A 72089-nucleotide genomic window follows, 5' to 3' on the forward strand; every position below is an offset into this window, starting at 1 on the left:
TTTACTCAAATAGTATTTTACTGGGTGACTTTCACTTTTACTTGAGTCATTTTCTATTAAGGGATCTTGACTGTTACTTTTTAAACTTTTTTTTCCACCATTGGTAGATATTGCTATGCAGTTCCTCCCACTAAGGTCTATGGGCCCGGGGCTGGGTTTCTACTAAGCTAACATATGGAATTGTTTTAAGATGGTCATACCAAGGATCATTTAGCTATTTTATTTAGAATTTTAGGACCCCTGTAGGTATATAAAAAGTCTCTGATATTTATTATAATCCAAGGGGYAGGCAAGGCAAGAGGCAGGCAAGAGATCATAAACAAGGTCAGAGTCCAGGAGGTACAGAGTGGCAGGCAGGCTCCAAGTCAGGCAGGCGGGTTCAGAGTCAAGGCAGGCAAGGTGCAAAACAACCAGGAGGACTAGCAAAAGAGAGATACAAAAAAGCAGTAGCACGGAAAAACACAGTGGTTGACTTGACAAGACAAACTGGCAACAGACAAACAGGGAACACCGGAATAAATACCCAGGGACTAATGGGGAAAACGGGTGACACCTGGAGGTGGGTGGAGACGATCACAAAGACAGGTGAAACAGATCAGGGCGTGACAGTGGGAGGCCCCAGTGCCCAACTGAGCAAGAGGACAAGTACATTTGAGTGTCTAGTTTGAGAAACAGACGCCTCACAAGTCCTCAACTGGCAACTTCATTAAATAGTACCATCAAAACACCAGTGTCAATGTCAACATTGAAGAGGCGACTCCGGGATGCTGGCCTTCTAGGCAGTTGCAAAGAAAAAAACATATCTCAGACTGGCCAATAAAAAATAAAATATTAAGATGGGCAAAAGAACACAGACACTGGACAGAGGAAGATTGGAAAAAAGTGTTATGGACAGACGAATCTAAGTTTGAGGTGTTCGGATCACAAAGAAGAACATTTGTGAGACGCAGAAAAAATGAAAAGATGTTGGCGGAGTGCTTGACGCCATCTGTCAAGCATGGTGAAGGCAATGTAATGGTCTGGGGGTGCTTTGGTGATGGTAAAGTTGGAGATTTGTACAGAGTAAAAGGGATCTTGAAGAAGGAAGGCTATCACTCCATTTTGCAACACCATGCCATATCCTCCTTCAACAAGACAATGACCCTAAGCACAGCTCCAAACTATGCAATAACTATTTAGGGAAGAAGCAGTCAGCTGGTATTCTGTCTATAATGGAGTGGCCAGCACTGTCACCGGATCTCAACTCTATTGAGCTGTTATAGGAGCAGCTTGACCGTATGGTACATAAGAAGTACCCATCAAGCCAATCCAACTTGTGGGAGGTGCTTCAGGAAGCATGGGGTGAAATCTCTTCAGATTACCTCAACAAATTGACAACTAGAATGTCAAAGGTCTGCAAGGCTGTAAGGACACAATTATTATTTAAATTAAAAATCATTACTTATAACCTTGTCAACTTCTTGACTATATGTCCTATTCATTTTGCAACTAATTTCATGTATGTTTTCATGGAAAACAAAGACATTTCTAAGTGACCTCAAACTTTTCAATGGTAGTGTATACAGTACCAGTCAAAACATTKTACTATTTTCTACAGTGTAGAATAAGGCTGAAAACATCAAAACTATGAAATAACACATATGCAATCATATAGCAATCAAAACAGTGTTTAACAAATCACAATATATTTTATATTTGAGATTCTTCGAAGTAGCCACCCTTTGCCTTGATGACAGCTTTACACACACTTGGCATTCTCTCAACCAGCTTCTTCATGAGGTAGTCACCAGGAATGCATTTAAATGAACAGGTGTGTCTTGTTAAAAGTTCATTTGAAGAATTTCTTTCCTTCTTAATGCATTTGAGCCAATCAGTTGTGTTGTGACAAGGTAGGGGTGGTATTCAGAAGATAGCCCTATTTGGTAAAAGACCAAGTCCATATAATTGCAAGAATAGCTCAAATAAGCAAAGAGAAAAGACAGTCCATCATTACTTTAAGACAGGAAGGTCAGTCAATGCAGAACATTTCAAGAACTTTGAACGTTTCTTCAAGTGCAGTCGCAAAAACCATCAAGCGCTATGATGAAACTGTCAATCATGAGGACCGCCACAGGAAATGAAGACCCAGAGTTGCCTCTGCTGCAGAGGATAAGTTAATTAGAGGTACCAGCCTCAGATTGGAGCCCAAGTAAATGCTTCACAGAGTTCAARTAACAGACATATCTTAACATCAACTGTTCAGAGGAGACTGCGTGAATCAGGCCTTCATGGTCGAATTACTACAATGAAACCACTACTGAAAGACACCAATAAGAAGAAGAGACTTGCTTGGGCAAAGAAACATGAGCAATGGACATAGAACTGGTGGAAATCAGTCCTTTGGTCTGATGAGTCCAAATTTGAGATTTTTGGTTCTAAACGAGATGCAGAGCTGGTGAACGGATGATCTCCGCATGTGTATTTCCCACCATGAAGCATGGAGGAGGGGATATGATGGTGTGGGGGTGCTTTTCTGGTAAAACTGTCTGTGATTTATTTAGAATTCAAGGCACACTTAACCAGCATGGCTACCACAGCATTCTGCAGCAATACGCCATCCCATCCGGTTTGTGCTCAGTGGGACTATCATTTGTTTTTCAACAGGACAATGACCCAACACATCTCCAGGATGTGTAAGGGCTATTTGACCAAGAAGGAGAGTGATGGAGTGCTTCATCAGATGACCTGGCCTCCACAATCACCTGACCTCAACCCAATTGAGATGGTTTGGGATGAGTTGGACCGCAGAGTGAAGGAAAAGCAGCCAACAAGTGCTCAACATATGAGAACTCCTTGAAGACTGTTGGAAAAGCATTCCAGGTGAAGCTGGTTGAGAGAATGCAAAGAGTGTGCAAAGCTGTTGAATGAGTAGGTGTATCCAAACTTTTGACTGGTACTGTATATACAGTTGAAGTCGGAAGTTTACATACACCTTAGCCAAATACATTTAAACTCAGTTTTTCACAATTCCTGACATTTAATCCTAGTAAAGATTCCCTGTCTTACGTCAGTTAGGATCACCACTTTATTTTAAGAATGTTAAATGTTAGCATAATAGTAGAGAGAATTATTTATTTCAGCTTTTATTTATTTCATCACATTCCCAGTGGGTCAGAAGTTTACATACACTCAATTAGTATTGTAGCATTGCCTTTAATTGTTTAACTTGGGTCAAATGTTTTTGGGTAGCCTTCGCAAGCTTCCCACAATAAGTTGGGTGAATTTTGGCCATTCACACCTGACAGAGCTGGTGTAACTGAGTCAGGTTTTTTAGGCCTCCTTGCTGCACACGCTTTTTGAGTTCTGCCCACAGATTTTCTCTGGGATTGAGGTCAGGCATTGTGATGGCCACTCCAATACCTTGACTTTGTTGTCCAAAGCCATTTTGTCACAACTTTGGAAGTATGCTTGGGGTCATTGTCCATTTGGAAGACCCATTTGCGACCAAGCTTAAACTTCCTGACTGATGTATGAGATGTTGCTTCAATATATCCACATCATTTTCCCGCCTCATGATGCTAATCTATTTTGTGAAGTGCACCAGTCCCTCCTGCAGCAAAGCACCCCACAACATGATGCTGCCACCCCGTGCTTCACTGTTGGGATGGTGTTCTTCAGCTTGGAAGCCTTCCCCTTTTTCCTCCAAACATAATGATGGTCATTATGGCCAAACAGTTCTATTTTTGTTTCATCAGACCAGAGGACATTTCTCCAAAGTACGATCTTGTCCCATGTGCAGTTTGCAAACCATAGTCTGGCTTTTTTATGGCGTGTTTGGAGCATTGGCTTCTTCCTTGCTGAGCGCCTTTCAGGTTATGACGATATAGGACTCGTTTTACTGTGGATATAGATACTTTTGTACCTGTTTCCTCCAGCATCTTCACCAAGGTCCTTTGCTGTTGTTCTGGGATTGTTGCACTTTTCGCACCAAAGTACGTTCATCTCTAGGAGACAGAACGCGTCTTCCTGAGCAGTATGACGGCTGCGTGGTCCCATGGTGTTTATACTGTGTACTTGTGTACTATTGTTTGTACAGATGAATGTGGTACCTTCAGGCGTTTGAATTGAAATTTTGATTTTCCCATGATGTCAAGCAAAGAGCACTGAGTTTGAAGGTAGGCTTGAAATACATCCACAGGTACACCTCCAATTGACTGCCATGACATAATTTTCTGGAATTCTCCAAGCTGTTTAAAGGCACAGTCAACTTAGTGTATGTAACCTCTGACCCACTGAATTGTGATACAGTGAATTATGAGTGAAAATCATCTGTATGTTACAATTGTTGAAAAATAGTTTGTTAATAAGAAAGTGTGTGTGTGTGTGTGTGTGTGTGTGTGTGTGTGTGTGTGTGTGTGTGTGTGTGTGTGTGTGTGTGTGTGTGTGTGTGTGTGTGTGTGTGTGTGTGTGTGTGTGTGTGTGTGTGTGTGGTGTGTGTGTGTGTGTGTGTGCGTGATGGGCTGTATAGACAATACGGATAGTATATGTGTTATGGGGTGTATAGGCAATACGGATAGTATATGTGTGATGGGCTGTATAGACAATACGGATAGTATATGGCTAGAAATATGTAGTATATCTGAAGAATACTATCTGTACAGCAATACTTAAATAGGTTGGGCCTTGACTAGAATATAGTGAATACATATGAAGTGGGTAAAACAGTATGTAAACATGATTTAAAGTGGCAGTGTTCCTTTATTAAAGTGACTAGTGCTCCATGACGATGTACATAGGGCAGCAGCCTCTAAGGTGCAGGGTAGAGTACCGGGTGGTAGCCGACTTGTAACAGTGACTAAAGTTGAGGGCAGGGTACTGTGTGGAGGCTGGCTCGTGGTGACTATTTAATTAACAGTCTGATGGCCTTGAGGGAGAAGCTACTTTTCAGTCTCTCAGTCCCAGCTTTGATGCACCTGTACTGACCTCGCCTTCTGGATGGTAGCGCGGTGAACAGGGTCTTATGGACCAAGCCGAATTTCTTCAGGATCAAATTCTTCACAATACTGTCTGTGTGGCTGGATTATTTCAGAAGGTCAGCCCATGTAAAGAAAGGGATATCTCTACCTTAAATAGACGGATTTTGATGGTTATTCTTTATTATTATGCTAATTCGATTCCCGTGTGGGTGCGGACATCGACACTAATTAAGGGTTGTTTGTCTCCTAAATGTGCTTTTGTTTTTGTTTGGTGCAAAAAGATTTGAGTTTGGCTCCTGGTTCTGTTTGGTGTTGCAATGCTCTTTGAAAAGTGCTCTTCTTAGATACTTCCTGCGAAATATATATTTTTCCATCACACATTTTCTGTGACTCCTCCTTTGGTGACATTATAGTATATTATTTAAGAAGCCATCACATGGCAGATTTACAGGAAGGAAAATTCCACACATTACTACCCATATGTAATGCCTGTAAATGTGATTGTGACTGTGTCTCTAATTCATTTTTTTTGTCCGCTCTGTGTTTCCGTAGGAATGACAGCGGCTGCCTCCCTTGTGTCTTTGGCCTGGGCCCTGGCATCCTATCAGAAAGCGCTGCGCGACTCCCGGGACGACAAGAAGCCAATCAGCTACCTGGCTGTCATCATCCAGTTCTGCTGGCATTTCTTCACCATCGCTGCCCGGGTCATCACCTTCGCCCTGTTCGCCTCCGTGTTCCAGCTCTACTTCGGCATCTTCATCGTCCTGCATTGGTGCTTCATGACCTTCTGGATAGTCCACTGCGAGACCGAGTTTTGCATCACCAAGTGGGAGGAGATTGTCTTCGACATGGTAGTGGGCATCATCTACATCTTCAGTTGGTTTAATGTGAAGGAGGGTCATACTCGGTGTAGGCTTTTCATCTACTACTTTGTGATCCTGCTGGAGAACACTGCTCTGAGTGCCCTGTGGTACCTGTACCGCGTCCCTCAGAGCACCGACGCCTTCGCCGTCCCCGCCCTCTGTGTCATCTTCAGCAGCTTCCTCACCGGCATCGTCTTCATGCTCATGTACTACGCCTTCTTTCACCCCAACGGGCCCCGCTTCGGACACTCACCCAGCCTCGTGCTGGACGACCCCACCGCTGCTTTCATGCTGCCCACCGAGGGGGCCACCAACTCGCTGAGGTCCAATCGGGGTGTGCCCCTCATCTCGGGGGATGGCACCATTGGCAGAGACGCCAAATACACAGAGAGGGACGGCTGTATGCCCGTGTTTCAGGTGAGACCCACCGCCCCCTCCACGCCGTCCTCCCGTGCCCCACGCATCGAGGAGACAGTCATCAAAATAGACCTGTGTCGGAATCGCTATCCGGCCTGGGAGAGGCACGTACTGGACAGGAGTATACGCAAGGCCATCCTGGCCATCGACTGTTCCCCCACGCCACCCAGACTCCAGTACAAAGATGACACTACTGTTCAGGAGCGTCTAGAGTACGAGACCACGTTGTAGCCCTGCACCGCTGCCTGGATGCCTGGATGAAGGATCCATGGAAATGCTCAACTGTAATAAAGGATGACCATCAACTTAGATTTACAGCAGGACTGTGGCAATAATACCTTATGAGCTCTCTCTATATACATACTAGCATTGAACCATGATGTTGGTTGTCATGGTTACAACTTCAGAATAAAGAATGTCGCACACTCCATGTATAATCTCCCAGCAATTCAATGGATATTTACCAATGTTTCGGCATCACTGTGATTTCCTCAGAGGAAGGCACACTTCCTCACCCTGAGGAAGGCACAGTGATGCCGAAACGTTGGTAAATACCCATTAAATTGCTGGAAGATTATACATGGAGTGTGCGACTTTCTTTATTTTAATAGTTTATAGTTTATTTGCCGTTAGTCAGCACCTCCACACAAACTATTATTCTGGGTGTGCGCCAGCTGTTTTTTTTTTTACAACTTCAGAATAGGCACAACTTACTAGTTGATGTGACAGAGGGATATATTCATGTTTTCTAAACAGTTTTGTTTTTGGTTGATGTTGTCGTTATTGTTCTTGTAGTTTTTACTTACGTCTGTCAGGGAATCTCTTATTTTTAAAAAGGCCATTGCACACACAAATACAAATGTATCCCCATAGTCTATCATAATAACAGCAGCATTCCAATGAATGACATCATGCCCCTTCATAATAGGTGGGTTATGAAGGTTCATAATAGGTCGTTATGAAGGTTGTCTGAGCTCTGCCAACCAGGTGGAACCAAGCAGAGGACCATACACATCCTCATATGACAAAAGTACCAAAGTACTCAATGTAGGGTCATTGCTGGTTCCTGTTTACCTACGGCATCTCAAATATCTAGTCATCTCTACTACCACCATCTTAGATCTGCAAAGATATACTGTACATTTACAGATACTAGTAATATCCCCTGATATACATAGAATGGACGTGTTATAAATAAAAAAGGTAATCAAATGGTCCTGATACATATTAGGATGGTTCTAGTTATTTCTGTGATGTAATTAACAACATGACTAGAGAGTTGTCTGTCATACTGTACACGTGTACTGGTCCCAAGTTCTGATGTCATCAGCCATGTTGTGCTAGTGCCAAAAGGTCTGAAACTACTGGATTGTGTGAACTGAGTCTGCGGGTCGGTGGCTGTGACTGCCAGTAACTGGACAGTACTAGATTGAGGCTGGGCAGAACTACTATTTACTTGAATACAATGTGAAGAAAGAGTACTGTACCTGGGTATCATGCTGTTTATATGCTACATAAAACCGAAATGTTCATGTACTGTGGAGAGACTGAAGGACAAACCTCATCTTTGTTCTCGCCTGGATAAAAGGCAGCAGGCCAAATACCTTCCTGGCAGCTCCCATTTACAGTCCAGTCTCGTGCAGCTCTGGTCTGGGCTGCCGTGCGTCCATCCGGCTGATAAGGATCAGTCTACTAGCTGGGCCACACAGACCTGTTCTGTATGGGGAGGAGGAGAGGAGAGGAAGAGACGAGGACACAGACGAGCAGCCACTTCAGCCAAACTACTCTCATAACTGAAGCACCTGCAGGATGTACTGTCAGATTCAAGATGCAACATTCTTTTTAACGTTGTACGTAACTGATGTGAAAATGTATTGGCCATCGTGGTGTTGGGGGGGGGGGGGGGTTCTGTGTGTGTGTGCATGCGTGCGTCTGTCCGTGAGTGTGTGTACGTGCGCGGTGTGTGTGTGTGTGTGTGTGTGTGTGTGTGTGTGTGTGTGTGTGTGTGTGTGTGTGTGTGTGTGTGTGTGTGTGTGTGTGTGTGTGTGTGTGTGTGTGTGTGTGTGTGTGTGTGTGTGTGTGTGTGGTGGGTGTGTGTGGTTGTGTGTGTGTGTGTGTGTGTGTGTGTGTGTGTGTGTGTGTGTGTGTGTGTGTGTGTGTGTGTGTGTGTGTAGCACACGCGTGTGCTTGTAAGAGAGACAAAGCATGGCACAGGAGGGCATGTGTAGATGCTACAATCAGTGGTCAGTTTGTCTGCAGCTATATATTGTAGTGCAATGAACTAGAGACATGCACTTCAGCACTATGGTGTGAAAGGCTGCTGTAGCCTATACTCAACACAAGATCAGTACCACACAGAGGAATTCTAGGGCGTATACCACTGATATCATTGTAACTGTCAACACCCAACATGAATGGTGTCAAGATGGTGTTTTGAGCAGGTAAAAAAAAAGTGTTTCACCTTTGTGCTCTGACTTAAGCCCCAGGCACTATGACTGTGGATGTGATATCTAAAAAAGAACATTGTATCTTTAAATCTTGAAAAGGCGTCTGCACAAAAATGAAAGTTTGTTCCTTCTTTTTCAGTTCTAGGTCACAAGTGCTTATTTTTTACGTCTTGTTCATTTGAAGTATGGAGCGAAGAGGGTGACAAAGAGGAGAGAAAAAACAAGCTGAAAACTTGTCAGTGGAATTAAACAGAGCACATTGACAGAAGGAAATCGTGGCATTCAATGTGACAATTTGAGGGAAAAAGCTCCTGATTAGTCCAGTAAGACGTGTCGGTTGTGTTCGACTAGAGCTAGATTTTTTATCTCTTCTGATGGTATAGATATATTTTAGGTCAACTGTTTTTGTTGAAATGTCTTATTATTTGTAGTATTCATATACGTTAGTAGGTGGGTAATTCTTCATTTGAACATGGTTTACTTTGTTTTCACATAATTTGCCTTGTTGCCGCGCCATCACACAAATTGTCTTAGTTACAGTGTCTGTTCCATTGTGTTCTGTGGTATGTTTTAATCAACTCCATTAAATGTTCAGAAGTGAATTCTGCTACAAGTTCAAGGGACTCTCTAAAAAGTTTTTTTTTGGTAATACATGCAGAAGCACTTGGTAAAATCATGTCCACAGCTCTGTTTACTTCTGAGTTGGATTCAGTGTGGAGCAGCATTCATTAATTGATGCAGCACTCCTTATTAGAACAACTCTTATCTGTTCAGTTTGTCTTGTTAACCGATCTGTTTCCAGTTTCATTTAAAATGAGATGCTTTGATTTATTTAGAATGAAGACGGAAACCGAATGGCCGCGGTGAAAATGAGGAAAGCACAGGGTTCAAAATTAGCTAATTATCATCAATGGCACAACACTGTGGCTTTTGTCACTCACTGTGGCATGGAGGATGGTGGTTAAAGAACAGGATTCAGTAGGTTGATGACGCACACACAACTTTGCAGATTTGATTAGATTTTTTGACAAAAGGCTTCTATAYGCAGGACTAAAATAATTGACTAATTGGATCAGCACAAACTCATCACAAACATTTTGTCTCATTTTAACCCAATTTAAAAACCAAAATGCAACAAATGGCCTCAATGTTTTGTTAATTTTCAATTTTCCTGCAAATATCAATCAAAGCTGAACGTTGAACTGACATCTGTGCCCAGTGGATTTGGGAGATTGGCTGCATATCCAGACATATATTTGTCATCATTTGATACAACAGAATATCTTTTAATCAATGGGGAGAGGTTCTTTAATTCAGAGCACACTTTTTAAGTCAATAATTATAAAGCCTTTGTGAGAATAAGGAGGATGTGAGCTACATATTTTGGGGAAGAAACAAGGCTACACTGCGATGTAGGATCTCTTATTTAGGTCTGCCACTGATGATACACTTATGGAGGTGAAATTAATTTCTCATCATCAACTAGTGAATCATTGAAGGTCACTTGGCAAGGTTCCATCTCCTCATAAATAAAACATTTTGTATATACTTCTATTAATGTCACCCTGCACATGTCTCTCTTTCGCTGTGCTTCCCTTCACTCAATCTGATCCATTTTAACATGAGATTTTATCTTGTTTTGCTCATATCATGTTGTTTGCTTTCAACTGCTGTTTTCATTTTCAGTGGGGGTCCCAGTGTTGAGGATTTATTGTGGTCACTGCCTCAACTAGACTAAACTGAAGTCATATTTTGCAGAATATTGGTGTAGCTGTGTCCTCATACAGCGATATCCACATAGGCTTCCTCAGTATCAATGTATATTGAGAATAATTAACAGATACGAACAACTGCTGTTAGTCCCATCCAAATTAGCACCCAGTGGCCTCCCCTATACATCACCCCTAAAAAGACAAGACTTACAAGTTTACCTTTTCTAAATGTTGTTCTATTTTTAGGAAATAGTAGGGGTGAGCTTAGTGTCAAATATGAATATGTGTCAGTGACTTTTATAGGGTCAGATGAGGTCAAATTAGTCATTATCAGTACATTGAAAATACGTTCCCTGTTGTCACAACTGAGTGAGAGAATTTAATTTGGTCTTGTGGGTGATAATGATGAAATTATTATTACACCATATGTAAAACCCATCTATACAGAAACACTCAAACATTTCAGGACGGTGTCTTATTCTTTATTTTTGTTCGTTAGCACATCCAGGGTTGAATCTCAGACTACAATTGTTCATCATCATCTCTGAAATAGTGTGTAAATTGTACATATACCTACCTCAACTTAGTTTCTGAACAGAATACCCTCCTCTGACATCATTGATACATGATAATGTATTGATCTTCTTACCAAGATCATACATGGAAATGTGAAACAAATGACATGGTGTTCAGTGTTCTGATGGTGGAGGGTATTCTGCTGTAAGTGCATCAGACAGCAGACTGGAAAATGCACTTGTCAACAAACTCACTTATTGTTTAAGAGGAATTGATGGTTGTGACGATTTATGCTGCTTAGATCTGTTTCGTTTGCCTTAAGAAAACATTTATGCTTTTGTCTTATTTCTTTCAATCTCATAAGGATTTGTTTTTGTGCACCATACCCCTGGTTGTGTGGTTATGATGATCAAAGTGGTCTCTAGGTTTATCAAAGTTCTCTGTTCAGGGCACAATAGCATTGTGTTTCTATAAAGTTACTGTGCTTATACTATGATATAATTCTCCATGATGCAAGATAGACCTATTAAGCTCACAGTTTAAATGGGCACCCCTAACTTTTACCCCAAAATGTACATGTCCTTCTTGTAGCAGGTCATACTGAAGACAAAATAATAATAATAATAATAAAAAGGAACTACTATTATTTCCTGTCTGAGATTTGGGTCCATTATTGGTGTTTGAGTTTTGTTCTGAGGTATACATCAACATTAGATACTAGTAATGTAGATGAATAGCAGTGATATACTGAATGATACTACGCCACCCCTATAGCCTATAGCACATTAGTACAAGCACAGTAACGAATGAACATAGGAATAGTGGCATTCCATTTTGTTTGACTTCTAAAGCATAATGTACAGATGTTCTTGGTGTCTCAGTTGCAAATGGAGGATCACAATAGTAATTGAAAAACAAAATGATCTAACTGTAAATAAATGTATGCAGATGTATATGTTAAAAGAATCATTCCTCTCGGCGTCCTGATTGTGAAGGGTGTCTGTTGACTAGAGGTCCGCCGCCACAAGATGGCAGTTACATATGATGTAATACAGATTAAAATAGTGTGGTGTATGTGATGTATTAAATGACAAAAATGCAAAAAACTAAAAAACTGTTAATTATTGGTCTTTAAGTAAGTTGCATTGTGTGATGAAAGTCTGAAGTGCTTCAAATGCATTAAATCAGATCAAAACTAATTTTATTGTAAATTGAAGAGTTAAAAAAGAACATGACATTTTTGTATATATTGGAATTTTGTAAATTTTTATTTGATTATAATGCAACACAAAGTACCAACATTAATTTAATAAAGTACACTGTGGTGATTTTGTCAGCCTCCACTTAGTTAATTTTGGTTTTGTTAGCACAGGCTGTCACATTATGTGTATGCAACTCTAGAAGATATGGGTAGGCTATAATATGGTAATGTGTATTATACATTTTAAGTCATTTAGCATTTATACTATGGTTAATATATTTTCACTAGAGCCACTGGTTATACAGCATTCCAACAGCATTGCTATTGATATAATGTAGTGTTCGCAGAATGGGCAGAGACTGAACAAAAGAACAGCACATTTATAGACATTTGAGTGCATTGAGTATGCAAATAGGTAGGTGTGGGGAAATACATTTTCCATGATGACATACTAGATAATAGGTGCAATTTACCTCTTCATTCAGTATTGAAGAGGCTGTATCTCTGCATAATGAACGTGTTGTGTGGGATAGCAGTTATACACCAGCGGGGAACAGTTTAGGACAGGGTACCTCAACTGCCCCCCCCCCCCCCCCCACCCCCAACTTTTCTGAGCCCCCCAAAAAGACAAATGTTTATTTGTGGGCATAAAATAATGTAAAAACACCAGCAAATCAGCTCCAAGTGATTTTATTTTGGAGATCTGTTCCAAAGTATTCTCCATGCATAATAAAGAGATATAAAGTGCATTCAGAAAGTATTCACACCCCTTGACTTTTTCCACATTTTGTTGTGTTACAGCCTGAATTTAAAATTGATTCAATTGAGATTTTGTGTCACTAGCATAAACACAATACCCCATAATGTCAAAGTAGAAAGTAGACATTTTTACAAATTAATAAAAAATGAAAAGCTGAAATGTCTTGAGTCAATAAGTATTCAACACCTTTGTTATGGCAAGCTGAAATAAGTTTAGGGGTAAAAATGTGCTTAAGTCACATAAGTTTCATGGACTCACTCTGTGCGCAGTAATAGTGTTTAATCTGTAAGGTCCCTTAGTCGAGCAGTGAGTGTCAAACACAGATTCAACCACAAAGACCAAGGAGGTTTTCCAATGCCTCGCAAAGAAGGTCACCTATTGGTAGATGGATAAAAAACAAAAACAAAAAAGCAGACATTGAATATTCCTTTGAGCATGGTGAAGTTATTATTTACCCTTCGGATGGTGTATCAATACACCCAGTCACTACAAAGATACAGGTGTCCTTCTTATCTCAGTTGCCTGAGAGGAAGGACATCGCTCAGTGATGTCACCATGAGGCCAATGGTGACTTTCAAACAGTTACAGAGTTTAATGGCTGTGATAGGAGAGAACTGAGGATGGATCAACAACATTGTAGTTTCTCCACAATACTAACCTAAATTACAGTGAGAAGAAGGAAGCCTATAAAGAACATAAATATTCAAAAACATGCATCCTGTTTGCAATAAGGCACTTAAAACCTCAAAAAATTTGGCAAAACAATGTACTTTATGTCCCGAATAAAAAGTGTTATGTTTGGAGATAATACAACACAACACATCACTCAGTACCACTCTTCATATTTTCAAGCATGGCAGTGGTTGCATCATGTTATGGATATACTTGTCATCGGCAAGGACTAGGGAGTATTTTAGGATAAGAACGGAATAGAGCTACGCACAGGGAAACTCCTATTGGAGTTTTCTAACAGACACTGAGCGACAAAATCACCTTTCAGTAGGACAATAACCTAAAACACAAGGCCAAATGTACACTGGAGTTGCTTACCAAGACGACATTGAATGTTCCTGAGTGGCCTAGTTACAGTTTTGACTTAAATCAGATAGTAAATCTATGGCAAGACTTGTAAATGGCTGTCTAGCAATGATCAACAACCAACTTGACAGTGCTTGAAGAATATTATGTGCAAATATTGTACAATCCAGGTGTGCAAAGCTCTTAGAGACTTACCCAGAAAGACTCACAGCTGTAATCGCTGCCAAAGGTGATTCTAACATGTATTGACTCAGGTGTGTGAATATTTATGTAAATGGATATATTTCTGTTTTTGATTTTCAATAAATTTGCTAAAATTACTTAAAACATGTTTTCACTGTCATTGAGGTATTGTGTGTAGATGGCTGAGACAAACATTCTGACTGAATTCAGGCTGTAACACAACAAAATGTGGAACAAGTCAAGGGGTAGGAATACTTTCTGAAGGCACTGCATRTATTCATATACAAATCTAAGCAAGATTTGAAATGATTATGTTTTGTCAAATATATCTGTTTGGGCTTCTTGTGGTCAATTTGCAGTCTACAAGTTATTTGAAATGATGTTCTGGCCCCTTGACCATCCACCCAAGAAAAGAATCAGCCCACGGCTGAAACTAGTTGATGATCCCTGGTATAGGACATATCTAACAGCAAGTCTTCTTCAATGCCTGATTAAGGGGCTCAGTAGGCTACAACATGCCATACAGTACAATACCTAGATAATACAAAAGCTAATAGTCCCCACCATTCCAGAGGATGACTGAAGCACTCCAAGCCTCCACAGACAATGTGTGCATCCCAAATGGCACCCTCTAGGACTCCAGTCAAATGCAGTGCATTATAGGGAAGAGGGAGCCATTTAGGATACATACAATGGCTACATCAGCCAACAAGAGGCTAATAAGTTGAACAGGACATCACACAGGACAGGCAGTGAGAGCTGTACAGGGGGCAAAGCCTAGACAGTACTGGACTAAGATAAGCTGTACAGTACTGTATGTGCTGTAGTGTGGATGCCAGAATGTTCCATATCTCAGATCTCTTCAGGCTGGAGTTTAAGTTCCAAGCATCTCTTAGACAAACAAAAGCAGTTTCGCTCTGGTAACAATGTAGTATAACATTCTTTAAGCTTGTGTTGTGTGTGATGAAGTTTGTCTGTGCTGAGAAATAACCCCAAAAAGCCATTGGAGAAATCCAATCATTCTTTATCAAAAATATTATTTAATTCTCACTATTGGATTGCCTTCATTGGGCAGCAGTTTAAGTCAAGACAAGTTAGGTAAAATAAATGTATTGATGTGATTTATTTAAGTGTCATACACTGACCGGTGCCCAGCACACATGGCCTTACAATACGCTACTAAACACAGTACCAATTTCCTTGTACTGAAAACCAAAATAACATTTAACAAAGTATACACAATAACCATGGAAAGTACAGCTACCATCTAGCCACACTACAAAGTACATTTCCCCATCTCCTCCAGGAATTGTGAACAAACTGAGCAATCTCAAACAACATTCAAAACTCTGCTCGTCCTGTAAGCAGAATACTTTACCAACAAAACATTTTAGTACAGAGAAATACATTTTAGTACAGAGAAATACACTAAACGTGTTTTAGAATAGGCTACACATTAGTGAACTTTTGCACATTAGTTAAATTTGATTCATAGGCCATAAATAATTACTTGATTAAAGTTGTATCGAAACATTAAAACACTAGTGCAGAAAATGTACCCATGTTTATGGAAGAACAATGTAATAAAATATTTTTTTCAAATATCTTGGTGTAGCTGTATGTTGCTCCATTTCCATTTTTTAAGTAAACAAAGTATTTGTAATAACAGAAATGACTTGTAACACACAAAACTCATAATAAAATATATTTATTTTAACATTACAAATCATTTCTGTCCTGTTTCATAATGGACCTCAATAGATTTAAAAGGTGCATAGGCTACAACTACAGTACATACTTACATAATTCCACATAATGTACACAATACATTTTTKGGGGGAAATTACACAATTATTTAAATAAAATTTCAAACATTTTACCCAGGTGAAAGGAAATAAAGCTGCCCGGTCTTCATACCTATATTGCTTCTTATATAACAATTGCTATATCGTTTCAATATTTGCAGTTATTAAGCAAAATAAAGGCCTCTTAAATAGAAATTGTTGGCAGTGGTGGAACTTAGAACAATGTGTGCAAATAAATTGTGGAATCAAAGTATATACATACTTGCACAAAAAACACTATACAATTTCTTCAATATGCACATTTGACATTAACCAATTACGGTGTATTATACCATAACAATTTACCTTCGGTACATATTGTTTTGTGACAAAATCTGAGTGCAAAAAGCTCCTGAAGATACACCTACAATAATAATGTATAGGTTCAGGACCTTAATTTGATCAGCCTGTTGTAGGAGAACTTTGTAGTGTATTTGAGGTTAAAAAGGCTTCTGAAGTTTGTCATTTCAAACTAGATTTTTCCTTTTGAAAAATGTATCAACCCCTACAAAAATGTCCATTAATAATAATCTACAGGATTATTTTCCTGCTATAGGAGACTGGCTCAAATTAAGATCCAAATCTGTAGTTAACCATTCAACTGATCACATGATAATACTTTCAATATGTAACAGTTTGTCTTAAAAATATGTAACTGCTTCATATAACAAACAAAAAAAGGCTATTCCTTATGGCTATTCAAAAGGCTATTTTTCTTTCTGCCTGCTGTGGAATCGCTCTAGTAGTGCTCGAAGGACATTCCCAGGAATCATTTGGTGTCTGTCAATGAGTGCTTGAACTGCTTGTTTGGTCTGAAAATCAGAAAGAAAGATGAGGAAAATTCACTCTGACCCCATCCTTCCCGATCATTTGACTTTTGTGTGCTCTACATTTCAGACAGTAAGTAGCCATTGAATTACAGAAATGTGCCACAGTTGCATAATGTCTTACCTTTTCAGCTAACTCTGCTGCACTAATGTTAGGGTCATATGGGATGGGGTCACCTAAGTATGTACGAAACTTCACAGGAAAACCCCCATAGACAGGGGCCATCGGCACGCGGAATTTTTCATACGACCATCTGAAAAAGCCTGAGAAATATAACATTTTCAAGATCATTTATGCTCTTCTGTGAAGTTAAAAAATGTTTTGTCACACTGCAATTAAAATGAATAGTTAAGCATACTTAACCCGCCGAGAGATCGGAATCCTTCCCTGACGTTTTGAGTAAACATTGGAATTATTGGCTAAAAAAATGTAAAGACAATAAACATGTAAGAGGACTTCAGATAAAGTGATGATTCTGTGTAAGAGGAAAGTGACATGCACTGTCTGTCTCCAAATGAGACCCTATTACCTATAGGGCACCAGACCGCCATAGAGCTCTGGTTATAAGTAGTCCACTGCATAGGGAATAGGGTGCCATTTGGGAACAAAGACAGAAGGAGACTAAAAACAATATGTACCACTTTGGAATCGATAGCCACTTGTGCGAAGCCCTTCCTCTTCCCCCAGAGCAGTGGATAGGTCTCGTCACTGAGGAGCGCCTCCCTCACGCCTCCAGGTGAGATGCCCAGGAGGTGGCCACTTTTCAGTGCCTTCACACACTCTTCCTGGGGCCCATGGATCACACTAAACACCTCCAACAGCAGCTTGAACCCTACAGAGAAGAATACCAGGTCAGMTTTTAGTGCCCAATTCTGCTTTTTTCCCCACTATTCAGATATCAGATATTTCCCATCAGATCTCTGATTGGTCAAAAGACCAATTACTGGGAAAAAACAGGAGAATTGGGCTGCCTGTGTAGACGCAGCCTTAGTATCTCATGTAGTAAGAATGGACTAAGGCAGCTGTAGGCTATATACTGTACACTTAATTGTCCAACTACATACAGAGGGCACATACACTGAATAAAACATCTCCACCTTTATAATTAGATACTGGGAAATGAATCTGTGAAGATCTTACCTGGAACTTTGAACAGAAAGTGATCAGCGACTGAGTGAACAATCCGTCCCTTCTGAATGATAACATTTGCCAGAAGGTAATAATAGTCGATGGGAATAGCCCCATGATAATAGACTATAAGAGCTGCTCCTTCATCTGGAATCTTCTCCATACCATGGATTTCATATCCTGTCAAAAAAGGGAATATGGTAGCATCCACATTAAATGTAGWAGCGTTTAGAAAGATATTATATTCTTATTTACAATAGAAGTGACTCCAAAATGGCACATTACATTATTTACCATTAGGCACAAAATAATCTGAAACACAACCAAAACAAACAAATGCTTCCAACAATTTTGTAGAGTCACAAGCTTGATGTAATCATTGCAAGTTAGGAATATGGGACCAAATACTAAACTACTTCAATAGACACATAAGTGAATTTGTCATAATATTTTTGCCCCCCTACGTACAAAACAAGTGCTGTAATTTCTAAACATTTCACCCGATTTGGATAAAAATACCCTCAAATTAAAGCTGACAGTCTGCACTTTACCCTCATAGTCATTGTATAATTTCCAATCCAAAGTGCTGGAGTACAGAGCCAAAACAAAACAGGTAACTGTCCCAATACTTGGAGCTCACTGTAAATATGGACCCATGACTGATTGAGAGGCAGGTGAGACTACAGAGGTGTGAGAATACAGAGATGAGGAAAAAGAGTACAACTCTATACTTCTCTATTCCTAAACTCTGCAACACATCCATCATTGCTTACATAGTGGCACTGCGGCACCTAGAGGCCCCGCCTGACAACCTTAGCCTCCCTCCCGGGCAGATCTGCGACTCATGTTTAAGCTTCAAAGATGACAACATCTGTCATCATTAGCGGTGCAGGGGATGTAAATACCTTACCCTCAAATTAAAACTGACAGTCTGGACTTTAACCTCAGTCATTGTATCATTTAAAATCCAAAGTGCTGGAGTACAGAGCTAAAACAACAACAAAATTGTCACTGTCCCAACACTTTTGGAGCTCACTGTATATGTATATATATAAATACCGTGCCATATGAACCCGTGGCCATCCCACAACGTTGCCAGAGTTTTCCTAGCACCATCCCACAGGTTGTTGGAGTAGGCCTCCCTGAGCTGGTTCTTGTGTTTGTACACATGGAGGAAGAGTATGGAGAGGTAGAGGAGGATCACAATGAGGAAGGGCAGGATGAAAACAACAACCAGAGGTGTGAAAACCCAGGCCAGGTACTCCAGATAGCTCAGATAGTCTTCCAGGGGTCCTAGTCCTGACCATTCCTCAAATGCGTGGAAGATGCAGGCCACAAACTCCGCTCCATCTCTGAACATGCAGGACTCGTTCCCATTTGACATACTGCCACACAGTTAGCCTCTCCCAAAGGAAGCCAAGTCGAATAAGGATACCATCTGCCAATGGGCAGGCCTGGAGTACAGAATAGAGAGAAGAGGGCTAATAAGGTGATATTTCAGTACAGTTTAATACATTCATATTACTATTTGTTCTGCAAAGACAGAGAGCAAACATTGTTTAAGTGGGAATCGGATAGAAAAACAACTTTGCCATACAGTATCTATGAAAACTCAAGTATAAATGTTTTACACACCATGCTGATTCTCAAATAAACAAATCTGCATGCATTTATAAACTGAGCCATCAAGTTAGCTAGATGAAGTGCAGCTACTTTAGAAGCAACACAAATTGCAAGTAATCAAATGGTTGCATTTGTATCATCACTGAATGAAAATGTACATTTTTTAGGCGGCAGGTAGCCTAGCGGCTAGAGATTTGGGACAGTAACTGAAATGTTGCTGAAGGTGAAAAATCTTCTGTGTGCTCTTGAGCAAGGCACTTAACCCTCATTTGCTCCAGGGGCGCCTTAATACTATGGCTGACCATGTAACATAACACATTTCACTGCAACTATTTAAAAAAAAAAACATTTTTACATTTTAGTCATTTAGCACTTATCCAGGATGACTTACAGTTACAACATTTTGTAGATATTTCACAAACCTTTTTTCTTCCAGTGTAAATAGTACTGAGGACAGATCATACCAGGCTCACATGAAACACCTGAAAGACAAAAGTAAAAGGGCAAGCCGTTCACACAATCAGAGACGGAAGAGGAAGCAAGACATCCCACTCCCACATTTTTTCTATCTAGACCAAAGGCCAGCAGATGGTGATATTGAGACGTTTCATCTTACCGTCCAAAGGGAATCCATGCAGCCGGCTATAAGTGGACCGGTTCGTACATAAAACATTCTCGATTCGGGCTGCAAAAGCGTACATTTCCTCCTTAACTGGATTTAATGGCGAGTAGGCGGGGGGGGGGACTGGGAAAATATGCGTACTTTCTGTATGAAACACCTTTTTCAACACCATGCACCATGGTGGCTAATGCTACTTCCTGACATTAGGCACAGCGTTCAGACCAGGGGAGTACAACTTCCCCCTCTCATTAAGCCACAGAGGTTCATGGCTGACCGCGCAACTGCAGGCATTGTTAGCAGAAAACAGTATAGTGAATTGAAAAACTGCGATCTTCGTGGTCAATCTTCACATAAATAAGAAAATGTTTTGACCCAATCATGGTACCAATAATTGCTTCTAATAGAGCAGATGTACTTCCTGGAACTGATTATTAAAAATCTAAAACAGAACACAGAATAAGATAAGGATAATTGAGTTGCTAATGGCAGCCTGCAGTACCCAGGTGGCATTCAACTTGAGTTACTCGATGGGGGGTACTGAGCTTGCCTGCAATGTCACTTCCTGGAGTTGAACAAACTGCATATGTTGTCTACATGAGATGCCATCTTAAAGGTAGACTCAGTGGTTGTCACGAGCAGCACCGCAGATGAGCGAGATGCAAGACTTCGCTCTCACACAGTATGTGCACGGATTCACTTCACGCTGTTCACAGMATGGTAGCCAGAGCACCAAAACAGTGGAGAAATTGAGCCCCGAGCTTCAGCGTAGAGCCCAGCAAAAGGCATGACTTTTAAGCCCAAGCCCTACCCATGCACGCAAAGTTCAGACCCTACCCTAACCAGGCACGATTGCTTCTGCCAAATGTAAGGCCCTGACCGAAACCACAAATCAGAAATAAATTACTGTTAGTAAACCCATTACCTGCTACCCTCTGTCTGTCACTCGCTCCCTGCGCACAGCTCGCTCTGCATGCGCTCCGCTGGCGGCTCTGAGTCTGTGTGTATCCATAGCAACGGCTCCACTTGGGCTGCTCTGCTCAATGGAGAGACATGAGAGCACTTAGCTGTTAGCTACTTTGTCACTAAAATCTGACTTTTTTTCATAATCTCACCTGTTTTATATTAGATGAGGTTGAGGCACCATGTTATGATCTTAGTCAGATGACTGTAGTGCGCAGTAGAGCACAAGCAAATGGCTCAGCTTCAAAATGTTAGTGATAAATTTAGTGTTACCCGAGCCCGGCCCTAACTCGATGTGGAATGTCAGGGCCCGTTGGGCTCGGGTTGGGTAGCATAGCTCTATTTCAACACGCTTAGTTGTTGCGGAAACTGACCCACTATAATATTTACTTTCTGCATCTACGTCATATCGCTGAGTCTAACTTTTAACCGCCTTAATTTGGTTTCAAAGCGCTTGAGTCTTTCACAGAGGAATTAATGGTGTCACGTGATCATATAGTCATTTGTTCAGAGCCAGGGTAAAAAAAAAAAAGACTGCTGCAACCGGATTGGCTGAACGCGATAGGCCACATCCGGGACTAGCATTTAGCCCCTCTAGAATAGTGGTGAAAAATGGTGTTTCATAAAGAAAGTATGCATATTTTCTCTGTTTGTTTTCTGCCTTCTCGCTATTTAATGAAGTTAAGGAGGAAATCAACACCTTTGCAGCCTGAATGGTGAATGTTTTATGTATGGACCGGTCCACAGGGTATATGAGTGTATAGCCGGTTGCATGGATTCCCTTTGGACTGTAATAATAATAACGCACGGCTTCGGGCCACATCGATGCGAGCAGATCATTTTCGTAACGTTGTCAGCCAACCCTCTTATGAACTCATGCTGCCCCAGCTAGCAATGAGGAATCGACCCAGAAGCGGCCCTCTGGAACTGAATGAATCGGCCCGGAATCAGAATGAACGACTGTCCAGAATATGCTGAATATGAAGAAATTTTATGATATTCAATTGACATTGTAATGTGGTGATGTAAGTGTTATAATGTTCCTTAGCTGGTTATGTGATCACTTTGCAAGTACTACGGGCCGTTTCTGTCTACAGGAATTCAGCCGACATCAAATCATCAAATCAAATTTTATTAGTGCACATACACATGGTTAGCAGATGTTAATGCGGTGTAGCGAAATGCTTGTGCTTCTAGTTGACAATGCAGTAATAACCAACAAGTAATCTAACCTAACAATTCCACAACTACTACCTTATACACACAAGTGTAAAGGATAAAGAATATGTACATAAAGATATATGAATGAGTGATGGTACAGAACGGCATAGGCAAGATGCAGTAGATGGTATAGAGTACAGTATATACATATGAGATGAGTAATGTAGGGTATGTAAACATAAAGTGGCATAGTTTAAAGTGGCTAGTGATACATGTATTACATAAAGATGGCAAGATGCAGTAGATGATATAGAGTACAGTATATACATATGAGATGAGTAATGTAGGGTATGTAAACATTATATTAAGTGGCATTGTTTAAAGTGGCTAGTGGTACATTTTTACACAATTTCATCAATTCCCATTATTAAAGTGGCTGGAGTTGAGTCAGTATGTTGGCAGCGGCACTAAATGTTAGTGGTGGCTGTTTAACAGTCTGATGGCCTTGAGATAGAAGCTGTTTTTCAGTCTCTCGGTCCCTGCTTTGATGCACCTGTACTGACCTCGCCTTCTGGATGATAGCGGGGTGAACAGGCAGTGGCTTGGGTGCGTGTGTGTGCCTTGATGATCTTTATGGCCTTCCTGTGACATCGGGTGGTGTAGGTGTCCTGGAGGGCAGGTAGTTTGCCGCCGGTAATGCGTTGTGCAGACCTCACTACCCTCTGGAGAGCCTTACGGTTGTGGGCGGAGCAGTTGCCGTACCAGGCGGTGATACAGCCCGACAGGATGCTCTCGATTGTGCATCTGTAGAAATTTGTGAGTGCTTTTGGTGACAAGCTGAATTTCTTCAGCCTCCTGAGGTTGAAGAGGCGCTGCTGCGCCTTCTTCACACGCTGTCTGTGTGGGTGGACCAATTCAGTTTGTCCGTGATGTGTACACCGAGGAATTAAAACTTTCCACCTTCTCCACTACTGTCCCGTCGATGTGGATAGGGGGGTGCTCCCTCTGCTGTTTCCTGAAGTCCACAATCATCTCCTTTGTTTTGTTGACGTTGAGTGTGAGGTTATTTTCCTGACACCACACTCCGAGGGCCCTCACCTCCTCCCTGTAGGCCGTCTCGTCGTTGTTGGTAATCAAGCCTACCACTGTAGTGTCGTCCGCAAACTTGATGACATTGCCGGCATCTTACCAGAACCCTCCCCTAACTCAGACGACACTGGGTTAATTGTGCGTCGCCTTATGGGTCTCCCGGTCGCAGCCGGCACGGGTTCCGAACCAGCATCTGTAGCAAGCAGTTTGCACTGCGATGCAGTGTCTTAGACCGCTGCGCCAGTGTCTTAGACCGCTGCGCCAGTGTCTTAGACCGCTGCGCCACTCGGGAGGCTCCATCCAAAGTTTAAAATGCTTATCAATTGCCTTGCACAAAGTTTCCAAATACTACACAGGACTCTTAAAGAATTGAATTTAAATGTTAATTGTATTTTTTGATTACAGAAACAATTATAAAATATGGAAAAATAAATTAAATGTTAATTATATAAAGCAGCCCGTGTAATCATCTGCCAGAGAATAGCCCCAATCGGTCCGAGTCCCAAGTAATATATACATTTGAGCCAGATAACTCTCCAGAATCGGTCYGAGCTCAATCCCCGCATCCTTGCCATAAGTAATACTGCCAAAGGCGGCCCAGACTCGGGCCATATGACGTCAGCCGAGTCTGACTCTCAGCCAGAATCGGCCCAGATCCACTGTGCTAGCTGGGGCGTCCAAAACAACTACCCAGGATATTTGCATTGCCCCTCTCCTCTTTTACGCCGCTACTCTGTTATTATCTATGCATAGTCACTTTAATAACTCTACTTACATGTACATATCACCTCAATTACCTCGACTAACCAGTGCCCCCGCAAATTGACCCCATTACCGGTACCCCCTGTATATAATCTCGCTATTGTTATTTTACTGCTGCTCTATAACTACTTGTTACTTTTATTTCTTATTCGTATTTTTTAAAACTGCATTGTTGGTTAGGGGCTTGTAAGTAAGCATTTCACTGTAGTCTACACCTGTTGTATTCGGCGCATGTGACGAAAACGTTTGATTTGAATATGAAACGTCTCAATATCGCCATCTGCTGGCCTTTGTGCTAGCACATAGCAAAAAAAACGACCCCTGCACAACTATGGGGRAAAAAAAGACGGGGTTGGCTTAGATTGTTGACATGTAAACTATATTTAGTCTCCAAATGTTTATTGAAAACAAGCACATTTGCACAATAAGCACTTGTTGTATCTCAAATACATCGTTGGAGTTGTGGGTAGCTAGCTAGTGAATGTTTTGCCATATTAGCATTGACATGAAAACCTTAAAACAAGACATGGTATCAACAACAAGATAACACTTGCTGAAACGAGCCACTTACGATTCCCCACATGCCAGCTTCATTTCATTGTTACTAGCTATCTGACCACTCAGAATCTTAATAACGCACGGCTTCTGGGCCACATCGATGCGGGTGGATCATTTTCGTAACGTTGTCAGCCAAGAGCTCCGAAAAAAGTTTGGAAACTCGGGCCTCTTTCTAGAACTCCGACTTTCCGACMTGAAGATCACTGATGTCATGATTTGACCTCGTACTTTTCCGAGTTCCCATTTGTCTTGAAAGCACCATCAGCAGACAACCAGACCCAGCTGCTATCTACATTAGCAGGGCAGCTAGCTAGCTACTTCCTGAGACTAGCAATAATAAAATTACCTCAACTAGCCTTGACACTAGCAAACGCTAAGAACATCCACTGCATAGACACCAATACCAGTATTGCATAAACAATACAATRTTGTTATGAAATCATTACATACATTTTGATCCCTTTGGTAGGTCGAGGAGAGGAAGATTCCTGATCTTTTTTGTCCTGGTTTACCCGGTTCCTTATTCATGTGGCACAACCAGGAACGAATGTTATTGAAGCCAACACGTGTGTGTATCCGGGTGAACTTCGATAGCAGTGAAAGAGCCTTTCTCTATTTACATTTTCCGCTAACGTTATCTAGCTAACAAGTGTGAACATGATGATTGATCATGGAAAATGGAATGTGGTTGCCGACATTATTTTCAGCCAAAGGAGCTTGGCTGGAGATGATGGGACGATACACTGCTTGTGTTCGAGAGCTTTTGTACAGTAAGTGAGCTAGCTAGCTATATAGTTACTATACAAGTACAACACACAATGTAAACTGTGTTGCATTGTTTTCACTTTGATTGTGTCCTCTTTTTCTCCCGGTGTAGGGATCGTGAGTTGTACAGATCTGACCGTAAAGCCATCACTAACTTGGCCGAAGGTGGACTGCAAGGTAGGACATAACCAATGATGTAGTATCATTGGACATACCTAACCCTAGTCAAGTAAAGCTCAACGCCACGATGTACTTCACATCAACGGCGTTGATCAGACTAGTGTGACCGACTGGAGCTCAGACATCTCATACAAGTTTTGATCAAAAGTACGGATTTCGTCATCCAGTGAGTAGCCCGCAATTACACAGGTTATTGTCACATGTAATTGCGGGCTATGGTTACTGAAATCCATAGTTTTTGACAATCAATAGTTTTATGTGACGTGGAGCTCCAGTTTGCCCACACTAGTTGCAGGTTAACTCCGTTGTTCTGAAGTATGTCGTGGAGTTGTCGTACTTGGCTAACCTAACCACTCCCAATAATTGACATTGACATGAATGTTGCCAACCTTTTCACAAGCTTTTTTGAAACCTGAAAGTTGTCTAACTCAGCCTATTGTTGCACTCAGAGGCAGAGGATGAGCATGGAGAGGACCAGGCAGAAGATGAAGAGACTGAGGAGGAGGAGGATGAACCAATCGATGAAGAAGCCCAGCTTATGGCCAGAATGGGACTGCCTGTAGAGTTCATAAGTTCCTCTGCACAGAGGAAATCTGTAAGTAGTAGCAAGTAAACATTGCCTGTTTATCCTTCACCAGAGTCCACCTAAAAGAAAGAAGAGGTCATGATGCTCCGATTACTGATGTGCGGGTTGACTCATAACCCGCAGTCCCCACAGTTATATCCGAATATATCCGAAAACAATACCTCACGAGTGGCGCAGCAGTCTAAGGCCCCCCCCCCAAATTGCTCAGCAATGCTTGCAGTTAGCCACTGTCACTGATTCCTTCCAAACCACTCATTGTTGAATTTGCGATTTCCAACTTGTTGTATATTGTTTATGGCCGATGAGCACCGATACGTTTTATCTATAATTTCTCCATTATTTCTCTTCATATGACAAGGATGAAAAAGCATTTGCCAGTAGATTGTCGACTTCATGATGACTGCTAGCTAAGATTTTGAAAGTAAGATGTTGACATGATCAGTCCAATTAAAGCTACGGTAGATAACGTGATTTGACATTTTATCTGTGGCCAATGACCTTGAGCCTTCTTGGATGGGCACTTCTAATGTAACTCTTTGGCATCACCCAAGGGGCTTGAATTTTCTAGCGCTACACTTAGATTTGGCGGTGATGTGGTGTCCCCATGAATGACAGAACACTGAGCCAATCACGGCGTAACTAGAGAGCATTACCAACCCCTACGTTCCGTATATTTCGCTGGCTGCCCCACCACATAATCCACCGAGCTAGGCTGAAACACCTGCATTTTGGAGCTACCTTACTCAAGAAAGCAAAAAAAGAGACCAAGTTTGTATGCGGCTTTATTAACTCCATTTTATTTTTTTACATTGTTTGCAAACTGATATGTAATATGTATTCATTTCAAAACAACATGCGACACAGGCAACCCCCAAAAAATGTGGGCTCATAACGGGTCGCCACTGAAAAGGATACACCAAACGTAGGCTACATTTTGACTCGGAACAGGAGAAATATCATTTATTTCTTTCAACATCTTGAGAGAATGCTCATGCAGTTAGGGACCATCTGTAATGGTGCTATCTTTATCAGCATCATAGTATTTCAAACACTTAAAATAGGCTATGCATTCAAGCCAAACTGAAATCTTATCAGAAACATGTTTGGTCGTTTTCACAGCTTTAGTTATTGCGTTTTATCCGGGTCCCTAAATGTATTTGCGCCCCGAAAGAAAACAGATGACAGAGAGAACTTTTCTGATGTCAACTAGATTGAAGCATTCATTGTATCCATTTATTCTGGTGAGCAAGAGTTTATTCAAGTCTAAGGCAACATATAGTGACAGAAGAGAAGCAGCATGTATCTAATTATAGACAAGTTGACTAACACAGCTTACCAAAATGTCGGAAATTATAAGCAGAAGCATATCTAAATCAGGCAAAAACCAAAAAAATCCTGCACACACTGTCAAAAAAATCGTTCTACCATTTCTGACTGTAGCCTACAGTGCATGTTCTATATTTGTGGGTTAGGGTCACTTTATCACATAGTCCTATGCTCTCTCTCACCTAGTGTCTTTGTGTCTCTCCTGAAAGGCGAGAAAGTTGAGGAAGAATGCCAACCACTGGGAAGCAGCCCCTGAGAATCTGGATGAAGATGATCCACTCCAGTCGCAGAAGGATGATCCCAGTGTTGAAAGCACCAAGCCGGCGTTTGATTGGTTTGATCTCAGTGAGAGGCCAGAAGGAGAGACAGAGGCAGAACCTCAACCCTCCCAGGCCCAGGAGGGTTGGGAAGACTACTGGAGCCAGCAGGGAGAGGGGTTGTTGTGGCAGGGCTGGTTGGAGAAGCACCCTGAGACCTCCAGCTGTCCAGCCACAGCAGAGCCCCCCTGGGACTGCCCAGGCACTAAGGAGGCATGGGAGCAACACGCCAGCCACACCTTTCTCTACTACTGGGAGCAGTTCAACTACTGGGCAGCCCAGGGATGGACCATAGACTACTCAAGCAGTGCACCCATTGAAACAAAGCAGCCTGGACATGAGGGTGAAGCCGAAGGAGAGCCGACTCATTGTTGTGACCCAGGGGATTTAGAGTTTGAAGGAAGGCTGGAGCGGAGTGAGGCGGGCACTAGTGAAGTGGTCGATCTGATTGGGCAGATGAGCCTTCTGTCAGAGGGAGTTGGTCGGTGTGATTTGAGCAAACAACAAGTGGACCACGTCTGTGGAAATGATGAACCTTGTGATGGTGGTAATCGTAAAAGAACTGCCTCGTCAACTAAGTCCACTGAATTAAGAGGTGAGACCTTCCACCCGCCTACATACATGATATTTCTGTCTCAGTTCAGTAAACTATCCTATATCGTTGAAGAGACTGACACTGTTGATATAGCAGTGATTCCCACAGTTCTTGCGCTCAAATCTATTAAAAACTAAATAAATATTGTGTTTTGTTTTTTTTTCGTGGCAAAATGAAAACACCAGGCAGACCTCACTCTTTGGTCCTTTAGAAAAAATGTTAAATATTGTGTGCTTTAGCTTGGAAAGTAAATACATGTGACTCTGGATGACAACATAATGATGTCTGTTTCCAACATCAGGGCTGTTTTCCTAAGTAATTTAAATCAGCTTCGTGTTTTGTTTCCTTGCCACAATACTAATGAGTATCGCGATACTGGTATCGTCCCGGCACTACTAAAGCTGTCAGAGTAGCCTATTGCAACCATGCAGCCCAATTAAATGACACATTATTGCTATAGCCTACTCAGAATGGGTAGGCGATAGCAATATGTCCTACACACCTCCCTTTTAACATATATATTTTAGTCCTTGTAATTTTTTTTTCTTCTCCAAACTGGGTGACTGTCTGAATATTTTATACATCATACTATCAAAAGATGTGTTCCTTTGAATGAAAGGACCATGTGACACAGGTCCGTGCATTTTTAATGGTTCCTCTAGTCAGAGCGAGCAAAGAACCACTGCCTGAATCAACAGCTGTCTCCTCTCCTCTCTGTGACTTTGTAGACTGTGATGGATGCTCTGTAAAAATGGAACTTTCCATCTTGTCTGTGACTGATCCCACACAACACTGCTGTCATTTCTGTTTCATAGCATCTCGGTTTTTATCTGGCTTTGTAGCATTGTTTTACACCACATGCTGACTTTTCCTTCCCCGTTTTATCCTCTTGCTCAGAAAACATGCATGTAGAATGCAATGTTGTAGGAACAAATGGATGTACACTTTTTTCCCCCTTCAGATTCCAAACAGGACAGGTGTCACCAGAAAAACAACAACAGATCAAGTGAGAGAAGAGCATCTAATAATGATGATGATGATGATGATGATGATGAACCACCAGATGAAAGAGTCACAAAACTTAAGCGAAGGTAAACTACATGGCAATTTATCTAAATGTTCAGTATTTTACAGTATTGTCCTCTTCCTTCTGTTGGCATAGCAATATAGTACCAATAATAGTATAACTGGAAATCACTGTTTCAAGTGGCAAGAAAAAGTATGTGAACCCTTTGGAATTAGCTGGATTTATGCATAAATTGGTCATCAAATTTGATCTGATCTTCATCTAAGTCACAGCAATAGACAAACAGTGTGCTTAAAATACAAATTGTATTTCTCTTGTCTATATTGAATACATMATTTAAACAGTGTAGGTTGGAAAAAGTATGTGAAACCAAAGGCTAATGACTTCTCCAAAAGCTAATTGGAGTCAGCTAACCTGGAGTCCAATGAGTGAGACGAGATTGGAGATGTTGGTTAGAGCTGCCTTGCCCTATAAAAAACACTTACAAAATGTGAGTTTGCTATTCACAAGAAGCATTGCCTGATGTGAACCATGCCTCGAACCAAAGAGATCTCAGAAGACCTAAGATTAAGAATTGTTGACTTGATAAAGCTTGAAAGGCTTACAAAAAAATCTCTAAAAGCCTTGATGTTCATCAGTCCATGGTAAGACAAATTGTCTATAAATGGAGAAAGTTCAGCACTGTTGCTACTCTCCCTAGGAGTGGCCGTCCTGCAAAGATGACAGCGCAGAATGCTCAATGAGGTTAAGAAGAATCCTAGTGTCAGCTAAAGACTTACAGAAATCTCTGGAACATGCTAACATCTGTTGACGAGCCTACAATATGTAAAATAAGAATGGTGTTCATGGGAGGACACCACGGAAGAAGCCACTGCTGTCCAAAAAAAGCATTGCTGCACGTCTGAAGTTTTCAAAAGTGCACCTGGATGTTCCATAGCCCTACTGGCAAAATAGTGTGGACAGATGAAGCTACAGTGGAGTTGTTTGGAAAGAGAACACAACACTATGTATGGAGAGAGAAAAAAGGCACAGCACACCAACATCAAAACCTCATCCCAACTGTAAAGTATGGTGGAGGGAGCATCATGGTTTGGGGATACCTCAGGGCCTGGACAGCTTGCTATCATCGACAGGAAAATGAAATCCCAAGTTTATCAAGACATTTTGCAGGAGAATGTTAGGCTATATGTCCGCCAATTGAAGATCAACAGAAGTTGGGTGATGCAACAGGACAGCGACCCAAAAGACAGAAGTAAATCAACAACAGAATGATTAACAGAAGAAAATACGCCTTCTGGAGTGGCCCAGTCAGAGTCTTGACCTCAACCCGATTGAGATGCTGTGGCATGACCTCAAGAGAGCAGTTCACTCCAGACATCCCAATAATATTGCTGAACTGAAACAGTTTTGTAAAGAGTAATGGTCCAAAATTCCTCCTGACCGTTGTGCAGGTCTGATCCGCAACTACAGAAAACATTTGGTTGAGGTTATTGCTGCCAAAGGAGGGTCAACCAGTTATTAAATCCAAGGGTTCACATACTTTTCCCACCCTGCAAGGTGAATGTTTACAGTGTGTTCAATAAAGACATGAAAACGTATACTTGTTTGTGTGTTATTAGTTAAGTAAACTGTTTGTCTATTGTTGTGACCTAGATGAAGATCAGATCAAAATGTATGACCAATTTATGCAGAAATCCAGGTATTTCCAAAGGGTTCACATGCTGTTTCTTGCCACTGTATATGCTGACAGTGACTGACATATTTTTCATAGGGGATTGAATTGAACTACGATTCACCTTGTAAAGGCTTCCATTATTGTCTACGATTCACCTTGTAAAGGCTTTCATTATTGTCTATGATACAGTGCATGTAAAAGTGTCAGCCAGGGGAATGAATGGAAGTGCTTATCATCCGTATTTTCAATTTCACTTTGATCGAAGGAGATGTTCATGTCCAAGACACAGATTGATGCTTCTCCATGTTTCAATACCCAAGGTTTCTATAAATGGAATCTGTATGCATAAATCAGTAAACATCACGTGATGGCCCATTCCAACCCAAAGGCTGGTACAGGGGACTGATATGTGATTTAGCCTACACAATGCTTTGTGAGACTAACAATATTTTTCCACATTTCTTTTTTCTTGTCTATTGCATCTCATAAACGTTCTACTGTTGGCTATACATTCCCTTTGTAGTGTACTACTTTTGACCAGGGCCCTCCAGTCAAAAGTGTACACTATATAGGGAATATGGTACCAATTGAAATGCAGTCTTGTTCGATCATTGTGATGGTGTGTAAGGCTAATGCTGTGTATTGATCTATCTTCTACTGATATGTTGACCCAGTCATGAACTGGATGTGGAGGAGAACCCTCAGATGTCTGTGGATGAAGCCTGGGATAAACTGGGATTAAAGCGCAGCCACRACCCCATGTAAGTCAGCATTACTCCCTCAGACTTGGAACTACGTCCCAAATGGGAGCACGTCCCAAATGGGAGCCTATTCCCTATAAAGTGCACTACTTTTGACCCAGCCTGGTCAAAAAGTAGTGCACTATACAATAGGGTGACATTTTGAAAATAATCCAGGTATATGTACAAATGGTTGAGATTGATATTCTAAGAGGACAGTCTTTTTTTTTTAGGATTGAGAGCGTGCTGAAGTTTAAGCCCAGCCCCAGTCACCACCATGGAAGTAGGGCTGGGAGGAATAGGAAGCAACACGGAGGGAGGAAAGCAGCCGGCCACATCAACACGCACACCTTCTTTACTGAAGAGGGGGATAACACAGAGCCCAAGTTGACCAAGACCTTTCAAAAAGTAAAATTTGACAAATTATTTTCACAAACAGTACGATTACTATTGATTGCGATTCAAATAGAATCACCCTCGTTTTAGTACCGCACACCCACATTTCATAGCAGCTCCTGACTGGATTAGCAGGTGGGTGAGATGCCCTGTAGTTGACACTGGGGAGCCTTTTCAGAGAGGTCTACCTCATGTCTTACGCTGCCTCAGTCTCCACTGGCAGAGAGGAGAGAATGGGAGCACAGCCAATACTGCCATCCTCTCTCCCCTCCTGTCAGTGCTGGCCTCCTGACACACCACATTTCTTTCTGCATGCAGCTGCTTTTTTCAACCAACTGAATCTATTTACAATGAGCCGCCACACTGCACTGGTCCGAGGGTAGCCGCACTGTTTAAAGTTCATGGATCATCATTATTTGAGTCGGTCACATTTCATTGATAAGACTGTGCACATCACTGGCTGACCTTGAGGAGGACAGGAAGAGTGTGTTCAGCTGGTCGCTATGAACTCAAACATGCTTATTCAAACCATGGTAGAGAGGCTAGGAAATGCTACTATTCTGTTTGCTGACTGTGCGGGATTGTGTTATCCCAGAGAAATTGAAACTTGTCAAGGTACTGCACTTCAGAAAGGTAATGACTTAGTGTACCTACAGGTATAGTGGACATCCGTGTGTTTCTACTGTGTTGAGACATTATTAATGTGTCGCACTGTGAGAGGACTTAAACCAGTTAAATGCAGTGCTTTTCCATTGATCTTTGTCTTGAGCTCACTGAATTGATCTTCTGGGCAAGACTTGCAGTATTTACTGTCTGCAGCAAATGGCACCATCATCCAGCAGGCACAGTAGAAATGACTTGATCCCCGTTGAGGCCTACTTTAAAGAATGATTTTGTTGTGATGCTTCTGTTCATCTAGCGTTCATTGGTCATGCGTGTTTGTTGTATTCACTCACGTGCTGCTCTGTTTTCAGGTTCAGAGTTTCCTCCAGAGGGTTCAGAAAGACAACAGCACACACACAGCCGTCCCGGACATGTCAAAAGGCCAGTCACATGAGCACGGGGAGCATGCTGACAAGGAGAGCCCTGCTTGTCCACAGTCAGAGGGAAAAGAAGAGAGACTGGAGGAAGAGATGCAGGAGGAAGAGGAGAAGGAAGATAGTCCTCAACTCTGTTTGGAGTTGGACTGTACTGAGCAGCTCCCTCAACCCTCCCAGCAGAACATCTTCACCAGAATAGAGGAAGCAGAAGAGGAAGAAGAGATTCAATTCAGAAGAGAGGTGTACTCACTGGACATACCAGACTACTTAGTTCCCAATGCACTTGAACATAATAACACAGGTGGGTTTGCCTCAACAGCCGGTTTAGACCTTTTTCTAACCCAGGGCTTTTTCATGTCAGATCTATACTTGTTGGGGTGTATTTCTTGTTTGATTGTTGAAGTCTTGTACAATTTACTACTTTTGCGCTGCCTCTTTCCCAGAGTCTACTGGGAAGACTGGTAAGAAGAAGAAGAAGAAGACAAAGAAAAGGAGAAAATGTGGAGTGATGCCAGCTGAGATTGCAGCGGAGCCCGAGCTGGCTAAGTACTGGGCCCAGCGCTACCGTCTCTTCTCCAGGTACGATGAGGGCATCAAGCTGGACCACGGTGAGTCCCGGAGCAAACACACACTTAAGAAAACACAACCAATTTCTTCATACAGGCTCCAGCAGAAAGGGTTAATCATATGGAGGAACTACCTGACCTCCATATTGTTGTTAATATTCCTCTAGTTTGAGAATAACTATTCTCCTATTGTAGTCTCCCAACCACATCTATTAATGCAGCCCAAACAGAGGGTCAAATGTGATTCAGGAATGCACTTTATTCTGAAAAGAAAAGGATTTTCTCAAGGTGACTGAATGTTAAGTATTTTTCTCTGGTTGAGAAACGAATGGCTGTATGTCCAAGGTAAAAGCTACAGTTTTGCTGCTCCTGAAGTCTAACATCGTGTTGTCAAGAGGGGAAGAGAGTCAGGGATGTTGAGATGTGGTGGTGGGGATGAAGAGGGCACATGGATGAGCTGGCAGGCAGGGCCCACCTCGGTCTGTCTTTAGGGAGAAGTGCTGATGCCAGTGAAGCATACCTCACCCTCCTGCCTCACATGACACCAGCAGGCTTCCTCCCTGTCTCCCAGCAGAGCAACTCTACTCTCGCTCTCTCTCGCTTCCTCGTTCCCTGCTCGTGCACATGTCCTCTCATTTAAGTGCACCAGACTATGACTCTGCACTGATAAGAGACTAATGATTGGCACTCTGTATGCAGATTAGGTTCATTTAAGTAGAAGGATTAGTTTTCCATTTCCAACACAAAGTGTAGATACTGTAGCGGAAACAGAAGCAACCTTGTACTCTGGAAGCACAAATATTCATACTGTTAGTGCTCAGTTAAAGCTTTTTTTTCCACCTCCAAATGGATCCTTCTTGAGTTAGCATTTTAAACATTGATTTTAACATTAGTTCAAAACGTCAATTGGTTCTCCAACCTTTTTCTGGCAAAGAGTTTATCTGTTATCAGAGGGCCAATCTCGTCCTGCCGAATCTCTCCCTATTCTCCAAAGTATTATGACTAATATGTTCCCCTCGCACCAATCAGAGATCTTTCACAGTGCATTCTGAATTCTGTTTGAAAACGAGATCAGAGCCTTCGTAACTACTCACTTATTCATGTCAACAGAGGAGAGCCAGGATACATACCACAGCATGGCTGAAACTCACTCCAGATTATTTACACCTTGTCCTATCAGATTCATATGGTGTCTATTGCTCAATTAGATACAGGAGGAAAGCCAGAGAAAGTCTCTATACAGCCTCGTGTAGCAGTGCCTGGCTGATGAGAGAGAGCAGAGTGTGAGGGGTAATCTAGTATTTTGGGACTGAAGTCATATAGGTAATAAAAACTCTAACATAGTGTTAGAGGTTTCCTTCAGGAACAGCAATCTGTTTTGCGAATCCACTGCAAACTGAAAGGAATATCTCCTATCTCAGCGAACATTAGGAAAACAAATAAAATGTATCTATTTACGGATCCTCCCTTGAGCTCAATTGGAAAGTCCATCCATGTTTCTTTGTGAAACACCCTCTCCTCAGCCACTTTTCTCAGAATGGAGGGAGGGATGAGTACTGTAATGAGAGTGAGGAAGGTGAAGCGTTACACGAGAAGAGTGCACTCCCAGCATTGTTTGCCTTAGCAGGTGTTTATTCTCTGAGGAGGCTGTGAAAACAAGCAACTGAAAAGAAACCGGCGATGGCTGCTCGAGAATAAAGGCAGATGGTCTAGGTGAGGAGACAGGAGGACGTGGTTGGTCTATGAAGCATCCCAGTCTCAAATATTCCTCAATATCCACAGCATACTTATTCAATACTTTTTGGGTTGTCTTGTATGGTATATTCAGGCTATTCTCAATTTAATTGAAAGTACACACACCTACTTTATATTCCAGCARGCCTAATATTTGTCATTTGCCTGCAGTAAAATGTTGTGAATGACAGCTGTTTTAAAATGTAACCATCTAATAGTGTTTTGGTTATTTTGGGGAAGTTGCAAATGGAACTAGCATGACTTATGAGCCCACAAAATCAATCAATTAGATGATATCATATTTCTGTACAAATTTGATAAATCAATAATGAATCAAAATATTTGGCTTGAATATCAGATTGGTATTGTTTGAACAAAAYCATTTTACAGTTGACTGACCTCTGGTGGCTATGCTTTGCATTGGGGAACACCCAAAATCTGATAAATTCAATTATGATTTCTTAAAATATGAATCAATAAATAAAACAATTCTACACTGCATATATATTTTTCATTTTAACATAGTAAAATGAGACAATATTAATTGCATCTTTGTATTCAGTTTGTTAAAGCCTTTCACTCTGTCCATTTGTCTGTCTGTACAGAGGGCTGGTTCTCTGTTACCCCAGAGAAGATAGCAGAGCACATTGCCCTGAGGGTCCAGGAGAGTTTCCACTCTGAACTCATCATAGACGCCTTCTGTGGAGTGGGAGGCAACGCCATCCAGTTTGCCCTCACTGGGAAGAGGGGTATAGTAGCATCATATTTGAGCCAGGCTTCAGAGGCTCCTTTGCTTTAATATCTTATTAACTTTAGATATTTTTGGTTACTGTATCTGTATTTGCCTTTATAAATAGGGCAACAGTATTCCTGACCCTGTGACGTGACCAGGAAAACCTCTGGGGCCCATATTATATCCTATAGGTTAACAGTTATGATGTGTCATATTGTCTTTAGTGGTTCTCCCTGTGTGTCTGACTCAGTCTGCGTGTCTTTCCATATATAGTGCAGTTATGAGCCCTGGTCAAAAGTAGTGCACTACATAGGGATTAGGGCTCTGGTCAAAAGTAGTGCACTACATAGGGAATACGGTGCCATTTGGGATGCAGCCTGGCCGTCTATGTCCCTTCCTCCAGACATTTAAACAGACTATAGGAGCATGTTGTCCTGAGTGGTACTCCTGTGTGTCTGACTCTGTCCTCCATGTCCCTTCCTCCAGACATTTAAACAGAATAGAGCATGTTGTCCTGTGGTACTCCCTGTGTATCTGACTCTGTCCTCCATGTCCCTTCCTCCAGACATTTAAACAATATAGAGCATGTTGTCCTGAGTGGTACTCCCTGTGTGTCTGACTCTGTCCTCCATGTCCCTTCCTCCAGACATTTAAACAGATATAGAGCATGTTGTCCTGAGTGGTACTCCCTGTGTTCTGACTCTGTCCTCCATGTCCCTTCCTCCAGACATTTAAACAGATATAGAGCATGTTGTCCTGAGTGGTACTCCCTGTGTGTCTACTTGTCCTCCCTTCCTCAAGACATTAAACAGATATAGAGCATGTTGTCCTGAGTGGTACTCCCTGTGTGTCTGACTCTGTCCTCTTGTCCCTTCCTCCAGACATTTAAACAGATATAGAGCATGTTGTCCTGAGTGGTACTCCCTGTGTGTCTGACTCTGTCCTCCATGTCCCTGCCCCCATGCAGTGCTAGCCATTGACATCGACCCGGTGCGTCTGGCCCTGGCACAGCACAACGCCCAGGTCTACAAGGTGGCAGAGCGCATCGACTTTGTGCAGGGAGACTTCCTGCAGCTGGCACCTCGTCTGCGGGCAGACGTGGTGTTCCTCAGCCCCCCCTGGGGCGGCCCAGACTACCTCAGCGCAGACGTCTTCGATATCAAGACCATGATGTCGCCAAATGGATATCCTTTATTTCTCACAATGAAGCTGCTCTCAGGCTATTAGTCAGGCAACAGGCCAGACTCTGAGACGGGCCAGGACAGAGGCACACGCAGATAGAGGCAGAGTGACAAGGCCAGCAGTTTGTTAGCTAGCTAAGGGGGAATGTGAAGACAGGATTTGTGGATGTAATGAGAAAAAAAGGAACCCGCACACTGCTCTTGACAGTATCACTGCTCTTTAATAAGCTTTACATATCAGCCTCACGTTCTGACGAGGGCCGTGAGGCCGATACGTGAAGCTTATTAAAGAGCAGTGATACTATCAAGAGTAGTGTGCGGGTTCCTTCTATTTTCTCATTTTATTTAACTGTTACCAAAAAAGATAGCTCAGATGTGCTAGTGCCTTTTGAGGAACTWTGAATGTACAGTTAGTTTTGTTTGTGGGTTGGTCTTTTCTTGCCAATCTGAGTTTCTTTTAATATTCCACTAGTATTTACACGCATTGTAGCGTTCTATTATGTTGTCGAAGAGTTGAACACGGTTTTCCTTAACTCTTAATACTTTTGACATTTTCAGGTTGTCCAAAATAATATCTGATAATATTGTGTACTTCCTCCCACGAAATGCAGACATGGATCAGGTAGGTTATATGGACAAGTGGAGGAGTATTGGTGGTTTGCAACTCATATTTGGATGTTGAGTCTTCGTGCATGCTAGTCATGCTTGGCTCATTTTCTACCATTGATTCGAGATCTATTTCTATTTGTTGATATTTCAGTGTAAATTAGATTACAGCAGTACAGTCTGAAGGCCTATAGAAGTGTGATGTTTCTGCAGGGCTCCTTATATGGAAGAGGATAAAAGCTGCATCCCAATTCACCACCCTTATCCCAAAGTGTGTACTTGCACATTCCTCATCATTGGATTGGTATAAGGGTTGGCAAGAGGGAGTTGCCACCATTTGATAAATCCATGCAAGAAAATGTGCAAGTGCACACTTCAGGAAAAGTTAGGACATAGCCGTAGTCAGAGCTGATGATGCCAGGCGCCCGGCTGAGCATGTTTTGGGGAATGCCCATACTTCTCCTTTATTTACTTGGTTGCCCATCTCTGTGCTATCCCGTGGCCTGGGGCTGTAAGTGTTCTCACTGTCAGATCAAAGGCTCCCAGAGCTGGGAAAGGCTACATTGGCCTCATGATTTCATTATGCCTTCATGCATGTTATCAGCAGTCTAACAAAGCAGGCTGTCACCTATTTGGTAACCTATTGACCTACTTATTTAGCAGTGGTAGATCTAACTATTTTGAGTGCATGTCTACTACTACTTGCTACTATAAAGCTAAGTCCATGGTAGCTGTTATCAGAAGATAAGTATAATGAGCTTAGAAGAAGCACACTCCACTCCGTATTTATTTGGTCAGTGAAGCTAAAATATTTAAAATTTGGCTATATACCCCAGGATTTTGGATTGTTTCATATGAGGCGACAGTACAGAATGTCACCTTTTTATTTGAGGGTATTTTTATACATCTGTTTTACCTGTATCTAGTCCCYATTTGAAGAAGTCATAAGTATTTGGCCAAATTCACTTAGTGTATTAAAGTAGTCAAACGTTTAGTATTTGGTCCCATAGTCCTTGTACACAATGACAACATAACCTGTCACTACAGACTTGTTGGATGCGTTCACAGCTTGTTTTGGCCAATAGGAACTGAATGGTGAATAATGTAGTCACTTTTATTTTAAGCAAGAATAGAAGATGTTTCTGAACACTTCTACATTAATGTTGATGCTACCATGGTTATGGATAATCATGCATTAATTGTGAATGATGAATGAGAAAGTTTGAGGCAGAAAGATGTAAAAAAGAAAAGTAGCTTCACTGTCCAAATAAAGAGGAGTGTATTGACCCAAGCCACCCAGTTGATCAATTGGTACCATTTGCGTATTGGCTAATTGCACTAGGCCCCCATTTATTTTCTGAGTTAGTGAGTATTGTTATTTTTCTGTTTCATTCTCTAGAGGGSTTTGATTGTGGGGGTTCTGACTAAGGTTAGTTAAATAAAAATATTTAGGTCAGTCTGGCCTTTACTGTCAGAACACCGTGGTTTAGCAAACAGGGCAGAGTTTAAACAGGCACCCCAATTCTGATCTTTTTTMCACTAATTGGTCTTTTGACCAATCACATCAGGCCTTTTTCAGAGCTGATCTGATTGGTCAAAAGACCAATTAGTGAAAAGATAAATCATTATTGCCTCTGAAGACAGCCTCTGTAAATAATAACTGGCCAGCTTTGTAGGTGTACAAATCTATTACATTACTTTTAATTTAACTTTTAATTTAAATATACTTTCCATTATAAATCAAGGTGCTGATTTTTTTTGTCTATAATAAATGTTCATGTCAATGACTCGGACTTGTAATTAGTATAGTAACAATGTTTTATTTTTATGGTTGGGTTCCAGATCGCCTCTCTTGCTGGGCCTGGTGGGAGAGTAGAGGTGGAACAGAACTTTCTCAACAACAAGTTAAAGACAATAACTGCATATTTTGGCAATTTGATTAAATCAGATGGCTAGTTTTATTTCACCTAATGCTAAACCTGATCTCAGTTTGAGGTCAGTTTTTTTTTTTGTGCATGATGATGTGTAGACGTACCATCTGTTGTTTTGTGTTAGTCTGCCCATGTGGTTATACACGTTTTACTGCTTTGATTTTTCAAAAAACACATTTTCTTGCATCTATTTTTGTATTAAAGCTAACCATGCCATTTTACATTGCCTGGTTCTCAACATTGTCTTTTTCTTTGTGGAAATACATTCAAATGTTATCTACACACTAGATATGCGTAGATAGATGGGCATCAGAGTATAGCCAGCCAGCACAGAGTGGTGCTTGGGTCCACAGATAGGGCTCGCTCTCTGTGAGCTCAGAACCCACTACCCCCCCCCAGCACAGCAGTGACCACACAAACGCAACCAGACCTGCTGTCATTCTGTGGCCTGGCCAACAGTTGAGCCGATGTGTTGATACCCTAGTAGCTCCCTCTGTCACACTGACACCCAAGCCTGGGCCTGCCTACTGAAGGAGATATCTGGATGCATATCTAAGCGGACAATCAAAATGTTTGGGGCGGCTATTCCTAAACTGGTGTATTTACATTTTCAAACAGTCCATTTAGATTTTCCTATGGGGCTATACATTTGGGTGATGTTTTTTCTCGCCTGAGTAGCCTCGTTTCACTGCCAAAAATCTATTTAAACCATATAGTGTTCAGCGAAATAACATCAAATACAGGTAGCCTAGTCAAATAATTAACATCCAATCACATTAACAGTAACTCTCTCGCGGGAATTCCACTAATGGTCCGTATGTAGCCAAACATAGCTGCTGCTCATTCCGTTTGCTGAAAATTGATAAATGGTATAAAAAAAAAAAGATAAGGCCCATAGACCAGCTCTACTGGTAGTACTGCTACTACCAGCAGTACTACACCTGCAGATGACATAAGTTGTTCTGTTTCCACGAGCACATCCAATGCTAGCATCAAAAATTCTACATTTGTTGCTAGCCCAGGGTTAGCAGTTGTTATTCTTCATTAACACAAACTCCAAAACAAATCAGGGGCAGAAAATAGGTTAATTTGAGAAGGACAAATCATAGATGTTATGCTGGGAGGTAGATGGTCAGTCCTCAGCTTTTCTCCACCGAACAAAGTAACAGGATGCCACTTATAACCCCCCCACCCTAGCCTGGGGTTGACCAATCAGAAATCCTTGCAGTACAACTGGGTCAATGGCCAAATAACAAGTATCCTGCTCCCGACACAATGTACTGAACGTAGCACAAGAATGACTTTCCACAGATTCTAAACAGATGTTGAACTGAAACCCAACTCCTATTTACAATTCCCTATTAGTACTGTAGTTTTTAGTCCTCTCATCCTCTGCGTTGTGTGTTTATCTTCAAAATATTCTTATACCAGCTAGCATGGACACTGACATTTGTGAATCTGATGCAGCCGAAGAGCTACTGCCCCCTTACCCGGGAAAGGACCGAACAGACAGGGACGTTGTACCATCGAAGAGTCGCAAATATGATGAGAACTACATTGATTTTGGGATCACTTATATTGGGAGTAGTGCCTTTCCTCAGCCATGGTGTGTTATATGTGCAGAAGTACTATCTCACAACTTAATGAAACCTTCACTCTTGTGCAGACATTTAGAWACAAAAAGATGCCAATTTGAAAAATAAGCCACAGGAGTTTTTTGAGCGAGAATTAAGACGACTTTTGAGTAGTAAGACATGTATAAAAGCAACAGATACCATTAATAAGAAGGGGCTCGAAGCGTCTTATATGGTGAGCTACCGAGTGGCTAGGACAGGCAAGTCCCATACTATAGTGAAGGACTTMATTCTTCCTGCTGCCACGGATATAGCTGGGACAATGCTGGGGGAAAAGGCCCAAAAAACTACAGACAATGCCTTCATCAAACAACACTGCTTCACGACGCATCAGTGACATGGCTGCTTCGCATACAAGCCAGTGAATCAGTTACAGCTGGATGTGTCAGACGTGGCAGGCCTGGCACAGCTCCTGGTATATGTCTGTTACATTTATGTGGGGTCAATTAAGGAACACATCCTCTTCTACAAACCACTGGAAACCAGGACAACAGGAGAGGATATTTTTAAAGTACTGAACAGCTTTGTGACATCAAATGGACTTGTGGTCAAGATGTGTTTGTATGTGTACTGATTGCGCAAAATCCATGACAGGGAGACATAGTGGAGTGGTAATGCGCATGCAAGCWGTTGCTCCCGATGCCATTTGGGTACACTGCAGCATCCACCGAGAGGCTCTTGCTGCCAAGGGATTGCCTGACAGCTTGAAAGACGTTGGACACTACAGTGAAAATGGTTAACTTAAGGATCAGACCCTTTTTTTAAATTTTCGCCTAAAATGACATACCCAAATCTAACTGCCTGTAGCTCAGGACCTGAAGCAAGGATTTGCATATTCTTGATACCATTTGAAAGGAAACACCTTTAAGTTTGTGGAAATGCGAAATGAAGGAAGGAGAATATAACATATTAGATCTGGTAAAATATATATTTTTCATAATCTTTGAAATGCAAGAGAAAGGCCATAATGTATTAATCCAGCCCAGTTGCAATTTAGATTTTGGCCACTAGATGGCAGCAGTGTATGGACAAAGTTTTAGACTGATCCAATGAACCATTGTATTTGTTCAACATTTTGTGCCGGAGCTGCCCAAATGTGCCTAATTGGTTTATTAATAACTTTAAAGTTCACAAAGCCCCTGAACCCCCGTGTATTTTCTGCATTATGCAATGATATGGGCAGCAACCATGTAACACTTTTACAACATACAGAAGTGCTCTGGTTATAAAGAGGCAAAGTATTGACACTAATTGAGAGACGAGCTAAAAGTTCTCTTTACTGACCATCATTTTCACTTGTCTGACCGCTTGCGTGATGAGTTTCTCACACAACTGGCCCATCTGGATTATGTTTTTTCTCGCCTGAATGATCTGCAACTATTCAATTTGGGGGACAAAATTTAGGCTATGATTAAGAAGTTAGAGCTCTTCTCTGTCTGCATTAACAAGGATGATAACAAGGACAACACACAGGTGTTTCCATCATTGTATGATTTTTTTGTGTGCAAATGAACTCAAGCTTACAGACAATGTCAAATGTGATATAGCGAAGCACCTGAGTGAGCTGGGTGCGCAGTTACGCATGTACTTCTCCGAAACGGACGACACAAACAACTGGATTCGTTATGGCCTACCTCCAGTCCACTTACCGATATCTGAACAAGAGAGCATCATCGAAATTGCAACAAGCGGTTCTGTGAAAATTGAATTTAAAATCAGAAACCACTGCCAGATTTCTGGATTGGGCTGCGCTCAGAGTATCTTGCCTTGGCAAATCGAGCCGTTAAGACACTGATGCCCTTTACAACCACGCACCTATGTGAGAGTGGATTCTCGGCCCTCACTAGCATCTAAACTAAATACAGTTACAGACTGTGTGTGGAAAATGATTTAAGACAGACTCTCCAATACAACATTGCAGATTTATGTACATCCTTTGAAGTGTAACAGTATTGCTTGCGTCCCTCTCCTCGCCCCTACTTGGGCTCGAACCAGGGACCCTCTGCACACAACTTACACCCTCGAAGCATCGTTACCCATCACTCCACAAAAGCCACGGCCTTTGCATAGCAAAGGGAACAACTACTTCRTGGTCTCAGAGCGAGTGACGTCACTGATTGAAACACTATTAGCGCGTACCCCGCTAACATAGCTAGCCATTTCACACCAGTTACACAAGCACACCCTTCTCATTAACTTGTGGTGAGTTATTCACCATTTTTGATGAACAAATTTTTATATGTAAGTTGACTAAATAAAGAGCAAAATTATTATAATATTATTTTTGCCCTGATCCTATAAGAGCTCTTTGTCACTTCCCACAAGCCGGGTTGTGACAAACTCACTCATTCTTATGTTTAGTAAATGTATCGAATAGTATGTGAGTGGCAGGCTTACAATGATGGCAAAAAACAACATTTGAGAGTGCGCTGCCCCTGGTGCTAGAGGGGGTACGCAGCTGGAGGTAGAATGTTTTAAGGGGTACAGACTATAAAAAGTTTGGGAACCACTGTTCTGGGGAAATCAATAGGTTGTTTTGGCTGACTGTTCATCATGCCGCTTCTCACTAACACACAGAAAGTAGTTCCACAATGTCCCCTCAGTCCATTTCATACATTGTAGTACCTGTGATTTTTATAAAACMAAAAATCCAGTTTACATATAGATAATGTAATAAATATGACTTTGACCTCAAGTGACCTCGACTTTCAAATGTGTTCAGTTGGTAAGCAATTATGCAAATACATTGGACAAAACGGAACATTGTACCAGGAAGTTACAGTAAAAAAAAAAATCCAACCATTTAACATCTGAAGTTCCTCATTCTGTTGATTTTCACAGTTCATTGGCAGCTCTAATGAAGAGCAAGACATACGAAAGTTGAGGATTACAAACATTTGTCTTTATTTGAATTAGCCGCTCAGCCGCTTCTCCAACTAGTGAAATTTGACAGGTAAATCTAGCCTATATTATGGCATTGCTGCTTTATTCTATTTATTTTCTTTGTCTACAGTTTTTTTTATCAAACAAGTCTTAATTTTATTTCTATAAACATTACGCTAGTCAATTTGTTTGGGAACGTTGTCCACATTTTCGCTATAAAAATAAAATGTAAGACGGTCCACTGAGCCGAATGCACAAGTTAAAATTGTTCTTAAACATCTGTCTAAAGAAATTGGTCTGTCTGTACTAACCAGGGCGTTGCCTATGTTTTAAATGTTGCGTGTTTTAGGAAGTGACACATTATTCCGAAAAATGTGGGGGTTTAAAAGCAGTTTCCCATCACATCCTCCAGCCGGCTCAGATTTCCCGATGGTGTGGTCTGTGACCACGTTTACATGCGCACAGTATTCTGAATAGTAGCTCATATCCCGTTAAACGTCTATAAATTGTAATGGAATTATGGTGGATCAAACTGTGCAGGTAGCCAACTTTTTGAAGTAATTTGTTTGACAATCAGATGAAACATCACATAACACCCATGATATGTGTAACTGAGCCTGAGTAAGATGTCTAAGATCAGAATATCCCAGGCACTTTATCCAGGTCTCTCATAACTGGGATACAACCTTTTTKGGGTAATTGTTTATGACTACTTTTACTTCACTACATTCCTAATTCACTGTATACATTTTCCCTGATACCCAAAAATACTCATTACATTTTGAATGCTTAGCAGGACAGGAAAATGGTCTAATTCACACACTYAYMMASWKAACATCCCAACTGCCTCTGATTTGGCAGACTCATTAAACACACATTCTTCATTTGTAAATGATGTCAGTGTTGGCGCATGCCCCTGGCTCTCTGTAAATGATGTCTGAGTGTTGGCACATGCCCCTGGCTCTCTGTAAATGATGTCTGAGTGTTGGGACATGCCCCTGGCTCTCTGTAAATGATGTCTGAGTGTTGGAGCATGCCCTGGCTCTCTGTAAATGATGTCTGAGTGTTGGCGCATGCCCCTGGCTCTCTGTAAATGATGTCTGAGTGTTGGAGCATGCCCTGGCTCTCTGTAAATGATGTCTGAGTGTTGGCACATGCCCCTGGCTCTCTGTAAATGATGTCTGAGTGTTGGAGCATGCCCCTGGCTCTCTGTAAATGATGTCTGAGTGTTGGAGCATGCCCCTGGCTCTCTGTAAATGATGTCTGAGTGTTGGCGCATGCCCTGGCTCTCTGTAAATGATGTCTGAGTGTTGGCACATGCCCCTGGCTCTCTGTAAATGATGTCTGAGTGTTGGAGCATGCCCCTGGCTCTCTGTAAATGATGTCTGAGTGTTGGCACTGCCCCTGCTCTCTGTAAATGATGTCTGAGTGTTGGAGCATGCCCCTGGCTCTCTGTAAATGATGTCTGAGTGTTGGAGCATGCCCCTGGCTCTCTGTAAATGATGTCTGAGTGTTGGCGCATGCCCCTGGCTCTCTGTAAATGATGTCTGAGTGTTGGCATGCCCCTGGCTCTCTGTAAATGATGTCTGAGTGTTGGGCATGCCCCTGGCTCTCTGTAAATGATGTCTGAGTGTTGGCGCATGCCCCTGGCTCTCTGTAAATGATGTCTGAGTGTTGGCGCATGCCCCTGGCTCTCTGTAAATGATGTCAGTGTTGGCGCATGCCCCTGGCTCTCTGTAAATGATGTCTGAGTGTTGGAGCATCCCCTGGCTCTCTGTAAATGATGTCTGAGTGTTGGAGCATGCCCCTGGCTCTCTGTAAATGATGTCTGAGTGTTGGAGCATGCCCCTGGCTCTCTGTAAATGATGTCTGAGTGTTGGAGCATGCCCCTGGCTCTCTGTAAATGATGTCTGAGTGTTGGCATGCCCCTGGCTCTCTGTAAATGATGTTGAGTGTTGGAGCATGCCCCTGGCTCTCTGTAAATGATGTCTGAGTGTTGGCGCATGCCCCTGGCTCTCTGTAAATGATGTCTGAGTGTTGGAGCATGCCCCTGGCTCTCTGTAAATGATGTCTGAGTGTTGGCGCATGCCCCTGGCTCTCTGTAAAATGATGTTCTGAGTGTTGGAGCATGCCCCTGGCTCTCTGTAAATGATGTCTGAGTGTTGGCGCATGCCCCTGGCTCTCTGTAAATGATGTCTGAGTGTTGGCGCATGCCCCTGGCTCTCTGTAAATGAAAAAAAATTGAATGATGGCGTCAGGTTTTCTTAACATAAGGAATTTGAAATGATTTACACTTTTACTATACTTTTAGTATATTTTAGCAATTACATTTACTTTTGATACTTAAGTATTTATAAAAACCAAATTCTTTCAGACTTTTACTCAAGTAGTATTTTACTGGGTGAATTTCACCTTTACTTGAATCATTTTCTATTAAGGCATCTTTACTTTTACTCAAGTATGACAATTGGGTACTTTTTCCAGTGTGCACATGTAAACATGGTTATCGAGATAGATATGGGTTATGGAAGGGTCACACAATTCCATCCAGGTCACCAGGAGGGATCAGCCAATTAAATTATACTCATGAGCAAACATTCCATAACTGCAATTGCCAGTAAATCGCCAAATTTGGCTTTATACCTGTTCAAACAACCCACTCCAGGTGACAGTATGCACACATTCAGTTTGTTTGCCAACTCATAAAAGTAGTAGAAGAAGAAAATGGAGATGGCCTCAGGGGTGCTGCCTGTGCTCTCATAAACGCCATAATGGAACAGGTACAAGGATGCGAAGTCTATGGGTGTGATTGACACACCTGCCGTGCACATGCCCACACGCACTGTGCCCTCCACTAATCTAGGCCTATCCAAGTGTGTGAGGCATGGTTTACAGCTGGAATCCTTAATGGTGAAACAGCCATGTCCGTTTGCGATATTAAATCAACAAAGTTACTGCAAACAATGAACACTGTTTTTTCCCCTTGTACATCATTGCTCGCGCACAGTAAGTGCTGCGTTTGTTTTACCTGCTGTGTAACGCTCCTCAGCAAAAGCAACAACGGTGGTGGGGCGGCCAGTGGCRCTGTTTCCACCAACTGTGGATTCCTGTCACACCCTGGCCTTAGTATTCTTTGTTTTCTTTATTATTTTAGTTAGGTCAGGGTGTGACATGGGGAATGTATGTGTTTTTGTAGTGTCTAGGGTGGTTGTATGGTTTAGGGGGTTAAATAGAGTAGATGGGTTTGTGTTTAGTATAGGTGTCTAGCTGTGTCTATGGTTGCCTGAATGGTTCTCAATCAGAGACAGATGTCATTAATTGTCTCTGATTGGGAGCCATATTTAAGGCAGCCATAGGCACTAGGTTAATGTGGGTAATTGTCTATGTTGTACGTTTGTAGCCTGTGTGTGCACTTACGTCATTAGCTTCACGATTCGTTTGTTGTTTTGTTTCAGTTTGTTATAGTGTTTGTTGCGTGTTTTTTTCCCTTTCTCTACAATAAAAGAGAATGTATTTTGCACACGCTGCGCCTTGGTCCAATTTCTCTCAGCAAGACGATCGTGACAATTCCATATTTACGTTTATTTTCATCAATATGTATTTATTCAACATTATTCAATGTAATTAAACTTTTTGCATTGTTTAACTAAATTAATTCCTAAAGAAAATAGATTAGTTGACATGAAACCTAAACCCCAGACTTGGTTGAGAAATACATTATGCAGAGAGGGTTTTTCCTTGCAAAAGGCAGTGGCTGGTCAAATGAGGAAGTGTGCAGAAGCCACAGTAGCACGTAGCCTCTGTATAGTTATTTTAATCTGTCCAGAGCCTTAACCTGTATCCTGTCTGTGATCTAGAAATACAGCCACAGCACTGACAGCCAAAGCCTGTCACCCAAACTACACCCAACAGTGTAGTTGGTTTGTTTTTCAGCATTTGATTCAGAGCACTAGAGGTGTTGAATGCATTATGTTTTTATCATAGATATATATTTGCTCAATGGTCTAATGCATTGTCCTCATCATTCAACAACAGTGCATTAGTACAACCAAATGTCATAGTTYGCAAATCAGATCAGTTCATTATTGGAGAACAATGCAAAACAAGGACATTTCTAATTTGAAAGGTACATCTAGTTTCTGATCTAGTTTCCATTTGGGGCACATGAAAGACAAGACTAGGTCAAATGAATGTTGTGCCTTTCAGCTGTTATTTGCCCAGAAAGCAAAACTGATAGTTTTAGGAAACATCAAATGTGTTCAGTTTCATCAAGGAAGAAAAATACCTTACACCAGTCTAATTTTGACTGGCCTAGTTAATAAAACCATATTTCTCTCTCCCTCAGTTTTAGTAACAATAGTTTAAGATCAAGCAATAGGCCTATTGTGTTAATAATATTATTTTGTAGCTCATGATATGACTATTTATAACTGAAATCCTTGGAGAATTCCCCTGGACACGGAGCATTGTCATTGGAATGTGTGAACGTGTTGTGACACAGAAAATCATGTGATGCCGCTGGCCTCAGTGAGCTGGCTGTACAACCCTGTTTTCTGCTGTTAGATAGACAACCGCTACCTGTATCTTATGTCTATGGTATTAATCTACACAGCAGACAATGTAACACATCTAAGATTGTGACCTTTACAGTATAGTGCTCCAAACTCCACTGTGTGAGTGAGTGAGATTCTGTACACGACCACTGCTGCTCAAAACCCACTTGCTTCTATTTTGCGGTGTAAATTAATTTGCAGACACCGCTGCATCAAGTGGTGTTGTAGTACAGGAGATGTTAACTCCCCTGAGAGACCACATCTAACTGAGCCCAGTTGTTCAGACAGAAAAAGCCTAAATCAAATATCCATACTTGGTTTATACAGGCTTGTTGCTCAGATTCTGTATGTGCACTGTCTGAAAATCAAAATCATTTGTCATCTCCAAGCCTAAAGGACATTAAAAAAAACAAGTAAATAATTGATCATGCCTGTTAATGTTTGTATATGAATAAACGTTAAATGAGTGAGTGAGGCTTTGATCTGTGCTAGGTTGTGTGCTATCAATACTACGGCAAATAAATAGTTATATATTTTACAGTGTATTGACACAGTTGACTCCTGAGCAGTGCACTGTCAGAAACTCTGCTGTGCACTGTCATAGTAACTTAGTCCCAAGCTACTGCAGTTCTACTTTACTTAATAACAAGTAATCTGTGTTTATGAGCAGTGGTCATTTGTGTACAGTCGGTCATGAACACTTCTAACACACACACACASWSWCAGTGTYAATCTTCTGTTTGATGTATGCGTCTTGATAGTCATCTTCGTTATGTTTCCCATCCCTCTTTCCTTATGGGCCTTTTGCAGGAATATAGAGATCATTAATAGTAAGCCTTGTTCCAAATGCTATGTGTCTGTGGTATGAACCAATGGGAAAGATGAGGTCAATACATTAAAAGTTAGCTTCTGTGTCTATCCCAATAGGCAAYATGGGTTGTAAAAAATCCAAGCTGAATGCCGGTCTGAATGGAGGTGTGCTTGATGGCAAGAACCGACAGCCAGTACGTCCCGATCAAACTGTAAATTTGAGAGATCGCACCTCCATTAAACCAAGTGCTACAGTAAGTAGTAGTTTCATGGGAAACAGTATTTTTGTAATCACTACCAAAAATCYCTGACCTGGAAACAATTGACAAAATTGGTTCAAGTGTGTTGTTGATGAATCTTCAAGTATTGAAAAATGTAGCAAATTTATTCTTTAATAAAAAAAAAAATTAAATGGGTGAAATAGCACACATTTTTTTCACTATCTCTTCACCTTATCTATGAACAATAGTTTGAATCTTAGCACAATAAAACCATAACATTTTGYCAAACTACTGTCCAGAAGTTCTGATATGAAATGATATCTTGATACAGCGTAACTCACCTCCTGGAGGACTCCTGCCTGGTCAGGTATTCATGAAAATGGAAGGTATGCTTGTTGCATTTCTTTATCGCACATTATTACAGTAATATTTGATGCAGAGCAAATATTGTATGATGGTTCCATTTCTTTTGCAGTGCATTGAAATATTCCAATAACATTTGATTGCAAGAGAAGTGTGTTTCCAYGGTCTCCCCCTCTTTTCTAACACAGAGCAAAGCGAGTCTGGTAAAATAGCTATTGCAATATACCCATATGATGCAATACATGCAGAAGATTTGGGATTCAAGAAGGGCGAAAGGCTTAAGGTTCTTGAAGAGTAAGTGCYTGTTCTCCATACATTACAATTGAGTGTGTTGGATTTTATACATAAACCAACACAATGTTGGACTAAGAGGAATATTGTTTGCGCAAGCAATTTATAGAAAGATGTTTACAGTGTCATCATTGAATAGTACACCATCTAGAACCTTYGGATGTCCCCATAGGAGAACCCTTTTTAGTTCAAGGTAGAACCCTTTGGGGGTCCATGTAGCACTCTTTCCACAGAGAGTTCTACATGGAACCCAAAAGGGTTCTCATTGGAACCAAATAGGGTTCTCCTATGGGGACATCCGAATAACCCTTTTGGAACCCTTTTTTTCTAAGAGTAGATTGTTGTTGTGTCCCTTCCTTCATTGACATCGTGAATCATAACTGTTTTCAGGCATGGTGAATGGTGGAAGGCTAGGTCTCTGACCACTAAGAAAGAAGGGTTCATACCCTCCAATTATGTTGCCGAGGCCAACACCATGGAGACAGAGGAGTGAGTGTCGTTATCATAATGACTTTTGCACATTTCTCTCAGAGCCAACAAGGCTTTCTATTCACCKTTAATAGAAGCACATAGCTGTTATTTCATTCATTTCAGGGGAAGATTGGATGTCTAAATTGTGTCACTATAATATTGTTTTCTGCGTAGATGGTTTTTCAAGGATATTACAAGGAAGGATGCAGAAAGACAACTTTTGGCCCCTGCAAACAAAGCAGGCTCTTACCTCATTCGTGAGAGTGAGACAACAAAAGGTAAGGACCCACTGGATAAACTATGTCTCTCTAATGAAAATAACTTGTCCATGATTCCTATACGTCAAATAATTTATGCACGCTTGACTGTAAGTCGTTTTGGATAAAAGCATCTGCTAACTGGAATATATTATTATTTTATATATTATTCACTGTACTGTATTTGGATGTCAATGTATGAATGTGATAGTGATTGTTTCTCTTCATCAGGAAGTTATTCCATGTCTATCAGAGATGTGGATGCCCAGGGAATAAACGCTGTGAAACATTATAAGATCCGCACGCTGGATAATGGCGGCTTCTACATCTCTCCTAAAATCACATTCCCTGACATTGGCAGCATGATAAAACATTATTACAGTGAGTACCACTGTATTTGAGCCCAGCTGTAATATTGCACAAAACTAAGACATTTCATTTTCTCTTGGCTTCTTTCAACTTCTCTATTTACTAAAAGTAAATAAAGAATATATTGTCTAAATAATATAGTAAGGCCATTCTGCTATGTCTCAACATCAGTTTGTGGTGTGATTGTCAGAACAATCAGATGGTCTCTGTCGAAAGCTGGAGAAGCCGTGTGATAAACCCGAAGCTCAGAAGCCATGGGACAAAGATGCCTGGGAGATCTCCAAGGAGTCCATCAAGATGGTGAAGAAACTGGGAGCAGGACAGTTTGGAGAAGTGTGGATGGGTGAGTCAAAGATACACTATATACACAAAAGTATGCGGACACCTTCAAATTAGTGGATTCGGCTATTTAAACCACACCCGTTGCTGACAGGTGTAAAATCGAGCACACAGCCATGCAATCTCCATAGACAAACATTGGCAGTAGAATGGCCTTACTGAAGAGCTGTGACTTTCAACGTGGCACTGTTATAGTATGCCACCTTTCCAACAAGTCAGTTTGTCAAATTTCTTCCCTGCTAGAGCTGCCCCGGTCAACTCTAAGTGCTGTTATTGTGTAGTGGAAACGTCTAGGATCAACAACGGCTCAGCCAAAAAGTGGTAAACCACACAAGCTCACAGAATGGAATTGCAGAGTGCTGAAGYGYGTAGCGCGTAAAAATTGTCTGTTCTTGGTTGCAACACTCACTACCGAGTTCCAAACTGCCTGGGTAAGCAACGTCAGCACAATAACTGTTCGTCGGGAGCTTCATGAAATGGGTTTCCATGGCCGAGCAGCCGCACGCACACAAGCCTAAGTTCACCGTGCCCAATGGCAATCGTCGGCTGGAGTGGTGTAAAGCTCACCACCATTGGACTCTGGAGCAGTGGAAACATGTTCTCTGGAGTGATGAATAACGCTCCACCATCTGGCAGTCCAACGGACAAATMTGGGTTTGGCGGATGCCAGGAGAATGCTGCCTGCCCCAATGCATAGTGCCAACTGTAAAGTTTGGTGGAGGAATAATGGTCTGGGACTGTTTTTCATGGTTCGGGCTAGGCCCCTTAGTTCCAGTGAAGGGAATTCGTAATGCTACAGCATACAATGACATTTTAGATTATTCTGTGCTTCCAACTTTGTGGTAACAGTTTGGGGAAGAGCCTTTCCTGTTTCAGCATGACAATGCCCCCGTGCACAAAGCGAGGTCCATTCAGAAATGGTTTGTCGAGATCCGTGTGGAAGAACTTGACTGGCTTGCAAAAAAAAAATTCTCCCCAATTTCGATCTTGTCTCATCGCTGCAACTCCCCAACGGGCATGGGAGGCGAAGTTCGAGTCATCCGAAACATGACCCGCCAAACTGCGCTTTGTAACCCAGAAGCCAGCCGCACCAATGTGTCGGAGGAAACACTGTTCACCTAACGACCGAGGTCAGCCTGCCGGCGCCCGGCACGCCACAAGGAGTCGCTACAGCATGATGAGCCAAGTAAAGTCCCCCCCCCTCCCGGCCAAACCCTCCCCTAAACCGGCGGATGCTGGGCCAATTGTGCGTCGACCTATGGGACTCCCGGTCACAGCCGGGTTGTGATACAGCTCAGGATCAAACCCAGATCTGTAGTGATGCCTATAGCACTGTGATGTAGTACCTTAGACCACTGCGCCACTCGGGAGGCCCACTCCATTACTTTTTTAATACTATTACTTTAATGTGGTGGAATTGTATCAGGGGTAGGTCAGCTGAGACAGACAGGTATAGTCAAATGTTGATCTTTCTGTCTCTATGAGATTGTTAGCAGCCTTAGAGAGTGGAGGGATGGGACTGGTACTAGGAACTGTTGGTGCTGTTATCAGAGACATCTGTAGAGGAAATGTGAGTGTGTCTGACGTCGAATTTGCATTGGATTTCGTTATTATTCATGTGCTACCTTCCCGCACCTCGGCCTTGATGAATTGCAGGAAATTGTTGGCATTGCAAATATACAAATGGACTGTAGGGCCTCCTGTACTGCGCTCAAGATGTTTCCTTTGACCTCTTTGGCCTTAAGGGCTTTTCCTATGGCACAGTGATCCAGCCAGCCAGCCAGCCAGATGGAGCTGTCGAAATTCGTGTTTCCTCTCAATCACCTCCTTGCATTTGTTATGTCTCTGGAGAGTTTAGTCTCCTCTTCTCTATAAAAACAAGGAATTAAAAGAGGCTTAGATGGGGGTGTTCAGGGCTTGTTCAGCTCGCACGGTGGAAACACAATAGAGTTGAAGGAGACTTATGTGATAAAGAAATGCTATTCTGGATCGAGGGTTCAAAATGCTCAAACTTGGACTGAACTCCACTGGTTAGTCAGTAATATATACAGAGAAACTATCTAGCTTGTATTTTATTAGGYTGCATCCCAAATGGCACCCTATTCCCTACACAGTGCACTACTTTTGACCAGAGCTCTATGGTCAAAAGAAGTACACTATATAGGGAATATGGTGCCAATTGGAATGTAAACTTAAAGTTATTGTTTTCAGTAGAATATAAAATATAAAATAATAAAATAAAAATGTATTGGTCATGTGCCGAATACAACAGGTGTAGACTTTACAGTGAAATGCTTACTTACGAGCCCATTCCCAACAATGCAGAATTAAAAAGAAAAATATTTGCTAAATAAAAAGAAAATAGTAACACAACGAAAACAACGAGGCTATATACAAGGAGTACCAGTAACGAGTCAATGTGCAGGGGTACGAGGAATTTGAGGTAATATTTACATGTACAGTTGAAGTCGGAAGTTTACATACACTAAGGTTGGAGTAATTAAAACTTGTTTTTCAACCACTCCACAAATGTCTTGTTAACAAACTATAGTTTTGGCAAGTCGGTTAGGACATCTACTTTGTGCATGACAAGTAATTTTTCCAACAATTGTTCACAGACAGATTATTTCACTGTATCACAATTCCAGTGGGTCAGAATATACTAAGTTGACTGTGCCTTTAAATAGCTTGGAAATTCCAGAAAATTATGTAATGGCTTTAGAAGCTTCTGATAAGCTATTGTTTGTACAGATGAACGTGGTACCTTCAGGCATTTGGAAATTGCTCCCAAGGATGAACCAGACTTGTGGATGTCTACAATTTTGTTTCTGAGGTCTTGGCTGATTTCTTTTGATTTTCCCATGATGTCAAGCAAATAGGCAATGCGTTTGAAGGTAGGCCTTGAAATACATCCACAGGTACACCTCCAATTGACTCAAAGGATGTCAATTAGCTTATCAGAAGCTTCTAAAGCCATGACATCGTTTTCTGGAATTTTCCAAGCTGTTTAAAGGCACAGTCAACTTARTGTATGTAAACTTCTGACCCACTGGAATTGTGATACAGTGAGTTATAAGTGAAATAATCTGTCTGAACAATTGTTGGAAAAATTACTTGTGTCATGCACAAAGTAGATGTCCTAACCGACTTGCCAAAACTATAGTTTGTTAACAAGAAATGTGTGGAGGGGTTTAAAAACGAGTTAATGACTCCAACCTATGTGTATGTAAACTTCCGACTTCAACTGTATRTCAGAAAAGGAGAGACAAGTCCTGCAATATGTTTATGATTTAGGCCTATATAATAAAATATAGTAGACATCATGCTGCTATGCAATCTCCTTACCAAAGGCAAATGCATCATTTTTTAATCATTAGGCCTACGTTTTAATTAGCCTACCATTATTATAAATCAAACTCCCCTTTCCCCCCCCCCAAACAAACAATAAGAACAGAAGTTGAGCATGGAGATACAATTTGAACTTCATGGGAAAGTGTAAAAATACCGACCTTTGCAAGATATTTTTGTGCGCACGCACATTGATAAATGAGGCCTCGCTGTCTACTTTTAGCTCTRTCAAACTCATGTTTTGTGAACTGTTTCAGCTTAATTCCTCAATTATATTTATTGAGCATTTAGTTTGTGCACTACTCGAGTCGCGTCACAAGTCCCTAGAGTTCGAGTCCGAGTCCTTTATACTCAAGTCATGAGTTGAGTCACAAGTCCCTTGGTAGTCCCATACGTTGCTGTCCAACCATTTTTTAAAGCTAAATTTCATTTTGCTGTTGCACATTTGTAAGGCTAAATATATAATACAGCTACCTAACATTTGCTGTTGTAGCTAGTATGTTGAATTATGCAAAAGAGAGGTTTACTGACAACAAAGTCACAAGTGGTCAAGTTCAAGTCACCACTGGTCGAGTCCAAGTCGAGTTACGAGTCATAAAAAWCTTGACTTGAGTCTGAGTCCTGGACTTGAGTACTACARCACTGCTTAACACTGGCATTGGTTCACTTGTTGCTAAATCATGTGAGACAGTATAGTATGCATTCAATGTCACCAGTTTGTCAAATCTTCCAATCAAAATGTAATTCAAATAAAAAAGACAAAAAGATACAGCAGGTGGCCCTAGAGGTCAGAAAACAGTGGGCAGTAGTGGTACAATATCTATTTAGCTATACTTCATACTGAGCAAATCCCTCCTGCAGCGTTCTACAACAACACGACCAAGGTGGCAGTGAAGACGCTGAAGCCAGGCACCATGTCAGCTGAGGCGTTCATGGAGGAGGCTAACCTGATGAAGACCCTGCAACACGACAGACTGGTGCGCCTCTACGCCGTCGTCACCAAGATCGAGCCTATCTACATCATCACAGAGTACATGTCCAATGGTAACACACACCGAGTCCAATTCCTACAAGACAGACCTCTTGGTTTCAAACACTATTATGTGGCCAGCATGGACTGTTTTCATCAATACATACCATTTGATATTACATAAGTTACATAAGTGTTCTGTAAGTCACCTATATTTTCATTGGTTTGGTTTCTATCCCTCAATTTTGTTTCTTTAACTTTTGTAGGTAGCCTCTTAGATTTCTTAAAAAGTGAGGCGGGCTGCAAAGTACAGCTACCTAAGCTAATCGATTTTTCTGCACAGGTAATGCATGTTCTTCTTACATCTCTGTCTCAGTGATTAAGAGCATTGCTCTTTATAGACTGTTTCCCTTTAAGGAATAGATGCTGATGCCACTTTTTCCATTGGTTAACCAGAAAGMGGAACAGAATACCATGGTTTTTGTTTCACTTAACAAATGAGTTGCAACAAACTAAGAACATAAAAGTGCCAAGTGAAGACCATCCAGTGGTCCCTCACACACACCGATCAGAGTATGTCTCATGGAAGTAGAAGAAATGTGGTTCAATAGAAGTCAATACACAAAATGATGATTAACATGTATCATTGATAACATGCCTCCCCAAAGTAGTAAACTACCTAAAAAAKATTAAAGAAACCAAAATACCTCATGCCATGTCAGTACACCAGTTGTGGTAAATTCAGAATAAACTTCAAATTAGATAACTGTGTAGTGACAGAGGTATGGTCAGTTTAGAGGAAAAGTGCATCAAACCACAGTTGCATATCCTCTTAGACAAAGTGAAAGAGGATGCCATTTATGAAATGAAACAGTCGTCCCTTTCCGCAAATGGACAACCACTCCTCAGCTCAGCTCACTTAAACTTGTTGAGTACTAACCAAGTCAAATGGTTGGTAGCTAATTAAATTCTAACCAGACGTAACACACATACATTAACTATGTTATGCAGCATTTTAAATTACCATACTGAATTTGTCAGAAGAGGAGGAGTCTAGTTAATAACAATTTTTTCAGTATTGTTTTATGGGAACACAACACAAGTCAGAAAGTCTGAAAGCTCTACTGAGTTGGGTTGAGTGCTCAATTGAGTTCCATTTTAGGTACTTCATTAATCCCTGAGGGGAAATGTCATCCTTTTTCAGATTGCAGAGGGCATGGCGTACATTGAGAAAAAGAACTACATCCACCGTGACCTGAGAACAGCCAAYGTCCTGGTGTCTGAGAGTTTGCTGTGTAAAATAGCTGACTTTGGCCTGGCCAGAGTCATTGAGGATGACCAGTATACAGCCAGAGAGGGTAAGCTTCCAGTCTGTGCATGCTASAATTAGTCAGTCCAGTATTACACTGGCCAAAATGTTATGCATATGTGTGTTTCATGTGATAACTGTCATATTTGGAATCATTTATCTGTCTAGTGTTTGGCTAAGAAAGACAGTATCGAGAAATTCCCTGGTGTTCTGCAGAGTTGTATTACAGTAGTGTAATTGTATATTTTTTGTAAGATCGTATCTTTAGAGACCAGAAGTACATCCGTTCCCTCGAGACATGTTGTTGTTTACTTAAGGGACTAGTTTGTCACTAGTTACCACAGCCACAAAGTCATAATTATGGCTACACCCCACCCATTTCTACAATTTATCTTAAAAATTGATTTAAAAAATAACACTAACCTTAACCACACTGCTAACCTTATGCCTAACCCTAACATTAMATTTGTTTTCATGGATTTTTATGATAGCCAGTGTTGACTTTGTGGCWGTGGTAATTGTTTTTTTTTCATGGCAATCAGGAAGCAGAGGTCAATATCAGCAATGTCAGAATTAAAACTGCTATCAACGCATATTGCATAGTTAATTCAGGCCTGGTTTGTACAAGAACGTTTCTGTCAGCAATCCAAGCATGTAACGTTACTTTGTTTTTCCTCCTATATCAGTGTCAGAAACTCTTTCGCCCTCTGTTTGTCCATTAAAGGAGCTAAGTTTCCCATCAAGTGGACAGCACCAGAGGCCATCAACTATGGCTCCTTCACTATCAAATCAGACATGTGGTCCTTCGGAGTCCTCCTGTATGAAGTCATTACCTATGGAAAAATACCTTACCCAGGTAATTACATGCAACCTTACACACAAACACGTTCATATTTAAGACTAGCTACTCAAGACTGATTTCCCCACATGCTGCAACATTTGGAGCTTGAATGCACTCAATAGGGGAGCACAGATATTTATCGCCATCTTCTGGTTAATGAAAGATGTTGCAAGAGATCATAGGGATTTTTTCTCCAGAAAAAGACCTCCGTCTTTGCTTTGATGGCATTTATTGTGATGCCTTAACAAATACCAAAAATCKGACTTTATTGCTCAATTATTTTCCCCACATAAGAATCGGTCATGTTTGCTTCTTTCAATTTAGGTCGACCTGCTATTCAGAGTTACTGCTTCTTCTCACTTCTGATTCTTTCTGTTCCCCTTTTTTAGGGATGAGCAATGGTGAAGTGATGACATCAGTGCAGAAAGGTTATAGAATGCCCCGCCCTGGGAACTGTCCCAACGAGCTCTATGACATCATGACCACCTGCTGGAAGAGCAAGCCAGACGACAGGCCCACATTTGACTACATCCAGAGTGTCCTGGATGACTTTTACACCGCCACTGAGGGACAGTACCAACAGCAGCAGTAGGAAGTCAATGTCTGAGTCTCAAATGGCACCCTTAATAGTGCACTACTGTTGGGCTCTATGGTCAAAAGTAGTGGAGTGTATAGGGAATAGAGTGCAGTTTGTGATGTAAAATGTCTGCTAATGTGCTGGTTTCTTCAATCCACCAGCAAAACAATCAGTTATTCCGCAGAGAGAGATTTTGCCGGACATGTTTACTGCTTACTTATTTGTTAAGCAAGCTAAAGATTGAGTTCAACTTCATATTGAAGTATAAACCTACTAATGTACTTCAGGCTTTTTACAGAGAATGATCACATTAATAATGTACTGAATCTGTTGCAAACATGAAAAAGAATCAGCGCATTGAACGGCACAAAATGAACATTTTACCACATATTTATTATAACTTTAGCCATAGCTTGTTGAATTCAATCAGCAGATTTACCAGTACTATTAAATGTCTCTTTATTTGAGCTGTTACATTAAGGTACATTAATTGATATTAAGCAGCTTATCTTTTGGACTATGTTCATGTTTCTGTTTAATCGTATTAATATTAAGGCTGTCATAAGAGTCTAACAAGTTACTAATGTGACTTATATTTTTTGTGTTGTTTTTTTACAATGAGATTGATGTGAGTGACATGACCATGTGTGTGATTACTGTGCTCTGAATAAATGCAAAAGACCTAGATCAATAACATAGCAACCATTTTTGGCCAGGTCGTGGTTTTTGTAGTAGAGCGTGTCAGCCGTTTAAAGTGTCTCCAGGGGTTGTGTGTGATGTCATTTGAAGATGTAATTGATTTCCGGAGCAGATCATTRGAGTTGAAGGATTTCAAAAACACGGAAGATTATATTGATAGCAGGGCATTCAGTACGGAGAAAAAAAAACAGAGATAGTTAGATGACGCAACATTGTATCTGTCCCATTATGACGTCTGTGTGCGCATGGGCAGCGCCATAGACCTCGCCAGCTTGTAGTCCTAAAAAACGGAAATTAATACCTCTGGTTCGTTCAGCCATTCCTATGTGGGAAATGAATGGGGTTTTGGAATAAAAGCCAAAAATAAGGTTAACAGACTTAGGAGATCCTATCCACTGAGTATACAAAACATTAAGAACACCTGCTCCAGACTGACCTTGTGAATCAAGGGGAAAGCTATGATCCATTATTGATGTCACTTGTTAAATCCACTTCAAATCAATGTAGATGAAAGGGAGTGGTCAAGTTAAAGAATGATTGTGTATGTGTACCATTCAGAGGGTGAATGGGTAAAACAAAATACTTAAGTGCCTTTGAACAACGCATTGAGGCTGTTCTGGGGAAGGGGTGCAACTCAATATAAGGAAGGTGTTCCTAATGTTTTGTACATTCAGTGTACGTTTTGTGAGATCTATCAGTCCTTCATGAATTATTATGAAAACTCTGGTGTATGTGCTTGTTTTGATTACATAAATGAAGATCATTTCATAGAACAAAATATATAAGATTTCCTAAGCCTGTCTGTACCACAGACCTTTTTTCTGAGTTTAAATGAAACCATGCAACAAAAATCATTTCCCCATAGGCTTTGGCCAACGAGCTATGGCGAAGTCAGCTTCTGTTAGTGCCCACAAAAAGACACCATTTCTATTGCGCTCGTTATTTTCTACCGCTTCTATGAGTTGGTAAACAAACTGAAAGGTTGTATACTGCCATCTGGAGTGTGTTGTTTGAACGGATATAAAGCCAAGGTCGGTGATTTACTGCCACATGCAGTTTTGGAATGTTTGCTCGAACTAGTATATTTAATTGGCTGATCCCTCCTGATGACCTGGGTGGAATCATGTGTTCCTTCCATAACCCATAGGAAGTCCCACCAAGTTGACTACTTCAAAATGGTCAAAGTCCTTAATGGTGCTGCCCATGATAAAACAGGCTTTTGGGCAATAGAGTCCTCTATTATTTTCTATGGGAAAAAGGTAGGGTGAATTCAGAATAAGGGGGACACTTTTTGCATTTACGTCTTCTATAACCTCTTTTTACATCTATCCAACATATTAGCCAAACACATGATACATTTCTGAAATCCTCAAGATGTTTCCTAATCRCACACAAAACATTTATATCATATTCACAGGAGGCATGACGTGTACACTGAGTCAAAACCATATTTTCAGTTTGCATTTGGTAGACTGGGACACCATTATTACAGTCCTAATTGTAACCCAATGACAATTATATGTGATTAGTGTGATTAGGAAACATCTGAGGATTTCAGAATTGTATCATGTGCTGGGCTAATATGTTGGATAGATGTCTGAAGAGGTTACAGGAGACCGAAATATAAAAAGTGTCCCATTTTTTCTGAATTCACTCCGATAATAAATGTATAGGATATAGTACTACAATAACCAGAGCCCTGTCTTACCTAAGAGGAGAGGGAGGGTCCCTATTGCAAACTAGATATCTTTCCTCCACTGGAAAAGCCTATAAGACTGCCCCATTTTAGCTACTCCATGCTGTCCTACTTTAGCTATCAGCTTTGGTTGGTAAAGCGTGACAACAAAAACTGAATTACAAAATTGAAACATAATATTGGCAACTTATATATTTTGATGCACCAGTACATAGTATGCACATTTACGTCTGGCAGTGCTCCTCCTAATCCTCCTTGCACAAAGGCGGAGGTAGCGGTCCTGCTGCTGGGTTGTTGCCCTCCTACGGCCTCCTCCACGTCTCCTGATGTACTGGCCTGTCTCCTGGTAGCGCCTCCATGCTCTGGACACTAACGCTGACAGACACAGCAAACCTTCTTGCCACAGCTCGCATTGATGTGCCATCCTGGATGAGCTGCACTACCTGAGCCACTTGTGTGGGTTGTAGACTCCGTCTCAATGCTACCACTAGAGTGAAAGCACCGCCAGCATTCAAAAGTGACCAAAACATCCGCCGGAAGCATAGGAACTGAGAAGTGGCTGTGGTCACCACCTGCAGAACCACTCCTTTATTGGGGGTGTCTTGCTAATTGCCTATAATTTCCACCTGTTGTCTATACCTAGGATAGGATAAAGTATCCTTCTAACCCCCCCCCCCTAAAAGAGTTAGATGCACTATTGTAAAGTGGTTGTTCCACTGGATATCATAGGTGAATGCACCAATTTGTAAGTCGCTCTGGATAAGAGCGTCTGCTAAATGACTTAAATGTAAATGTATTCCATTTGCACCAACAGCATGTGAACTTTCTTGTCAATCAGTGTTGCTTCCTAAGTGGACAGTTTGATTTCACAGAAGTGTGATTGACTTGGAGTTACATTGTGTTGTTTAAGTGTTCCCTTTATTTTTTTGAGCAGTGTATAAATATATATATAAAAAAAGATGCCAGGTGATTTATGATTTCGACTAGCTGAGAAACCCTGCCTGCCTGTCTGTCTGTCTCATCCCGACACGTTCATTATGGGACAGATGGAGATCAAATGTTAATATTGAAACAATGTTTCAAATGTCAGAGACAGACAGCAAGGTTTATACAAATAGGATACATTGTAATTTTGTACTTGTGCGCTTCCATGGCTTTCTGTTGTACTTCACATCCTCCATACGCTGCACTGTGTTCTCAGTCACAACGTTTAACTTTAGAGTCAGGCCCACATTTCCTATACTCATGATCCCCATCTCATTTTACCTTTGCACACATTAGCAACATGCCCCATCCGTTGGCACTTAAAACACCGAAGTGGAGGCGGCACATACTCTCTAACCTGATAAGTGAGTGATCCTAGCTGCATCCTATTCGGTCTATTCCCCTCAAATTGTAACAATACAGTTTTAGTGTCCACTTGACTGCCACTCTTTTTGCTTTTCATCCTCTTCACATCGATAACTTTTCCTCCTTTAGGGCAAGCCTTAACGTCTTCCATGGTCATTTCCAATGGCATCCCACCAATTACTCCTCTCATTTTAGTCATAGCACCTTGAATGTGACATTTCACCCAACCCCCATTTAGTGTTCAATTTCAAGACATTCTCCTGCTGATTGTACTATTTACAATGATCAGGACCTTCCCATAACCCATTGGTTTGGCATCCTTAAATAAACCCAATCTCTTCCCTAATTGCTTTTGTCAAATGCAAAGGATGGAAGTACTTACTCGCTGGTTCTGTGAACACTACCATGACCGTATAACTTTCTACTCCAACCTCTTTGTGAAAGAGTGGTCCTGTTCTTTACAGGTCTACTCTCAACACTACTCATTGTTTCCCCGGCAGTATTCATCAGGGGCACAGCTTTCACTGGGGCCTTTCTGAAATTGCATTTTAATTTCCACCCATTTGTATCATTGGAATGTGATACAAAAAAGGGGCAACTGTGTGCTTTAGGACCGTGCGGGGGCAGGCTGTTTGGAGTGTTTATCCAACTGAAGAAAGAAAAAAAGTCCCCCAACCAAAGTTGCGCCTCAGGTATTCATTCCTCTGTCATGTCATGGCGATTTCTCTTACTCATGTTACTCCTATTTACAACAGATGTTACAACTGGTTTTATCATTATCAATTACCCTAATGCTACCATCTGAACTATCTGCCTTTTTTTCCCTTTATTTAACTAAGCAAGTCAGTTCAGAACAAATTCTTATTTACAATGACGGCCTAGGAACAAGTAACGAACTGCCTTGTTCAGGGGCAGAACGACACATTTTTACCTTGTCAGCTCGGGGATTCGATCTTGCAACCTTTCGGTTACTAGTCCAACGCTCTACCCACCTGCCGCCCCGACCCAAGTACAGTTGTGCCAAATAACTAACTAACTAACTAACAAACAAACAAACAAACAAACAAATTACAGCTTGTTCACACTTTCGGGATCCAACGCCGGTTGAGGAACGCTCCGCTGTCCTTTAAATATATCACTCATTGCTTCAAGCCACACCTGGCCACACCCACCAAACGGAGCAAACGTACCTCAATGTCTGTTCATGAACGTTGAAGAACGTTTTGGGGTAACGTGTCGTTCAGAACAATCCGTCACGCAACGTTGCAGACGTTTAATCGAATATAACGCACCCCAGGATGACCAATGACATTGCGCAACATATGAACGCGAGTTGAGACGACTACCTGCTCTGGAACGTATCAAAAGTATAGCGGTCAGTGGTCGGTCACATGACTTTCTAAAGCTGGCCGCGCCCTGTAGTGGGGTCGTGCAACATTCTGGATGACAGTCAAGAAAGAATCAGGCAGCAGTTTGCCACTGACGTCTAGGACAAGTGAACAGCATCTCTGAATTTATTCTTCCATTATAACATCAGCCCCATCATGGACAAGGACGATTTAATACTGTATGTATATTATCTGACTGTATACCTGGCTAGCTACTACTGTCTATGTAGCTAACGTTAAACCGACTAGCTAGCTAACCATTTAGTTCGTAACGTTACAAAAAAATGCAATCTACCATGAGGACACGTGTATTGCGTTGTTTGTGAATATCATGCTTGATATGTGATATGAGCTAGTTAGTTACCTACCAATGACCACGAGCAGCGGCATTTCTGTCAAATTAAAGTATTGATCAGTGATGAAGATTATGTCAGGGTTCATAAATGGAAGCTACTACATAAAGCATTTATGTGACTGGCACCATGATGTTGCATGAGAAAGATCTCACGATCATTTCACCAGCATCTCATTCAACCGTTGTTCCACTGTGTGCAGCTGATAACAGAAAGAGGGACGTATCTTCTGTGATCACCTGCTTCCTGTACAGGACACTGTAGTGTGCCCAACATGATACCATGGGAGGGGAGGAGTAGCCCTACCCCTGATAAGAACTAATTGTTAAAATTAGGAAGAATGTTACCAACTAAATGTGTCGTTATGTGGGTTATGGCTTTCGTTTATATACATTTCTAAAACATCCATCTTTGCCATTTTATTTCAATTTTAGCCCTAAAGACTTCCCCAAGTTGAAGAATGATGCATTCCTTCTTGCATGCCGTGGCCAAGAAACCCCTCATGTGCCTGTGTGGTGTATGAGACAGGCTGGACGTTACCTACCAGGTGGGTCTCTAGGCTACAACACACTCTCATTAGTCTCTCTACACACCCGGGTTGCCTCCCACAATTTTCAAATGTTCTGGCTTAACAAGTCTGTACATAATAGAATGTCAGTTTGGCATACAGGAACTACATCAGTGCCTAGTTTTATATGTTTACCAATGACCTGCCACTGGCATTAAACAAAGCATGTGTGTCCATGTATGCTGATGATTCAACCATATATGTATCAGCAATCAAAGCTAATGAAGTCACTGAAACCCTTAACAAAGAGTTGCAGTCTGTTTAGGAATGGGTGGCCAGTAATAMACTGGTCCTGAACATCTCTAAAACTAAGAGCATTGTATTTGGTTCAAATCATTCCCTAAATTCTAGACCTCAGCTGAATCTGGTAATGAATGGTGTGGCTGTTGAACAAGTTGAAGAGACTAAATTACTTGGTGTTACCTTAGACTGTAAACTGTCATGGTCAAAACATATAGATTAAATGGTTGTAAATATGGGAAGAGGTCTCTCTGTAATAAAGACATCACACTCTAAGTTCTGCAGGCTCTAGTTTAGTCTAATCTTGATTATTGTCCAGTCGTGTGGTCCAGTGCTGCAAGGAAAGACCTAGTTAAGCTGCAGCTGGCCCAGAACAGAGCGGCACGTCTTGCTCTTCATTGTAATCAGAGGGCAGATATAAACACTATGCATGCCAGTCTCTCTTGGCTAAGAGTTGAGGAGAGACTGACTGCATCACTTCTTCTTTTTATAAGAAACGTGTTGAAAATCCCAAATTGCTCACCAGACATGCCACCAGGTGTCTTTTTACGTTCCCCAAATCCAGAACAAATTCAAGAAAGCGTACAGTATTATATAGAGCCATTATTGCATGGAACTCCGTTCCATCTCATGTTGCTCAAATGAACAGCAAAYCTGGTTTMAAAAAACAGATAAAGCAACACCTCRCGGCACAACRCCTCTCCCCTATTTGACCWAGATAGTTTGTGTGCATGCATTGATATGTAGGCTACGTGTGCCTTTTTCAAAAATTATTGTCTATTAATGTTCTGTATTATGTCATGTTTCATGTTTTGTGTGGATCCCAGGAAGAGTAGCTGCTGCTTTTGCAAAAGCTAATGTGGATCCTAATAAAATACMAAATAAGTCTTTATCCGCTTCAATAACATACATCATTGTAGCTAGCGAGATGGAGATCAGAGGTTGTTTTTGCATTTCTCAAGAGGTTAGTTTTCATCAACTACCTTGACTTAAACCACTTTGAATTCGAATTGCAACATTCTGGCATGTCTGCCTCGTGATTCGTCTGTCTGAGGTGGACCCACCCCTGATTTATTTATATTTTCTATTGAAGTTGCCAAAAGGGTTTGTCATAGAAACCAGATCCTAGTCACTACTGTTGCCTAGGGTCGTATTTTCGAGACTACACTCATGTACTTCACTGACCTAAGAAACACACATTGAACTAACACTACAAATATCAATAGGGTTTTTGTTGTTGAATGGACCTATCCATCTCTTAGTGTCTGTTGGCATTGACATGTGAGCTAACCTATTTGTTTGTAGAGTTCCGTGAGTCCAGAGCGGGWAAGGACTTCTTTGCAACATGTCGGTCACCTGCAGCCTGCTGTGAACTCACTCTCCAGGTAATCATTGCATGTGTTAAACCAGCACGTTTTACTACTAAACATCTTGGCATAGATGGAGAACACTCACTTATTGTTTCTTCTTACAGCCATTGAGACGTTTCCCATTTGATGCTGCCATCATCTTCTCAGACATCCTGGTTATCCCACAGGTAAGAGATGTCCTGTCTGAGGCAGATCTTTCTTTGCCTTTAGTTCAATCACAAGTGTTGTGCTTCCTCCTCTCTACATACTAAACAAAGAGAGAACCTGCTGGCAAGAAGGTCATCTATTTGTGTAGTATATTGATAGGAGGAAGCACATACACATATACACACATACAAACTCATACGTAACTCAGAGACAGTATACGTTATTMTTTTGCTTAACCGGTTAATGACTCTGTGTGTGTACCTGCTCCCAGGCCATGGGTATGGATGTCCAGATGGTGGCAGGAAAGGGCCCTACTTTCCCAGAGCCCTTAAAGGAACCAGAGGACCTACTGCTCCTGCAGTCCAAGGTGGATGTCAACAAGGAGCTGGACTACGTCTTCAAGGCCATTACACTGACACGCCACAAACTGGAAGGCAAGGTCCCTCTCCATCGGTTTCACTGGTGCCCCGGTGAGATGGAACACACACACACACACACACACACACACACACACACACACACACACACACACACACACACACACACACACACACACACACACACACACACACACACACACACACACACACACACACACACAACACAACCACACACACACCCACACACACACACAGTGAGAGAGAACACTTTTCAATACAGAATCTGTTGGTTACTTCAATAGTCAAAATACACTTTTTTTCAGCCTTGTGTCATATATTGGTGTTCTTAGACTAGAGGCTTCAGTAAAGTGACCCATATCATCATCTGTTTCTCCTGTAGTGGACCCTGATGGCCTATATGATTGAGGGGGGAGGCTCAACAACCCAATCCAAGGCTAAGCGCTGGCTGTACCGTCACCCTGAAGCCAGCCACCAGCTGTTAAAGATGCTGACTGACATCATAGTAGAGTACCTGCTGGGACAGGTGGCTGCTGGAGCACAGGTAAGCAAGGCACCATGGGAGATTGTGTTCCAGCTGCATCTTACTGCTAGCMCAGAGTTCTTGCTCATGGGAAAATGATCAGGTGAATAGAGGGTAGATCAGTTTATTTACAGCACTTAATTGGACAAGGAGAAGATGTTCATGAATGGCATGAATGATCTGATAGCTCAATATCTAGGAACTGCTAGAATGTTGATTTATTCATGTAGGTTTCTTTAGGGCCCCTATCATAGACACATTATACAGGAGACACAGTCCTGTCTAGATACATGGCACATTATTATCCAGTCTGTTCCACCTTCCCTGTGTTTCCCCAGGCCTTGCAGGTGTTTGAGTCCCATGCTGGCTRTCTGGGCCCAGTGGAGTTCCAGGAGTTCTCCCTGCCCTACCTCCGAGACATCGCCCGTAAGGTCAAGGACCAGCTGAAGGAGTCAGGCCAGGATGTCCCCATGGTGAGCCCACACAGACTGTCCCTTCTTCATTTTCACACAACACAGACATCCTCATCCTTTTTGTGGATTTTATGTCACTAGATTTTCAAGACAAGCTTTTGTTCATCATTATGCTTAAAAAAAGCTTACTTGTCTTGTGGTGCGATAACATGTGGCCAGTGTAATGTGATATTTCACCAGTAGATGGCACTATACTGTCAAATATTTTCCTCTACAGACTTGTCATCTGGAGTAGTCAGAAATACATTTGAGTTTTTTTTAATGCATTGAATCTTTGTATGGCATGTCATCGGTCTCCAATGTTGACATCGGTCAATATTTAACAATTGTTTTGTAATTTGTTTTTCACTGCAGTGTGTCTTTAAAGTTCCCTGGACTATACTGTATCTCCCTCATGTCCTTCATGTTCTGTCACAGATTGTGTTTGCCAAGGACGGCCACTATGGTCTGGAGGACCTCTCTCAGTCCCACTATGAGGTTGTTGGTTTGGATTGGACCATCGACCCTCGCTCAGCACGGTAACGAACATTAACCCTTTTCACAGAAATCAGATCACGAGCCATTTCCCTAGACAGTCAGTGACCGAGCCAACATTTGCTAAAGGTATTGTGTCATATGTTGAAATTGGATTGGATTCTCACTCTTTTATGAAAGGTTACATTTATCTTGTCAACAATAAAAACAGGTGGTTCGGTCCACTGTTGATTGAACTCCAGGTTAATACACCTTTGGTAATGAACCCCTTGTCTCTGTGGTTTCAGGGAGCGAACTGGAGGAAAGGTTAGCCTCCAGGGGAACATGGACCCCTGTGCGCTATATGCCCCCAAAGTAAGGTTTCTTTGAGATCCAAGAAATGTATATATTGGCGAAATGTTTCAGTACAAAGGTACTGTACAGTAAAAGCACATTAACCAGCGATTGTTGTTGTTGTGCCAGGCACTTGCTGCTATAACTTATACACGATACAGTGCCTTCAGAAAGTATTCAGACCACTTGACCTCTTCCACAATTTGTTACGTTACAGCCTTATTCTAAATTTGATTAAATCAAACTATTTCCTGAGCAATCTACACACAGTACCCCATAATGACAAAGCGAAAATAGGTTTTTAGAAATGTTTGCAAATTCATTAAAAWTAAAAAAACAGATACCTTATTTACTTAAGTATTCAGACCCTTTGCTATGAGACTCGAAATTGAGCTCAGATGCATCCTGTTTCCATTGATCATCTTTGAGATGTTTCTACAACTTGATTGGAGTCCACCTGTGGTCGATTCAATTGATTGGACATGATTTGGAAAGGCACACACCTGTCTATATAAGGTCCCACAGTTGACAGTGCATGTCAGAGCAAAAACCAAGCCATGAGGTTGAATGAATTGTCCTTCGAGCTCTGAGACAAGATTGTGACAAGGCACAGATCTGGGGAAGAGTACCAAAAAATGTCCACAGCATTGAAGGTCCCCAAGAACACAGTGGCCTCCATCATTCTTAAATGGAAGAAGTTTGGTACCACCAACACAATTCCAAGAGCTGTCCACCCGGCCAAACTGAACAGTCGGGGGAGAAGAGCCTTGGTCAGGGAGGTGAACAAGAACCTGATGGTCACTTTTTGACAGAGCTGGTGGTAGCAGCATCATGCTGTGGGGATGTTTTTCAGCGGCATGGACTGGGAGACTAGTCAGGATCGAGGCAAAGATGAGCGGAGCAAAGTACAGAGAGATCCTTGAAAACCTGCTCCAGAGTGCTTAGGACCTCAGACTGGGGTGAAGGTTCACCTTCCAACAGGACAACGACCATAAGCACACAGCCAAGACAACACAGGAGTGGCTTCGGGCAAGTCTCTGAATGTTCCAGCCAGAGCCAGGACTTGAACCCGATCGAACATCTCTGGAGAGACCTGAAAATAACTGTGCAGCAACGCTCCCCATCCAACCTGATAGAGCTTCAGAGGGTCTGCAGAGAATGGGATAAACTCCCCAAATACAGGTGTGCGAGCTTGTAGCGTCATACCCAAGAAGACTCAATGCTGTTATTGATGCCAAAGGTGCTTCAACAAAGTACTAAGTAAAGGCTCTGAATACCTATCTAAATATGTTATTTCAGGGTTCTTTTGTTTATAAATTTGCAAAAATGTCTGAACATGTTTTTGCCTTATCATTATGGGGTATTGTGTGTTGATTAATAAGGGAAAACATCTATTTAATACATTTTAGAATAAKGCTGTAACGTAACAAAATGTGTAAAAGGTCAAGGGGTCTGAATACTTTCCGAAGGCACCATACTTTCAAAAGTGATGCTTATTTGTCTCTGTCTATCTCTACCTATGCAGGAGCGTATATCAGAGATAGTGAAAAAGATGCTGGAAGGCTTTGGCACCAGAGGGTACATTGCCAACCTGGGCCACGGGCTGTACCCTGACATGGACCCGGAGAACGTGGGTGCCTTTGTAGAGGCTGTCCACACTCACTCTCGCCACCTCCTCAACCTCAAGTAACACCCCCATCACCTGGCAACATTGACCGCAGTCATCATACTAGCAGAGAAGCAGCACCCAAAAACCAAAGCAACATTGGCTTGGATTGTAGAGACTATATCATGTTTTCACAGTAATCCAATAAACCACCAGGTCTTATCAAGTATGGAATCCCAGGACAGATCAAGATGGATCTTGTCCAATTCTGGATCTTTTTCTTTTTCTGAAGAGAATACTTCATTATGTTCTATAGATAATCCGAAAACAAACGAAAAACATTGCAGCAGTGCAAGACCTTGTAATATTTCATATTATTCATGTGTACCACTGATCTGTTTTATTCATCAGATGTAGTGCACCTAAAATTGAAGAAACAAGTGTACCTTATCAAAACAACAGTAGTGAAGGAGATTCAATGTGATTATCCTCAATGGTTGTGAGATAGTCTCAGTCCAATCGTTGTTGTTTAGACTGTTGTACTGCAATTATGACTGTGACTGATGTACTAAAGCCTAATCATTAGTGTGTATATTTTGCTCTTAGTTTTTTATTCAGTCAAATAAAATAAAAATTATATTTTAATTGGACCTGTATTTCAAATGAATCAAATAAATGATATTGGATTTCTATTGGATGTGTTTTGCCTCTAACACACCCTAATCGAGAACCATTGGCTCATCTTATTGTGCCCTCTAGATATTGCACTCTGCAGTTCACTCCAGGTTTTCTCTAACCAGCAATCTTCCATCTACACATCGACGACAATACCACTGGTGCTTGCGATTACTATGGAAACCCTTCAATTACAAATGAGATGTAGCGAGGGAGTGGGGGTCGGGTGTGGCTGGCATACTGTACATGATGTTGTTCAAACCAGTTTAGTACCAGAACTAATCTGTCCGGACTTAATTTGTTTCCACGTTGAACAAACACATTTCTGAAATTGGGAAAAGGCTCTATTTTATTACTGCTTTTGGCTTAAAGGGGAGTGATTATCATTACAGACTGCATTTTACACAAGGCATAAAAGTAGTTAATCCCAATGGGTGTTTTTCTATGAAAGGCAGCTAAGTAGTAGAGATAAGTAGATCCGTACAAATCCATTTG

At 41.5% G+C, this 72089-nt stretch overlaps 5 protein-coding genes across 8 annotated transcripts in view; 4 read left to right on the forward strand and 1 right to left on the reverse strand.

Moving 5' to 3' along the window:
• The window catches only part of LOC111979423 (XK-related protein 4), a 104145-nt gene extending 91896 nt beyond the window's left edge, over positions 1-12249 (forward strand). Inside the window, exons 3-4 of the mRNA XM_024009954.2 lie at positions 5508-8085; positions 8822-12249. Of these exons, the coding sequence (XP_023865722.1) occupies positions 5508-6466 (959 nt within the window). The 3' untranslated portion in view covers positions 6467-8085; positions 8822-12249. The remainder of the gene's footprint in view (positions 1-5507; positions 8086-8821) is intronic.
• Positions 12250-16067: 3818 nt separating this feature from the next.
• On the reverse strand, positions 16068-25200 carry LOC111979150 (DGAT1/2-independent enzyme synthesizing storage lipids). Of its 3 annotated transcripts, none has more exons than XM_024009482.2 (8): positions 25118-25200; positions 19938-19997; positions 18952-19346; positions 17905-18072; positions 17403-17596; positions 17123-17183; positions 16888-17027; positions 16068-16748 (listed from the first exon to the last, which is right to left on the reverse strand). In XM_024009482.2, exons 3-8 carry the CDS (start codon positions 19274-19276, stop codon positions 16644-16646), a joined length of 993 nt encoding a protein of 330 aa, XP_023865250.1. In that variant the 5' UTR covers positions 19277-19346; positions 19938-19997; positions 25118-25200; the 3' UTR covers positions 16068-16643. The 3 variants fall into 3 exon arrangements, with proteins under 3 accessions (XP_023865250.1, XP_023865251.1, XP_023865252.1); XM_024009483.2 differs by lacking the exon at positions 25118-25200 and adding an exon at positions 24681-24758; XM_024009484.2 differs by lacking the exon at positions 25118-25200 and adding an exon at positions 20132-20165.
• On the forward strand, positions 21934-40178 carry tgs1 (trimethylguanosine synthase 1). 2 transcript variants are annotated; one of them, XM_024009481.2, is made up of 13 exons: positions 21934-22122; positions 25545-25609; positions 26062-26207; positions 27734-28436; positions 29398-29527; positions 31813-31899; positions 32112-32286; positions 33249-33615; positions 33758-33922; positions 36220-36363; positions 37315-37531; positions 38072-38150; positions 39977-40178. In XM_024009481.2, coding segments are annotated over exons 1-13 (2394 nt in total). In that variant the 5' UTR covers positions 21934-22120; the 3' UTR covers positions 40091-40178. The 2 variants fall into 2 exon arrangements, with proteins under 2 accessions (XP_023865249.1, XP_023865247.1); XM_024009479.2 differs by lacking the exon at positions 21934-22122 and adding an exon at positions 25221-25437.
• A 4344-nt stretch (positions 40179-44522) lies between these two features.
• Positions 44523-60008, forward strand: LOC111979672 (tyrosine-protein kinase Lyn-like). The gene is made up of 13 exons (XM_024010293.2): positions 44523-44652; positions 50063-50199; positions 50498-50552; positions 50718-50823; positions 51211-51309; positions 51466-51569; positions 51780-51929; positions 52108-52260; positions 56466-56648; positions 56841-56917; positions 57779-57932; positions 58608-58739; positions 59114-60008. The coding sequence occupies exons 2-13, from the start codon at positions 50068-50070 to the stop codon at positions 59314-59316; spliced, it is 1548 nt and encodes a 515-aa protein (XP_023866061.1). The 5' UTR covers positions 44523-44652; positions 50063-50067; the 3' UTR covers positions 59317-60008.
• Positions 60009-64500: 4492 nt separating this feature from the next.
• Positions 64501-71611, forward strand: LOC111979710 (uroporphyrinogen decarboxylase-like). Its single transcript, XM_024010383.2, is given in 11 exon segments — positions 64501-64613; positions 65222-65334; positions 66901-66980; positions 67070-67132; positions 67384-67560; positions 67562-67582; positions 67893-68054; positions 68372-68506; positions 68924-69024; positions 69268-69334; positions 70839-71611. Coding segments are annotated over 11 exon segments (1107 nt in total). The 5' UTR covers positions 64501-64590; the 3' UTR covers positions 71004-71611.
• Positions 71612-72089: the final 478 nt, after the last annotated feature.

The sequence above is a fragment of the Salvelinus sp. IW2-2015 genome, linkage group LG19, assembly GCF_002910315.2.
Source record: "Salvelinus sp. IW2-2015 linkage group LG19, ASM291031v2, whole genome shotgun sequence".
In the NCBI taxonomy this organism is placed as follows: Eukaryota; Metazoa; Chordata; class Actinopteri; order Salmoniformes; family Salmonidae; genus Salvelinus; species Salvelinus sp. IW2-2015.

Bases quoted from the DNA above. Each gene is read 5' to 3' on its own strand.
- LOC111979150 (XM_024009482.2), bottom strand. From the start codon at position 19,276: ATGTCAAATGGGAACGAGTCCTGCATGTTCAGAGATGGAGCGGAGTTT. The intron at 18,073-18,951 runs GTATTTATATAT...CTTTTTTGACAG, and splicing joins CCACGGGTTCATATGGCACG to GATATGAAATCCATGGTATG. The intron at 16,749-16,887 runs GTAAGACATTAT...TCTGATTTTCAG, and splicing joins CAGCAGAGTTAGCTGAAAAG to ACCAAACAAGCAGTTCAAGC.